We start from the raw sequence: 72,089 nt of genomic DNA on the forward strand, positions 1-72,089 counted from the left end.
TCTCTGTGCCAGCCACAGTGAATCAAGCCACTGTCTTGTATGGCCTTTTCCCCCCTTTTAATGCAGCTGCCATATTTCCAGAAAACAAGTCATTAGGAACACAGCAGTATTAGTCAGATCAACTTTGTTTTTAAGAGGGATGAAAAGCAGTGATACAGTTCACAAGTAGGGAGTGTCAGAGGGTGGGAGGTACTATGAAGTTTTCCAAGCTTTTTTCTTCTGTGTAAGCAAACTTTCATTCTTGCAGAGACCTCCTGCATAATTGCTGCTGAAGGTCACACGATTTGTTTTGCCCCAGCTCCAGGCAGAGTGAACTGGCCAAAAGCTTGGGATTCAGATGGAGAGGAAGTGCTGCTCCTCCAAGCCATGGCACTGCTGTGGATTTGAGGCTCTGGAAGGAGAGCCTGCTCTGCTTGCTGGTTGCTTTCTTAATTTCAGTACCATCTATTCAGCCTTCCACATCACTGATTATTCCTACACTGGGACATAGATGGCCCCAAAGCTTTGTCCACTGTGCTTTCCAAAGAGGAACAACAGTGTCTTTCCCAAAATACTTTATTCCAGTTTTACCCCCAAGAACAGCTGTGATATCTGCCTTCCAAATAATTAAGACTTGCATAAAGTAGAGGTTTTTACAGATTATTCTCTTTTTCATCCTCATTAGCCTGCCAACTTCATCTCAGCCCATGCTAAGGTCAAGAAACACCATGTGAGAGGACCAACATAATACAAAATCTCTCACAGAGTCTCTATTCCTCGAGACTTCTGAGACATGGGAGAACTTGACAGAGTGTGAATATGTTGTTGGTGGATCCATTTTTGATATTTGGCTGTGAGGAATGTACTAGTGGGGTATCTATATAAGCTATAATTTAATGACCTGAGAGCTTTATTTCTGCAGTCTCTAAACCAGGGCAGTTAGGTAGCCTGGTGTTTTGTAATCCTGTTTCACTTAATTAAAGTATTCCTGTGGGCTGGGTGGAAAGGTGTGTTACCCTGTGACTACCACATGATGAAAAGAGACAACAGTAGTGTACATGACTCTTTCCTCAGACTCCATCAGAGCTAGGGCCTCTGTAGTTTCTCTGGAAGAGAATCAGCATATTTGTTATTGAAATGTTTTTGGGGTTTGGGATTTAGCTTTTTTTTTTTTAATGGTCTGTGTTTTTTTTTCTGTCATATCCAGCTGCATCAATTTCCTGACTACAAGAATTAAATTGTTTAGTTATCTGTAATGTGCATAAACTTCTGTGAAGCTTTACAAAGGAACCTATGCTGTTAGGCTAAGAATGGTTTATTGTAGCACCTGCAGTTCCTATAATCCTGAGTTGTTAATGAACTGAACAACTTTTCCTCCTTCTTAGCATGAGAAACACTTCTCATGATCTTACTCATGAAAAGATTGCATTAGGGTCCTCTCATAAGTTTTATTGGGTTTCTGCCATTGGAGGAGGGAGTCCATAAGCAGCAGCATCTGGCAGAACATCTGCATCAAAGTCCCTGCTGACATCCCGAGATCTGTCTGCCCAGGCTCACTCCTCCCTTCATAGAGAACTTGACACATCGTGTACCCCACTGCCAGACAACATCAGCAAATATTTCTCTCTCTAAGGGAGGTTGTGTCAATTTTTCAGTGTTTTCATCTTGTGTTACCTCATTGTTCACCTGATGGAAGACTACCCAGACTCTTTTCAAGCTGCTTAGGCTCTCTGGAAGGAAGCTGATGAAGAACCTTGATCTGAGCAAGCTGGAAAGCCTGATCTAGGTGCAAAGATCAAATCTAGCCTGCTCCAGACCAATGACCAAGGAGTTTTAATTCTTTACAAATGACAGGAAAATTAAGTCACTAAGATAAATGTCAGGGAGTGGATGTGACAGATCTGTTCCTCAAGGCTTTGGAAGGAAGCAGCAATAAAGTGCCTAAGCCAGCTCTGTAACTGTTTGGTTGAAATCCAGTTATATATATTTTTTCTGTTCTTCTACATCACTTTGAGTTATACATTATTGTAAATACCCTCTGGTAGACCCTTTCAAAGCAATTGAGTAACTGAATGTTTAACAAAAATGCACCAATTTTCTTGTTTAAGTTCTGAGAAATACAAGATCATTTTTCATTCTGAGTTGGCAATGATGACCCTTAAACTAGTGGTGAAAGAGCTTTGTGGAAATTATTCTAGAGATCTGTACTTGTATTATCTTTTAAGTAAAATTAATTTAATTAATTAAACGTTTGATGCCTATGCACAAGTCCTGCGCCGTAAGGATGATTCTTATTTCCAAATGTCCTTGCTCATAGGGAATATTTTTTATTTTTTCTAGCTGTAAAGATATATAAAACATTTTTTCTGTAGATAGGAATTAATTTAGTAAGAGACATCTCTTCTTAGGAGCCTAATATACTGTAGAAGAAACACTTGGCACTGTGGGTTTTTGGGTGCTACATTCACAAGCAAAGTGGGCTGTCTCCGATGTGCTGCTTCTCCATCACCCCATAACACTGATATAAGCCCAGTCGCAGCAATGTGTATCTGAGAGGTTGAATAATGCATGGAAACAGTCTCTTGAGCGTTCATTTCAGTACTTTCATTTGTTCTTCAGCCATTTCCCACTCCATCCTGATATCAACTCGAAAATTTCCTATGACAGAAGATAAAACCCACTGACAAGGAAAAATTCCAAACCATTGCTCTTGTTATATATCTGATATTTCTGTGGAGAATTTACCAAATTTCATCATCACAGTCTTCAGGAAAAGTCATACATATTGCAAGTAATTCTTATTTTGAGGTAACCCTTAACCAAAGTGATGTAATTATCATTCTGTAACATTTCAGATGAGAAGCTTTATTTGACCGAACTGTATCACTGAAAAATAAAGGCCATTCTTCTATTAATTAAAGGCAGCTGATGATCAGTTTATGAGAAAATAAAAAATTCAGATGTACTCCCATAAATAACAGAGTCATGTTTATAACTTATTTAAATGTGAACTCAGAAGCCTCCATGTATAAGTGCAAGGACTGTCAAATATAATTCACAAGAACAGGCTGCTCTTCAAAATAAACATCTATACAGTCCACTGGGAGAATGCCCTCACATATATTGTCTAACTTTAAATTAATTTGTGGCTTTGGTAATGATCTAAAAAAGCCACTCTGCTCTCTTTTCTGTTTAGAGCATCCTGTTATTACTGGAGCAGCAGAGATAGAGTGGAAGAAAGGCAGAATTCTGCCTGAGAAGAGCAGCTCAAGAAAGGCTATGATTAATGAACAGATAAACATAAACATGGTCACCTGCAGTCATGAGCTCTTTAGGGCAGCAAAACCCCATGATACTGCTGTTAAAACAGCCCAGCCTTAAGCAGACAAACATAGTACTTTAGGGTCATCTTAAGTTGAAGGAAGTCATCAAAAGGGAAGCAGGGAAAATCCTGAGTTTCACCAGGCTTGCAGCTGTAAAGGTTCCTCAGGCAGGAAAGGCTAAATAAAGCTGCCCTGAATTCACAATTTGCTGTCCTCACCAAAACAGAAGAAGTTTTACTACATTACACAGTAATAGTGACGTGAGGCCTCTTCAGCTTCAGCCAGGTGAGAGCAGGGGAGACGGCAGGTCACTCCCCAGCCCCTCCTTGCAGAAGGATAAGGCAGCAGGCCTCATACTACCAAAAGAGCAGTAGGCATGAGTGTGGCATTCTGTGACTGGATAGGAACCCCATAGACATAAACATCCCAAACAACTATGCAGAACAGCTTCAAAAGGACAACAAAAGACAATTTTTCTGGCACTGTCCTAAGATCCTAATAAATAAAAGTGAAAACGCTGAATGTCTCAGCTTCTATTTCCTTGTGATAACAAATCAGGCACCAGTAATGGTAGGTGACTCACCCTGTAGGTTATGATCTTTTCTTTTTGTAGCCTGTCCAAAGCAATCCAGGACTGCAGTCCTACTCTAAACACCAGCAGCTCCCCACTGAGCAGGAGAGATGCTTAAGGAGTGCAGAATCAGCAAAAGGGCTCCCTTGCCATTTCCCTCCACATCCCTCCTCTCTGCTAATAGTCTCACGGAAGAAGGTGCCTCTAGAGAAATATGGACATTGCCAGTATCAGAACATTTTCATTTAACTCTGTAACAGACACACAAAACTACTCTAGCTTGGCAAAATGTGACTTTCTTGCACATAAAGGGAGCAGCAGCAGCTATTCTGACATGCTTTGTGCAAATCCCCAAACCCTGTTCCCGTCTTATTTAAATAAATGATAAAGGTGTTCCAGACACCTTTATCTCCATGTGGCCCTTTTATTGTCCTATGAAAAAGAAGAAGTTGTGGTAGCTCTGACTTGGTATCTGACATAGCTCTTCTTGAGCAACATGGTGAGTTGTGAGGTGGTTGGTTCCTGGAAGAACTGGCCATTTTGCTTCGACTTTCTTCCAGTCCTGTTTCTGGAAGTGCGATAGAACAATGACATCTGTTTGTCACCAGACTCCAAACTCCATACTCACCTCCTGTGGCTGCACTATTTTAAATTTCTACAATATCTTTGTGAAATAGTAAAAAAAGTACTAAAGATATTTAGTACTCTAAGGAGCACCTTAGATCTTTTCCACAGTTCAGCAAAATGAAGCTCTTTGTAGCTCATATTTTTAAATAATGTGCTCATATGCATTTTAGGGAGAGTTTGAGCAAGGCATGAACTGTGGTCCAGGGTGAACAGCTTTTCTATGCTATATGTAGCTATGGAGAATAAGACAACAGAATCAAGCCTATTGATTGACTAGTCAGGTATTTATTTATTTTTAACATGCAAAACCAGCACAACAGTCAAGGAAGCTAGAAAAAATGTAGCACTGAAAAAAGTATTCATGCAGAATGAGTATTGTACTTGAACTATCCTCCACAATCATCAGTTAGTCTGTCCCAATATTTATAGTTCATCATTACAACTGCCAAAACTGGCAACCACGAGGATTGTTGTCTCAATTAAGGACAGTAAACAGATTGTCCCATTTTTTTAATGAAAAAATCTAAAATGTAATACTTCACAGTTTAACATGTTTATTCATTTAAACGAGCTAAAAAATAGTGGTGTGACATCTGCTTGAGAGACACTGGTACCTAACATTTTGGCTGTCTCCCCACTAATTTGATTGTGATTAAGGGGGGATAAAAGGATGAGTAGAGGATTCTGTCAATTAAATGAATTGATGAACTGCAAAAAATTTTTTTCACTCTTGGAAATGTGTAGAAAGAAATACATCTACAAAAATGCATTACAGTAAACTAAGAGGATGATGGGGAAAAGTACTGCAAAGTATCTCTGCTGGATCTTTCAGGGAAAAATATTGTGAGCATAAGATCACAGATAAACTTTGCCAATTTATTCATCTTATGGCTTCACTTCCCAAAGTGCAGACATAATCCACTGTAAAATCTTTTAGGACACAGTTCCAACATCACATTTCTGCTGTCTTATTGATGTGCCATATTGTTATTTTCTTAGTCATAAGCACCACTAATTACTATGCTACTGTAAGTAGAACTTGAAATGTGATCAAGATCTGTAGTATCATTTTTGTTGGCACTCTAACTTGTCTACTCTGCTTTTCAAGTACAGTTGTCTACAGAGAATCGTCCTGAATGCATTTGACCTTCACCAACTGGCTCAGCTGAGCCTTACAGGGACAATCTTTTATCAATCATCACTCTACTGGGAGCTCCTAGTAGCATTTTCCTTCTGTAAATGGCAGCATTCAAAACTTGGCCCTAAGTCAGCAGATGAGCCTCTTCCATGGTAGCAATTTTCATGGAAGAGGCATGAACAGTTTTTTAGGGCTTTCACCGTGTTTTCCTTTAACAGAGTTGTTCAAAACCTACATTTTCAAACAAAACTTTTAGGTCAGCTGCTGTAGAGGACACCTAAGCAAACAGATGAGTTTGCTCATATTGTAGCTACCTGCAGTTACCTGTGTTGCAGCACAATGTCCCAGTCTACATGTCCTACCACAGACCTGCTACAGCTGCTCTGATGCACGGAAGGAGCCGATTCTGAATCACAGGATGTCTATATGATATACAACAGTGAACTTTAATTACAGCATTCTTCAAGAAAAGTTTAAATGTATCTCTAGGGTCTATAAGGGAAATGCTTAACATGCCTCCTAAGCTTCCAGTAAAATATGTTTATGGACTCTAGGTAGTAGAACTAGAGCCTTTCCTTAGCAATGTTCACTGGAAGCACCAGTAAAAATACTAAACTGAGATATATATGCTGCTATTTATATATATATGCTATTTATATATTTATATATAAATACTGCTTCTGTCCTGAGGTGGTCGACATGTTGGTTCTGCTTTAAGAATGAAAGAGAAAAGGAAAACCACCTAGGAAGATTTACTGAGCAAAATCACTGCTGGAAGACTGTTATGCCTTCCTAGTCAGAGATTCTTCCAAGCAGGACATATGCTCCAACCCACAGCACAAGGACTTAGTATATGCATCTCCTCCACAACCTCTGCTAGAGAGAAATTCAGTTTATTCCAGGAGTAGAGGGCAACTACCGATGTCTACCTTTTCCTTCAGGTGAATATATTTGAAAAAACTCATAAAGTCAGGTTTGCCATATAAATTATTTGAACAGCAATCCTTCTTTGAAACAAGCATATGAAATTCTTAATTCTATAATTAAAAAAGCCTTGTACAACTGAAGTGATAGAAATGCATGGATCAACTCCAAAAAGAGATCTGATCTATTAGTATTGGGTAGGACACCAAAGAAAGTTCTCTACATTGTCTTTTAAGTATTCACAGGCCACATTTAGTTTTAGTATGAGTTTAGTGGCTAGAACTGCCTAAAGTAATCCAGATATTCTAAAACTGACATCAGTGCTTACTTTTGAACATTGTGCTGTTTAGATTGCTTTATTATCCTTTCAAATGTATACATAATTCAGTGTGTTCAACATTAATAAGAGAACCAACATAGGAAAAAAAATCATTTATTAATAAAATGGACACTAGGCAACTCATACAAAGATAGATAGCCCAAAATCCAAAAGGCATATTTCAATCCCAGATATAATTAAGGGCCAAATAAGCCACAAGTCCCATAAGGAATTTTAGTACTGATACGAAGTGCATTTGCTACAATATTTACCATGTATTTCTACATACACTGAACAGAAGTCTACCCGGTGTAAGCAAAAGGAAATTTTCCTGTTACATGAGAATATCCTTCTAGTACCTGAAGGGAGCCTACAAAAAAGATGGACTTTTTACAAGAGCATGTAGTGACAGCACAAGAGGGAGCTGATTCATACTAAAAGGGAGTAAACTGAGATTAGACATTAAGAAAACATTCTTTATTCTGAGGGTGGTGAGGCACTGGAACAGGTTGCCCAGGGAAGTCGTGGATGCCCCAACCCTGCAGGTGTTCGAGCCCAGGACGGGGTTTTGAGCAACGTGCTCTAGTAGAAGATGTCTCTACCCATGGCAGAGAGGTTTTGGAACTAGAGGATCTTTTGCATCCCTTCTAACCCAAACCATTCAATGATGTAATGATTTTATGATTTTTTAATGCAAATGAAAAGACCTAATCCAAACAAAGCCAACGGACAAACTGCAAACTATGGGCAATATGGACTCACAAGCCACACATAAGGGAAGCTGACAGAAACACATATATATGCACTTTAGAAGTCGTCTGATTCATAGTGATGGGAAATGGAATATTCCTGTTCTAGGAACTTCACGTTCACAAATTTGACAGAAAGAATTTCTTGCTTTTTAATGCAACCAATTCAGAGAGCAGGTTACAAGATGACCTGCATGAAGGGAATAACTACACCTCCTTCTCAGACTATATGTGACCCAGAGAGCTGTATGCTGACATTAAGGAAGCAATCCTTCCAGCATGTTATAGAACATGAAAACTGCTTATGTAAAGTAACAGGAGAGGTCTGCAGTTTCTGTGACATGTGGTTGGGTGCTGATGAAGTAAAAGGCATATCATATCCAAGGAGACAGCTTGTGATATGCTTTTCCTTCCACTGGAAGGTGGGCCATGTGTCAGAAAATGCTTCACCATAAATTCAACATATTGTGAGGTATTTGGTCATGTGTATGACTAGTAGTGTACTATAGGTAATATGCATGCATAAATGTTACGATTTGTCTGTAACAGTCATAATTAGAATATCTGCATATATAAGTTTGTCTTTCATATATATTTTGGAAGACTGTTGTACTAGAGGAGTTTCTAGAGGAGTTGTTTCGCATGGCATGAAGTGAATGAAGACTATGACACATATGAAGTGGGTCTTTAGAGACTCATAATGTATATGGTCATAGTTACTGTATGTTTTAAAAATTAACTGTATTGATCCAGGTTTCTTAAGTGGTGATAATGGGACTGTGTCAATTTAAAAGAAATATATTTCCCATTATAATATCTGCTGTGATTTGTATCCCTTTGTCTTCAAAATCACTGTAAGAAATCTTAGGCATCTCAGCAACAAGACAGTGAATACCTCAGTTGAAATTAAACCTAACATTCGGCTCTGAAATTTATGCCAAAGGCAAAACCAAGCTAGTTCACTAACTTCAGAATTACAAAAACTTTTCTGAAAGTCAGTCTGCCTAAATTTCCTTGCCACATTCAGCACCAATGGCTCTACATGTTCTTGATATAAAACTAAATCAGAACTCAATCTCAGTCAGAGAAAGACTGACCACATTTTTAAGAGGATCAAAACTGAGTCTTTACATCCACAAGCTCAGTTATATGCCAAACTCAAAGCAGAACAGGATAAAGCCAGAATTTTAAAGCTCCCTGCAGCTGCTCTGACACACCAAATTCTTCAAGTGGCTTTTGGCTACCAAAAAGAACAAAAATGCACCTACAGTGCCTAATTTGAAAGGCACTTGCAAGAACTGAAGGATACAATGGAGCCAAAATTTACCAGTTACGAGTATGCCAGGAAGAAAAAAAGCATTTTCTTATTACTTACAGCCTCTCACATTAGTTTGATGATTAAAATGACTGTATAGCTCCAAAGGAATGTTTTTATACAACATGCCCCTAACAGGTAGAGCAAGTTGATACCAAAACCATGAGGAAGATCATAATTAAAATACAATTTTGACTTCATATTAATAGCAGACCAATACACTAATTAAAACCAACACCAACTAAACTTTCTATTTACAACACTACAGACAGCACAGGAGGCAAAGAACTGTGTTTCAGAAGCATATGTGAATGTTAGAGCTTCTGTCATCCAGGTGCCATTTCTAACAGAACACATGTGTGCTGAACAGTTGGCAAAAGAATGAAAAAGATTACTGCAGATATATGGGCACACAGAATCTGGAATGACAGAAAATTAAGTCCATATAGAAGGTGACAGACTGCTTGTAAGAAGATATTTTCTCCTACAATTTCTTCCATCTTCATGCATGTGCACACGTGCACAGGAAAGATTAAAAGGGAGAGAAAGGATGAGAGGGTTTTGATATATTTGAAACACAAACAAAGAGAAGATGTTTTATTTGGTATTTCTGCTTTCAGAGAGGAACAGGAAACTAATTTGGTTATTAGGAAGCTCTGATTCCTAAATCTGGTCAAGGCAGACACTCCTCTTGTGAAGTCAGCATCAGTACCCATGACAACGGTAGCACCTGTCTTTTGACATTAACGTTCCCTGCCTGAGAAAAAAATAATGTAAACAACAAGCTTCATGTATTGTACTGTTCTTCCTGGCTTTGGTGTTAATCAAATGCACTTGGCCAGGCATAAGTGTTCTTATTCTGAAGACCTGGAATGTGACTGACATATTGCAAAACTTTCTTATGAATTTGGACTGCAAGAAATGGCATAGTTTACTGTCTTACAGTGAAGGGACTCTGTGTTCCTATGTAGTCTTGTTGAAGCTGAAGAAATCTTGATGATAAATTCATTGCATCTGCTAGTTTTCCTCTGGATCCAGATCAAGGTCAACTTCATTGGAAACATTAAGATAAAAAAAAGCATAGAAAGCCAACAAAAATACCAGTATAGCTGCAAGGACAAGGGCAACTTCCTGCAGAAATAAAAGAAAACAAAAACCTGTTAGAAATAATATAATATTTTCAGTTTAATCAGAAGTAAATATTATTTCCCTTCTACAGTACACATCAAAATAACATCAGAAATATATAATTGCATGAGGCAATGATGCTTTAATGATTTCTCTTTTGTAGTTACCATTTCAAATATTGTAGAATCTATTCACTAAATAGAGATTTTGGTGAGTCTCATATACCATCAGAAAGAGGATATTTAGCTTAAAAATTTTTAGCCTTACCTAGAAATAGGAGCTTTATATCTTTTTATTATCCTATTCTATTTTTTTTAAGGAAAATACAGAATTCAGAAACCACAGTTTTGAACACAAATTTAAGTTATGAATTTACACTGTGAATTTTGATGTTTTCTAGCAATATGTTACTGCTTTTTGCCAACAAATTTGTAATTTTTTAATGAAGCAAACACAGTATGGTGGAAGTCAATGAAAATTGCTACCTCTACCTCCCAACCTCCTGGCATGTGGTACAATATGGAACTACAAACTCCTTCAGAATTGGATGAAACTTTTCTTTCTCATGCTCTGCAATAAGGCAAAAAGCACAACAATTTGCACTTGCCTCTCTTCCCACAAAATACTGCAACTTGCTGCATCTTGCTTAATTAACATAAAAGATTTCCAAAGTATACATGATTTATGGCAGCTTTCAGAAGCAGAAAAATGTTTTTATACTACACATTATACTCATTATGTGACTGCCTATCATATTAAGGCTGGACTCTGTAAAAATATAATTATAGTACAATAATCCTCTTTATTTTTCTTTTATTTCCTATATTTCTTTCATTTTTATTTCTTTCAAAGAAACAGTATTTCACATTTTTAAGTTTTTATTTTTCTGTAAGGCACAGCACACTTCCTATAGTGTTGACTCTCATTTTGCTAGACAATGAAAGGGAAAGATAAATTTGTGAAAAATTCTTATGTCCATTCAGCTCACAGAAAGTATGACTCTATAGTCAACAGCATCTACTGCTTGACTCCTGATGATCATGATGAATTTTTAAAATTGTGCACTCAAGATGCTCCAAAGGTTAGTTTGCACCTCTAAATGCCACTCTCCCACTAAGGAAAGAAGCAAAACTTCCCCTCCATTTCTCTGCTTCGTGTTAACCTATAAAACAAATACATCAGAACAATCCCAATGTGCATTTTAAATGAGAGAGGAAAAATAGTTCAGTGATTTTATAACAACTGATCTGAATTGGTACAGAAGATGTCACATGAAACCTACTCTGTCAGTGGGACTGGAAGGAGATGCCTACACTGAACCAAGACAACAAGACACCATTTACTGTCCAAGGAGAGAATCTGTCTGCCTTTGGTGTAAGATTCATTGTGTCCTCTAAGAAACCCAGGTGAATTCTTCCAAAAAATGACCATTTCTCCCCTTAGAGTAGAAGGGAGTGCAGATGGTACCTCTTGTGCGCACTGTGGGATTAATCCTACCCAGCATCTCTAGGTTGGTGTTGGCTTTGTGACCAGCATTGTCTCCACTGACATGAAGGAGTTAAAACTGTGCATTTCATTTTTTAAAGTCTAGCCCATAATCTGGCATTCTTCTATAGAACAGAATTTAATTTGCATTTACATGAATGCATTATATAGTTTATCAGAATGTTGGATCAATAATTCAACATATGCCATCTAATAAATTTTGAAATACTACTGCCTAGTTGGCGTATGTTCTATAGGAGTATATTCTTTATTCTATAGAAACCTTTGCTTTATATTTTATATGGATGATTGAGATATACTTTCAATTTGTTTCACCACATTAAAATTGCTCCTGCAAATTTTCTGAGGCTGGCGGCTACAGATTTCAACTACATTTTCCTCTTACAATTGTACCATCCTCTGAACTTCAGCCTCCCGATTTCATTATTTGATTTTTTAAAAAAGTATATCTAATTCACTCATACATTAAAGGAAAGTGATTTTTGCTTTGTTGCAGTTGCAACACGTCAGTATCTCACAAAAGGGCATGGCAGCATCAGACAGGTTTCATTTATTTCCTTGTATCCACAGCTGTGCTCCCAGACCCATCTGGCCACACAGCTACTAATCTTAAGAGGATGTAATAAACAAGTGACATACAACTGCAGGCTCCATCTGCTCAGGAGAGTGGACAACAAAACCATACAATGCATGCACCGTTCACACTTGACACAGAGAGCAAATTCATTCCAGTATTAAAAAGTTTTTCCCTTGTTTGGATGCCACACTTCCAATGCTCTCTGCTTTACAATAGGTTTACCTTTCCCCTCCCTTCTCCCCACTCTCCCTCACGAAATGCTGTAGGCAGCAGCAGCAAACTTTTCAGAAACCTCTGCATTAAAGATTTGTCTCAAAGGAAGTGGAATTGGGAAAACCTTGAGTTTTATTCTCAGGCTGCCCAGTAACTACTTCACAGTAGTAGTTCTTTAACTCCTCTGCCTAAATTTCACAATGAGTAACACTGTGATAACAATACTATTTTCCTTGCACAGCCATTAGGATTTGGGTGGGTGGATCAGTATTTATTATGCCTGGGAATGAAAAGTCGTTCTAAAACTCCAGGTTTGAGAATTATGCAAGAAACTTAGATTTGAGTTACTGAAAAAGGCAGAGTAACAAAAATCTAAAATAAATGGCCTTACAAAGGACATCTGGCTCTCAGCAAGGGATATGCATTCTCTTAAGAACTGCATCCAGTTTATGAACTTTTATAAACATAAACTTTGCAAATGAGATGCTAGACCACTGTACTGTATTTGTAACAACAGATATATATTGTCATTTTAATTTGTTTTGTACTTTTCAGGCTTTGCTGTTTGTATTTTAAGTCATGCATAGAAATGAAATGTTAAAATACTCCCTGCTTGGCATATATAGCTCCTTTTCTCTTGCACTTTATGGATCATCCCCATCATCCTCTGCAAAACCCATTTACTCAAAGGATTTCACCATGAATAATTAAAGAACAGAGGAAAAAGTCCTATAGAAATAAACTTAAAATGATCAGAGGGTTTTTTCTCCTTTTTTTTTTTTATGTCATGGTACGGAACACAAGTAGTCAACATACCTACTCTCAAATCCCAAAGTACAGTCATAAGGAAACCTTTAAAAAGGAACAGAATTTTCTATTTTATCCTCTTACATGCAGAATAACACATAGAACCCTACTGATTTCAGTTTGGTTAAGTTTTCCATAAACTTTTCATAAAGGAAATGCATACCATTACAGCATAATGTAGATTGAATTCTCCTATCATTTTTTGTCAGTTTTATGACTCTCATGCCAAAATACTTGGATTATGTCCTCAAATTCACCCTGATCGAGCAAGTGGCAGAGCTGGGATCTAAACAAGATTAATCAGGAGAGATGATGAGGAAAAATGGTAGTTATGGCAAAATAAATCTGGACACTGTATGGCAGCATCATATCCTACACATTGAGAGAAATATCATACTTCCAGGAAATGTCATGTGGGGTTTTACATGTTTTTTAACTGTCCTTCAAAGAGAAGCACACCTTTTTAACCTGAAACCTGCTTAAAGCTAAGTGAAAGAGTACCACAAATTGCTCTCTTTGAAATGCTAAACTCTCCCTAGCTCTTTCTGAAAATAGTCAAAAAGAAAATCATGCTGACCAAGGATACCTGTAGAAGTAAATACATAGGAACTGACAATCTTTTTATCTCATATGGTTCTTAACTGAAGACTTTAGGTGGATATTCACTGTGACCATGTTTTAGAGTTTCAACAAAATCATATTTATAAATGAATGTTTACTTCCTTAATGCAGGACATTCTACAGATAACAGAATCTGTTATCTACAGCTAACAAAAGTTAATTTATGAACTTTATCCACACTCTTTAGGTTCTAATTTTTTACTGTGAAAATTTCAGATGGAAGAAAGATCACTGTTGTCTCAAATAATGAGAACAAGGTGCTATTAAAGAGTCATCGAAAACACCTGGCTATATGCCTACAAAGCAACAGGATTCATTTTAAAACAGCTAAATGCAAAATAACATATGCAGGTATCGAAGATGCAGACAGTACTTATAAAGTGGAGTACTCTGCCTTGAAAAACTGTGACTCTGAGAAGGTCTTTGGATTTCATGGGTAACTACCCCCTCAGTGTGATTTCTGGATGTACAAAGGTGGAGGGACTTCCAGCAGGGAGATGACCGGTATTTATTTTATCACAGAGAAGAATGAGAGGTAGTTTGGTTACAGCATATAATTATATACACCTGCATTTAAGTAAAGCATTTCACAGTGTGGGGTCCTTTTATCCTGTTTACAACAAACTTTCAAGGCCCAGCTGCAGTTAGATAAATTCAGCCTTGAACAAAGATGCCATTTTCTAGGAGCAAGAATGATTGAACATTCTTCAGGAAAACATGGACTTCCATACCTGTGAGTCTTTTATCAACTGATCTCTCTCAAAAATGTACATTTTTATTTAGCAATTGGAAAGAACACTTCAACTTGGATTTGTGTGAAAAGAAGGACCTGGCTGCCAGGAGTCAGCAAACTCAGCTCTCCTAGCTGCTCCTCTCCTTCAGAGCCCTAGGAAAACTCAGATTACTTCCATGGTCAGTTCTACATTCTCAACCCCTGAAGTATCAGGTTATTAAAAGTATTAGCACCCTATGTTTAACTGCTCAGACTTTTTTATACAGCATCAAAATTTTTCTGATGTTGACGTTTTCCTCCAATTGTACTGACTTAATTTCTAGGATTTGAGGTTTTGCTGTTGTTGATTACTCTTTGAAGTGCTACAGACCGATCCTGAGTAGAGACATAAAAAAGGCTAGAGAAAGATGGACTACTGCTCCAAGATGGTACAGAAAATCCTCCTGAGATTTTGCTTGGTGCATCTTCTTCATGTGTCAAACCACCATTACATTACTTACATGTTCACGTCAGGCAAGGGTCTGATTTCGTTCTTCTCTTTGTATGTGTCATTTCCCCTTCCTTTCATTTCAAGGCCAGGGATCAAAGCCTGACTACAGGGATAACTGGGAATATCACACTTTATTTTCTGGTGACACATTAAGCTGCTCTGCATTTTGTGAGACACGTAAGTTTGAAGACCCAGTATTTTGGCCATTACAAAGTGCTTAGACTTTGCAGAAAGTATTTGGATGAAATTTTATGATCTGTAACATATAGAAGTGCAGATCAAATGATCTAATAGTCTCTTGTGGCCTTAATGTCTAAAAAGCTATAAAACCGTATCTTGGCAACTGCAGTTCACCAACTTAGCAGATTATGAACTGCATGAAATCAGAGAATATCCTTGGCTAAAATACACTAGGAACATCTTGTTATCTATTCCTATCTAACTTGTTCCAGATGAGATAAAATCTCCATAGTGAGGTATCCAACTACACAACAAATTAAGCAGATACACAAAAGAATGACAGACATTCTATTTAAGTAAGCTCTCACTTTGTTTAGGAAATATTTTTCCTTAGCTGGATCAATGTACTGTGTTGCTGCTAATTCTCTGTGGAGTGATATTCTGCAGTCAATAATGTCTTTGCAAGTACTTTGCAAATACTACTACTAGTTTTATTAAGATTTGTGCCTACCTTTCAAGAATAGAGAAAACCTCATCACTTGTCGCATGGATCACTAACTTGTTCTTGCAGCCTGTGAAAAAAACCTTTCCCCAAGAACTCCCATAACTTTCAGTCTCTGCATACCAAACTCCATCTGTCTGGGGGTCCAAGCTTCCACACCTTCTCAAACCATTTTCTGCTTGTCACTCTCCTGCTGTCATGTTTTCCTCATCCAATGAGAGCAGAGTTATCACCAGTGGTGGAAAGGCCTTCCTCCCCTACTTTGTAAGGATGAACAGCTGGGCTTCCACCAGCACAAACCCCATGTGGGGGGCCAACAAAATGACCCCCAGAAAGTTCAGAGGCTTCCTTTTTGGTACTGCTACAAAGAATTTTGTCTTATCCAAACACCAGGAGACATACAGCACACTGCTTTCTCTTGGAGCTGTTTCTCAAGACAGGGTCCTGCTTTTCCAAGAGACAATGTATTTTGGCACTGTCTACATTAGTGTCACATATACAAAGGGAGCCAGTACAATAGCTCTGCTACAATATTTAATCTTTAAACATGTTTAAAGAGCAAATATGACACACCAAGTACTAGCATGGTCACCCTGCTTGAACTAACTTTGGATAGTTATTAGTGCTCAGCTGCTTCTCTGACATTATCAACACAGATAAAAATCCCTCATTGGGGAAATTAAAAAGTACTAAATGCCAGTGACTGAAAGAAACTTTGTTACTTTAAACCTTGCATTAAAATGACAAGGCAATCAAAGTTTGACAAGACAAGCTAATTAGTATGCCAGTGATGAAATGTGAAGAATCTCCGGGGGATTGGTTCTGAAAAGTTTTATGTCATTTTTAGGGCCTTTTTTTAAGCTAATGTTGTCAGCTCTCATGTGAAATACACAACAGTTGAATTTCATTATCCTTGTAGAAATTAAGAACTAAAATCCCTTCACTATATTCTAGCCCTCTTTTTTCCTGCCCTAAATACTACACTAAGTCTTAGTTTACAGCCCAGCATGTAAGTTCTTCAGGACACTAATGCAAAACAACCCTAGAGTTATCAATAACATAAAATAGCCTATTGTTTTAAGTGGCTGTATGGTGTTTATTGCATTATCTTATTGTGTGTTTGTATTTCACAGAACTGCAAATATATTCCCCTTTCCCAGAGAGTTTATACTTTCATATTTATCCTTCCACTACAATATTTTTATTAGCTTCAACTTAGCTTTTTGTAATAAAAGGTTAATTTATTTTGAAATGCTGCATACTGCATTGTGTAATGAATAGATATTGTTTATAAACAAATAAAATACATTCCAAATACATGTATGTGTCTGATTTCTTCTCAAAGATTTACAAGAACTTTGGACATTTTTACTTGAAGTGCCTACTTATTACATTGCATTGTAGTGATATAACTTTTTTTTTCTCTCAATACAGATTGAAATTAATCAACTGCTACAGCACAGAATTAGGGCCTACATAATAAAAAAAGGACTAAAATCCCAGCCTTTGGAAGGTGAAACATGTTGTTTATCACCATTACTCATCCCAGGGAATAGGAAGAGCTCTTAAGAGAGTGGGGAGTGGAAATGGGTTTCTGCTTGGGTTGGCAGGTGAATTCCCTCCTGACCTACCTCACCTCTCCAGGTGCCCTTAAACAACAGATATGAGGCCCTAGAATATGAGAACCAGGGAGATGAGAACATGGATTAAGATCCATCCACGCTGGAGTGGTTGCCTAGCACAGGGCAACCTACGCCTTGTACCAAAACCTCCTCAATTAAGAAAATAAGAAGGGTAGTAGTCCTTGGTGACTCCCTTTTGAGAAGAATGGAGGGCCCAATATGCCAGCTGGACCCAGCCCATAGGGAGGTGTGTGAGCCTTGGAGAAATCACCAAGAAACTTTCCACCTTGGCATGGTCCACTGACTACTGCCCACTGGTTTTCCAGGTGGACACATACAAAGTCCTAACAAGATTAAGGATGATCAAGCAGGACCTTAGGGACTTGGGACAACTGCTCAAGGGATCTGAAGAATAAACGGTGTTCTCTGCTGTCCTGCCAGTTGCCATCATATCAAACATGAGTTGTCAAGAATTATTTCAAAAACTATCCAGAAAACAACAGAGGAGTATTTAGGATAAGTGTGGAGGATAATTGGAGGATAAAAAAAGATAGCGCTTGGACAGCTGGAGGACCTTAGCATTGGACTGAGCAAAACAAGCCATGTTTGAGGGAGGGTTATGTGGCCTCACAACTAAGCAGCCTCTCCAGGGGTAAGGAAGGAGATTTCCCTGCAGACACTCCAGGAGCATCTACTGTCCATATTAAGTTCTGCTGCTGGAGGGATCGAGCAGGGTGAAGAGCAGTCACTGCAGGGTGGGAAGAAGTGCATCTTTACCTAAAGACATTAAATTCACCTCACTTCTGTGCTGATCACTGCAGGGTCTGTCAGCAGAAGTGCAGAGTTTACTCTACAGAAATTGCCCATATTCTGGCAGAAGTATTGTAACATTTAGTAAGCCTGAGGCTGTTGGCATTAAGCATGCTCAGTGAGAAAGATGCAGTCAAAAGCCATGCCTTCCTTCCCCTACAAGCAAATCCCCAAAAGGAAAATGCCCAACTTACCTTATATTTTGCTTCAGCTCTGTCAGCTTTTTTCAGCAATTTGGAAGCAAAACAAATTACTGTTGATCTATTTGGGAATGATCCAGGGTGTTTTTTTTAAGGTCCAGAAGCACAGAAATATATTACAGCCAGAAGAAAATATTTGATTTTTTTTTTAAGGCAGAAGCAGAATTGTAAACCTGAGACATCACACAGTGCAACTAGCAGAGCCCCAAAACCACACCCAGTCAGAGCCTGGAGAGCACATGTGCAACTTGATGGCAAAAGTCCTTTATTCACTAATACTCAAATCTTCATTACATGTATGATTACACATATGCTTTCCCATTCACCCTCATTTTTAGGAAAGAATTACTTAAGAAAATAAGAAAATGAAACACGTTTTGAAGGACCAAATCTCATACTCTTCTCACTTGTGAAAGACATGCAAAATATGTGTACATTTTAAAAGAATTAGTCTGTACACTAAGTCTCCAAGTAGAACATCACTTTTAAAGGGTCATGTCATTGAAAGAAAAATGAAAAGAAAAAGGAAAACTTAATAAGAAATGAAGGAAAAGGAACTCAAAAGGTTAATAATCTATCCTTTAAACAAAAAAGGCAATCTACTTTTTCTCATTAAAACCTGACACACAGCACTAACTGAGGAGATTATGTTGTGAAAACATACTGCATCGCATGGTAATGCTTGATCGAGATCAGCAATCAGGAGCAAAAAGAAAGCACTGTTTCGTGATTATAATAGCAAATTCTGGAAGACAACCAAATACATCATCTGGCAGCCTAACAGCTGTTACAGCTTGGTAGTAATACCTTGGCATTTGCTATAAGCTATAACTTGAAAAAATTGATTTCTCATCTGCCAGAAACAAGAAAATGTTCTCCTTTTAATATTTCTGAAGTTTTTTTTACTAGAATACCCAGATAATGGATCCACATTTTTATTTTCCTCAGGCTTTACTCTGGCTGTTAAGCTAATAATGTACCACTTAGATTAAAAAAATAAGTTTGAGGAAAAAATACTGGAGGCAACATAAATAATGTGTGTTCAGATAGATCCTGTTTTGACAGCACACTGTAGTAGGTGACAGAAAATATTTCTAATTGTCCTCCTTGCTCATATTCACAGCTATGATCAAAAGTAATTGTTATACTTCATACTTGCCTGAAACAGGAATGTTTTCAAAATAAAGTTTAGTACCTTTCCACATGTTTTGCTGTTAGTTAAACCTTTTTTTCCCAAGTCAAAGGCAATACAGAAGGACACCGACTGAGACAATAATGCTGAGAATTAACAATACCTAACAAATCCAGTCTTTAAATTACTACTAGTATAGGACGAGAAGAGGAACATGGGAAATATTTCTTGTAATTTGTCTAACTATATGAAATAGTTAAAGACTTTGTTCTGTGTGTAGACAGGCTCCCTAAAACCATCAATTTTCTAAGCACACAGTACTTTAAATCTTAAAGTAAGCATGCATAATAACAAGGACACAGACTACATAAAATCTTTCAGCACTTCAAATATTCAAGCCATTTTAGGGTTAAGTAAAAGCAGTTCATCATCAATATTTTAAATTCTAGCATTCTACTTAGATTTTGAAGTGTCATAAACAATTTCTCTCAGAAATCAATATTCACACAGTACATCTATGGGGAAAAGAAACAAACACAAAGGTGGTTTGAGCTATCAAAGAGGTTCTCTACCTTTACACCTAGTGCAGTTTTCTTGGCCTCTGCTTTTAATCTTGTAGCTCTTAACATAGGCCTGGTTTTCTTATAATCTTGTTTCCCTAGAGTAAAAAAGCATATTCAATGAAAATGATGCAAAAATAATATAAAGAACATGAGCATTTATTTCAAAGTCAGATTTAACATATTAAAAACATCCCACAGTCCAGCATTTTAAACAACAGCTACTCCGTAACACAGGGATTCAACTTGTGGAACAATCATGCTTAATGCAGACAGTGACAGAAACAAGACCCGACAAATCAACGTAGAACCTGTTACTGCAGAGTGACAACGAAATATATGTGTGGGTAGGTATCCACTAGTACAATGTTTAATAAATTGAATCAGAGGAATCAGCCAGCAAATAAGTAAATCAAAGGTAGATTATGTTTTTCCCTCTCCTTGAAATCAAAACAAAAGTTTTCATTAGAATTTTTCTTCATTAGTCATCGCTAATGCACATATAAATGTTCAAGACATTCTGATGAATGTAAAGGTACATAATTCTGAACTGGAGCATTATTTTCAGGTATTAGAACTCAGAGATATGGAGATCAGTCTAAGTAAACACTAATAAAACCATTGTTTGACACCATCAACTTGTAGAAACATGTTGCACAAAATTTTCTAGATTAACTTTCTACAGGTTACAGGGACTATCTCTTATAGACACAGAGTGATGCCCAGGGCTTGATTATTATGAATCCATATGAACTGAGTTCAGAGGGGAACATGTAAGCATTCAGAAATTGTAGAAATGGTATAAATCATTTATCTCAACTTAATAACAAAGCATAAAACACTTGATATCTTTCAGGGATAGTTGTGCTGTCTGAAAGGCCTGTCAGGGTTGCATTATGAACTATCAAGCATGGTTTCTTTAAGTTAACAGAAGTCAAGGTACAGACACAGTCACAAAAGGAGAAGGAGAAGGAGAAGAATCTATGAAGATACTGATCAGAGGGATAGAGCCTCAGTACAATTGGTTTAGTTTTTTTAAAAGTCCTTGTCATCTTTTCCCCTCCTAATGCATACATACCTTTTTTGTTCTTTATGCCTAATTCCAAAGCTAAACTATAATGCTTAAAGCAGAGCGTCTGGCGTTTTTCAAATCACTAAGTTTACTTATTTGTACCTTAGCTTTCATTACTGCTACAGTCAAATAGTCTAACCTCTCCTCTTAAACTCTGTCCAGTGGTTTTGTATACAAAAATCCCATTTGTCCAAGCAGATGTGATTTTACATTCATAATCAATAATGCAAACTTCTCATTTTATGGCTACCTTGAAAACAGGGATATTGTAGTGTAGTGATGAAATTCTGAAATGTGAATGTCTTCTTCCAGTGATACACTGGATTCATGGAAACACACTTCTGACTTTGTCTACTCCTTGTATCACCCTGCTCATACTCAATATAGAGATTATCTGTGTATAGAAATCATTCAACATACTGTGAATGCTGAACTTGCATTACAAATTTGCTTTTGTTATATAAGCTCTCCTCAGTCCTATGGATTATATATTGTGAAAGTCTCCATACTATTCTTTGGTCAGATATTATTCACAGAAGACTTGAAATAACTTAAAATACTCAATACCAAATGGAAGAATAACTGAAACCATACGTATTAGGAATAAAAAAAAAAGGCAGCATATATGCAAGAAAACTTAGAGTGAAGAAAGGATGACAGAAAGATGATTTATGTCAGATAATCCAATATATTAATCCAGTCAATACATCTTATTAGCAGGACAGGACCACTGCAGCATTATTTTTCAGAAGTCAGTAATATATGATAATAAGATGCATCAGGAGTACAGTAATTTTTTAGAACAGCTGGGGAAAAACTTCCAGAAACCACAAAAATGGCTAAGTCATGAGATGAATCCAGCCAGAGAGAGAATGTGTTTCTTCTCCCTGAAGCCTCACACTCATACCTTCACCATTAAATAGTTAAAAGATCTTTCAAAATTTCCATTACAAATGTCAGAAGTTTATTACTCATAAAAATACACTGCAGGCTGAAATTTGGCATAGACACACCCCAGCCTTGAATTGTTTTTGTTTGTTTGTTAGGAGCTAACTTTCATAAGTGATGCAGCTGTTCTTACTTGTGAACAAACTATAGAAATGTATCAATCTGAATTGTTTTAAGCATGAAAAATATCTTTGTTTAGCACTATATAACTGACAAGCACTAAGTTCAATCTCAGTTCTCATAATTCAGGTTTTCTACACTTCCATGAGGGGTAAATGAAACAAGACAGTCAGAAATTTCCCTTCCAGTGATGCAAAAGCATTAGATAATGAAAACTAGAAATCTTGGTAAGGTCCATTAGGAATGGGGCACAAGTCAGCTAGTAAACCCCACCTCCCTTTCCTCCCATTGCCCACTCTCCCTTCTCTTCTCCACAGCTCAAGTGTGAAGGTGACAGGAGCAGGGGCAAATATTGCATAGAACACCCAGTCTGTGGAATACCTGTATGGGCAGATCCATGTTTATTCATCCAAATGAGAAAGTTTATTGGTGCTCTTTGCCTTGGTTTCTGGCACCCTGCTACTCTTTATTCCAGTATCATGGGTACAGACTGGATTCTACATATCTAGAGAATACTTCCAGATTTATATTAAGTCTGATATGAACAACTAACCCTCCTATAACAAACAGGCTATTTCAGTGATGACTCTAGAACTGGTAGTTTTCCAAATCCATGCACCTGCCATTAATTTACCACTCTCCTTGCTAAATGTAAAAGCCAAAAGGAAAAAAGTACGGTAGGGGAAACAGTCTGAGTCCACCAAGTGCAAAAGTTTAAAAAGGGCATCTGTGGACTTCTTTGTAATGAAAACCAGACTCAGCAAACATACTAAAAGACTCTTAAAACATGTGAACTTTCTGAGGCCTTGGGAAAGACATCTGCACTACAGGACTATAAAGAACAATGAAAAGCAAAGCTCTTGCCATGTGAATACTGATCATTACCACCTGGAAAACAAGCAGGAAAAAGTAATACAGGCTCCCTACAGTCTCCCTTCTTTTGGGCTTGCAAATTCAACCAGTTGGGATAAGTATATTCACACTTTCAATGTCTTCTAGTTTTATCTCACTTATCCTGCAAGCTGTCTTGTACATTTATCTGTCAGAGTCATCAGTTTAAGCTATTTCTTCTTCTCAGGAAGTCATCATCAAAGCCAGTTGAGACAGACTCATCAGACAAAGCCTCATTTGTCTGCTTTATCCAATGCCTATCTGAGACACCAAGTCTTCCTGATGGAATATACGAAGGCAAGAAGAAGCCAAAAAGATACAACTGGAAGTTTTTCAGACCAAATCTTACTTTTCTTATTACTTAAACAAAATCCTTGCCTCTTTGACTAGTCATTATTGTTACCAGTTTGTCTTTTCTTCTCTCAAACCCTAAACTCTAGCATCAGTTACCCTTAACTTTTAACTTTTTTTATAACTACCCTTAATTATTTACTTATTTTTAAACAAATGCACCACTTCTTTCCTTGTTCTTGTCCATCACTTCCTTTTTTAAGGCCAAAGAAGTACTCCATGATAAGGCAACTATTTTTGCTCACTACAGCTCTCTGCTTGTCCTGCTTCCTGACAGCTTGTCCTGCCTCCAAAGATATCCACCTTCCCATTCAGTGCTGGAAGCAGCCTTTGTCTTTCAGAAACCCCACAGAGCTCGCCTTGCACCTTGTCCCTTCCTTCCATCCTTCTTTTCCACTTCTTTGGTGGCAAAGTGACCTCAGCAGCACCTGAACTGAGCTGTGCCATTTTTACAGATCCTGTTTGGAAAACCTTCCTCAGGTTGAAATGAAGTATTTTACAAACTGCAACAACACAAACTGCATTTTACAAACTGTACGATGAGAAAATGGTGAAGATAAGGGAGCTTTTTAGCTACTCAAACAACTATATTGTGAAAAAATTACAAAGGGTGCCTTCTTCAGAGTGGATATTAGGGATTCATACAATATGCAAAAGGAGTTTGTTTCTCTTCATGTAACTAGGAATAAAAATCGATGGATTTTGCAAGATTATTTTGAAATTAACTCTGTTTACATGGGAATTTGAGATCCCATATATCTTCTATTCAATAATTTTAATAACATATTAGAGATGACCTAATCTCGTATATTCCGTATTCTTTTTAATTAAACCTCCAATGACATGATAATAAATGCAAAAAACCTAAATAATATGTGTAAGCTAGACAAGTTCATTTAAGCTCTGGGTTAATTTTTTTAGTCTACAGAAATACTGTGACACTGCCCGGTAGTTTTGCACAACACTGTACTTCTGCATACATACCAAGCTCCTTTATACATGAGAATGCAGCACGCTGAGCACTCTGTTTCAGAAAACTGACTACATTTAGGATTGTGTTTAAAGATGCTGCTGTTTAAGACATGATCTGAAAAAAAATCTACAGAATAACTTCATGAGGGGAAAAAAATAAATTATTTCCAACCCTTCTAGATATTTACTCTTTCATTCTAACAATAGCTCATTGCTGGAATTGAATAACAGACTAAAGACTGCCTCGCTGCTTTTCAATTCATCAAGCTTAAGCAGAAACAGGACTGCATCTTTGGCCTTTGTTGATGCTGCTGTCCAAGCTTATTATCATATGAATATCTAGCTATTGTTTTATAAATGTTCACATTTCAGGAGCTCCATGCTTTCTTTTCTCTCAGCAGACTTTACAATATCCACCTTCATTATCATCATGTGGCAGCATTGCTCTTCGCCTGCATTTGCTACTTTAAAAATTAATGCACTGCTATTTTCTGAATACTGTACTGCGTAAGCTGCTTATGAGTACATTATGCTATCGAGCAAGCACATGCAGAAAAGCTTCCTAAACTGTTATTCTTTCAATGAAAATACAGCTGGTTCTGCTTCAAAGGCACTTCTTTTCACCTGCAAATGGACTTGCTTCTACACTTATTCCTCAATTCATTGTCTTTTATTTGTGTCTGCAAATCTTTAATTGCCTTTAATTAGAAAGAAGTAAATTCAGTGCTTTAATCTTGCAAATACATTCAATCATAATTCTGTCTGGGATGAATACCAAGTTCTATTCACTGACTGATCTTTATAACAAAGGTATATAAATTTATTGCCCATTTATATAGACCACACCAATTAAGCCACAATGGAAAACCAAACAGATAAGAGTCAAAATATTTGAAATGAGAAATGTGCAATCTAAATTTAATTACTCAGACAAATAATTTGAAGATGAGTTATTTACAGCATGCCAAAAAACCCTGACAGATAGTTAAATTTTTTAATCAACACTACAGATTTAAAATTCCTTTCAACACTTTCACTATAATTCATAACAACCAACAAACTGCTGTCCTGAATCTTTCTGTGCTGGTATTATAGTCATGCTCAAAACATTAGTAAGATGTTTTCCATACATTAGCAATCCATTTCATATGTTAAAGTACTGCTTAAGGATCAATAAAACTACAACTAGAAGGTAAATTTCAGTCACTAGTAGTACTTTAAATAAAGTACCTTACTGTAACTGATACTGAAAACAGTACTAAAATATATGCCTATCTAATTAGAAACTAGAGACAGATTGTGGCAAGACTTATTCATAAACTGCAAGTGTGAAATCACACACCTAGTTAAGTTGAAATCAATTGGTTTATTATGATTATTGATATGAATTACTGAAGGTTCCAGGAACCCTCCACAAAACCCCACAGAATAAACAGAACAATAAAATGGATTTCCACTCTATTCAAGGTTTCCACAATCTGACTTAGAGCATCCCATCCTTTTCCCTGCAGTAACAGGGGTAAGGGAGAATTAGATCTCATTAGTGAGGCCCAAGAAGGAGGAAGGTTCAGTCATGCCATCCTCCACTACCTCCTTATATGCAAGACACAAAAGGTCACACCCATTACACCTGGTTTCAGTTTTAGGTGATTGCTAGTTTAGGTCTGTCTTTACTTCCCATAGAGAGACTTCTCCAAAGAGTGAATGACAGCAGCTTAGCACAGCCTAAAGAGCTCCCTGGTGCCGCCAGTTTTACTGTCAAGAACAGTTAGAGATGTTCACAACCCAAGGCAGGTGGAGTGGCTTCAATTCTAAGGCTAAGCAGAATAAATATGAACCAAGGAAACAGCTCTAAGGGATAAACAGAGAAGAAGAACCAGTTCCAACATGACTTCATCTTGATTTAAGACATTTACAGAAATGGCCAAATTACCTTTAAAGTAATTATCTTGGGTATTACTAGTCCTACATAGAGAAAAATCACAGAGCCATGAAGGAATTGTAAATTGATTGAAAACCACAGCCTGAATTCCATCCCTGATCAGCTATGACGTGGTGGTTTCCAAGCCAGTTAGTTATGCCTGTGCTATAGAGCCACCGTGCTCTGTACCATAATTAGCAAAATGCTTCTTCAGAACTGCTCCCGTGTACCAGCTACAGTCCTGCTTTAAGCTACACTCTCAGGGGATAGGTTTAGGTTAGAAGACATTCTTGGGGGTCATATGATCCATCCCACTGCTCAGAACAGAGACAATTTTTAAACTGCATTCACCCTGAAATTCAGCTCCAAGTCTAGCTGAGCTTATCCAAATGAGTTTTTAGTATTTCCAAAGGTAGAGATTCCACAACCTCCCTAAGAAACTCTTCCCAACATTTGGCCATCCCTCTAGTAAAAGTATTATTCACCTACCTACCGAGAATATTAATGTTCTAACTTGCCTTTTGTCTTACCACTGTGCAACTTTGAGAAAAGTTCAGCTTCACCCTGCCCATAGCCTCCTATTAAGTATTTGTAGACAGCAGTAACATCTCAGCTGAGCTTGCTCATAGCTGAAAAGGCAGCTCTCAGCCTCTTCTTGCACATCCTGTGCTCCAGATGGACATCCTGACCCTTCACTGGACTCACTCTAGTATGTCCATGTCCTCATTGTTTTCTTCTGTATGTGCATGGCACTTGCCTTTTACAACTATTAGGGAACCAATCCTGTGGAACCAGCTAAACGGCTGAGAGCTGAGAGAGAATTTAGTCATAAAATCACATTGCCTGAAGTACCTTGATGTCACCATTGCAATGGAACTAAAGTGCACCAAAGGAATTCAGTAGGGTCTGTAAACAGCAAGTCAATGGACTAAAAGGTTCAAATAAGTTTGCGCCACCACCAATTCCCTAACTTTAGAGTAGCTTGTTTTTTAAGTAGGAGGAAAGACAAGCATTTACTTTCTTACCTGCCTTGGATGTAAGAAAAACTGAGTATGAGCTCAAAACTGAGCTCTGTCATCTCATACATAGTAGTACAACTTTTAAGTGCCTTTCCAAATGCCAACAAGTTAGGTGTCTGACATGGGGAAAGAAGTGTTTTGTGAAGAGCTTTGTAACACCATCGAAAACCATAGAAGTGCCTACACACCTGCCTCCGAAAGTGCACAAACAAGTATTTCATTCTATGATCTTTGAGAGATTTTAAACCAGTCATTGTATATTCACTGAATAACAGAATTTATTTCAATCCAGTGAAACTCTGCTCTCACAGAGCACATCCTTCAACATGCCTGCTTCATTCTAAATAACAATTTATTCAGAATGTTGAGGAACCTCAGAAAAACAAAATTCCATGGGAATTTCAGGCCTAACTTCAGTAAAAATCAGTTGTCAAACCACATACCAGTAACACTTCTATAGTCTATGTCTGAGAACTGGCAACACAGCCCTAGCTCACATCCATGGAAACAAGATCAAGCTCTCAAGTATTTATTATTGTGTTTTGTATTATTAGTGTCACACAGATAAATTCAATGACCATCCCTTTCCTGAGAAGCAGAAGTGAGATTTTCTTCTTTTTAAATGCTGTGATTCTGAAGGGAGTTTTTGGAGTCTCAGGTTAACAGAAAGAATTTTATATGTCTTATACCTACACAAGAGTGTGTCTGTACTCAGAAAAGGCATGAAAACCCCCCACAGCCTCTCTATTTTATTCAGGTTTAATGGCAGCTCAAATCACTGACCATTTTTCAATCTTGAGAGACGGAACAGCTTGACACTAATAATACATTTGCAAAGGACACATCATCATTTAACACAACATTAAGTGCTCAGGGACAACTTTTTACTGTAGACACAATGTGCTCGGAGCTCAGGGTTGACATTTAATGCTACAAAGATAATCCAACCAGTCATTCATGAGGGGTAAATTAATTTTCAAGCAACTATATTTCAGCTTTAAGCCAACAAGAAGGATGCATTAAAATGAATGACTTCATTTTATGCTGCATGCAAGATTTAAAAACCCCAAAATATAACGCATTCTTAAGTCCACCAAAATATACCCATTCAATTATTGCTATCATTCGCTGATTCCAAATCAGAAGTCTGGTAATATTTGTTAAATATAATATTCTGACTTGAAGCAGAAAAATCCCTCAAATTTTCAGAGTTGTCATAAAAAGCAGCATTCCTTTAAAATAAAGGGTTACATTTAAAATTTGTATTAGACATGCTTTAACTGTAACAAGTAATTAAGAACATATTTAAATTATCACCTTTTCTGATACTTAAGGAATATTTTACAAACCTATATAAGCATTTAAGCAAATAAACTCAGGAAACCAACTATCAATAATATACAGAACCACAAACAAAAAAAATACTTAAAATCAGCTAATTATTTAGGTGATTAGTTTTCAATACCTGTAGAATATACTCAATTAACTGCAGGACTATAATGAAAGATCTGAAAAACAGCATGAAAATATTGATGCTTACTTATACTATTTGATAGGCAGTCCTTTTTCATGCCTTTCAGCTCTCAACTATCTGCTGCAATCCTGTACTTAAGTCTAACAGGTACATTCCTACAGCCACTAAAAAGTACCGGCTCCATGTAAAGAGAGTTTCCACATACATGATGGGAACTCTAATTAACCTTTCCAACAATCTCATTAACATTTCCTACTAAAACAGACAACTATGAAAACATTAAATACCTTTCTTAAAAATAAATTAACACAATTAATTTGAAACAGATCACTGGGTGGGTATTTTGCTTCTTTCTTCTCTACTTACATAATATATACATACATTACTTTGTACATGTTGTTTTGAGTACATTTGTACTACTTTGCTACGGAACAACTGCTCGCAGTTACATTTTCATATAAACAACCATATTTTAGTATAAATTCTGAAAATGAAAAAAAGCAAACCAAAACTACTACTGCAGAGACTATTTACAAGGGCATGTAGTAACAGGACAAGAGAGAATGGCCCCAAATTGAAAAAGAGTAGATTTAGATTCAATGGTAGAAAAAAATATTCTCTACTGTGAGGTTTGTGAGGTACTGGAAGAGGTTGCTCAGAGAAGCTGTGGATGCCCCCATCCCTGGAAGTGTTTAAGGCTGGATGGAGCACTGAGTGACCTTGTATGGTGAGAGGTGTCTCTGCCCACGGCAGAGGTGGGGACAAGATGCAGCCCCTTCCAACACAAACCATTCTATGATTCTGGGAAGTACTCACTATCAGTGCAATTAAAAGCCACATTTTTATCAAACATTTGATGAGATGATTTTTGGGCAATGAAAACTACCGTACTATTTCTTTGATGATAAGAGGTGTGAAAAGGTGGGGTAAGAGAGACACACAGAACACGAGTCCTTCTCCCTCTGATTCAGGTGCACCCAGCTGCAATTTGGCTTACGTTAATTTTATTAACGATCGGCTGCAAATAGAGGAAATGTGATATATACCCCCCAAAAGTGTAAACAGATCTTATATGTATAGACTTTTCTTACACATTCAATCAGTCTACCTGTGACTTTACTTACTCACTCTTACAAACCCTTTCTCCAAGATTATTGCATAAGCTTTTCTTCCTCAGTTTGTCAGTTGAATATTTATCTCACAGTTCAGAAAAATGCTCTTTTTCTGTTGCATTATATTCTATTTTTCCAAGCCACTTCAATGATTTCTCAAATTTAGTTTGAATCTGCCTCTCATACTGGTATAATTTGCAGACTAAATTCATGATCCCACTGGCAGGCAATTAAAATACTGGGTCCAGGACAGGCCACTGTGGATCCACTATTAACTAATGAGAACAGCTTTCATATCAGTTTGGTACCCATCTTGCAGTAGCTTCATATTTATGTATCTCTGGTTTGTTAAACAGAATACACTGACGAGGTCAAGGTGAATGGCACCTGTTCCTCTTCCCCATCAATGGCAAGTTCACTACTCTGTCAGAGAAAAAAATTGAACTGATTTGACAAAAGACATTGGCTGCTGCTGATCTCCTTGTTGGACTGTGGGTCCTCATAAGAAACCTATCCGGAAGAACTTACTGTGAAGGATGAGGAAGCTGCATTCATAATTTATGAATATTATATATTCCACCTGTCTGCTTATTACTGCGATGTTTGTTTTATAATTACCAGAGGCTAGGTCAAATAAACACTGGCCTGTGCTTAGGCAGGAAGGTAGGAAAATAGTACTAACAGTTCTCCACTGAGAGTACTTAAAGATGACAAAGGAAAATATAGAGACTGATGACCAGATCATGCCATTCAGTTGTCCACAGTAAAGCATATCCATGTAACAGATGTTTCACAAAATATCTTCTCTGCTCTTCTTATCTCTTCAACTACGGAGTCAGAAATTTCTACCTTTGCCTTATATTATTAGCGCCTTTTGACCTTGAACAAAACAGGAGCAACTAAAATCACTTAACCAATAAAGGAAAAGTCAGATAGCCACTGGGTTATGTTTTTAGGAAAAATTCAACATACTTGTACATGATTCTAGCACCAGGATCAAAAGGATCTTTTCAAAAGGATTCCACCTTCCTTCTTTCCTCACTGAAGAAAATCTGTACAGCAGCCCTAGCCCATCTGAACTATCAATAAATCCTTCCAGACCACACCTCTGGCAATAAGCAGGACCAAACCACTTGCCTGAAAAATGTCTTTATCATAAGTAATTTTAAATTTATTCCTAATTACTCTGGTGTGTATCATGCTACTGTCAGACAACACTACTTGCTAATTCCCAAAAATGGTTGCTTCAATAAGCACCTTATCACCAGATACTGTAGCAACACTACCAAACCTTCTGGATAAAGTCACTGGTGTTTCAGGAGAGGAGGATATCTCTTTGCCATAGTTGACATCACAGTACCTGGCATGTCCAACCTTATTAGGTGACTGGGGCCAGTCCCTGGGGCATGACACAGTGGGACTGTGGCATCAGAGGAATCTGGAGTCATCCCTTTTCCCATGTCTAATGCTTCTCACCAAGTACCCTTCAAGGAGCCACAGACATCCCCAACAATACCTCACCAACCTTTCTGCTGTGGGGCTTTGCTTAAGGGAGGGATGGTGACAGCTAGTCTAAGAGGGGAATGACACAATCTGTCACCCATATCTTCTTTTTCCTCAACAGGAACAGAGGCCTCGGAGGTGGCATGGAAAACACGAGCAGATAGGGCCATATTAAACATAGTACAGGACTTTCACCACAAATACATCACATCTAACAGCTTCAGTTTTCTGTTCTCACACACAATAGGATGGCACTATTTGAACAGTATTAAAGCATTTATCTGATTTTATGAAAAAACAAATAAAGCCTTGCAGTAAACAAAGACCAACAAAGTCGCACAATGAATGAGGGACAGAGCACCAGAGACAGTACAGCTCAGCAGAAGCTAGGGTCATTTCTCTGAGAGAGCTGCTTTGTTGAGCAGAAATCCCTTTTAACATTAAGTCTAATGACTTTCCTGCCAAGTTTACATAAATTCACCACTGGTCACAACTTGCTGAAGAAAAGCTTCCCAAGTCTGAACCAAATGCCTGGACAGGAGCTAAAACTTGTGGGGAATGCACTAAACGTATGGATTTAGTACAGTTATGGGATTCATGTTGATCACCTAGGAGCAGAAGACCTTGAAGAGCTCAGGGGGATATCCTATGAATAATTACACCCATGTTCGGAAAGTGAAAGGAAGAAAACATCTGAGTGAGGAGACCTGCAAAAAGTCAGGCACCATAAGAATGGGACAAATGTGATCCTGAATGCCTTAACTTCTGATCCAGTGTCTTATCCAGTGGATAATGCTCTTCTCAGAATTGAAAATAAATAGAATGCTGTCTGCCAAGATGCAGTAATTTCATACTAGTAAATCATATCATTCTGGACCAGCTGTATATAACAAGGCCATCCCAAAGTACAAGTTGTAATTTATTAATTCTGCCTAAGTAAAAGGTTTCTAGTAATACTGACAGCATTTGCAGTTCTCATTTCAATGAAGGACATTGCAAAGGATGCTTTGTCAGACCTACATATCACTGTCACTCCAGAAGTCAATGCACTGACAGTCGTAGCAGAGGTGGATGTTACAGGATACTGGGAAAGTGATTATGTAAGATAGAAATGCAGATTTTTGGAGTCTCACTTCAGCAACGCAGAAATCAGAAGCTTTTAATGGAATTAGCCAAGAAGGAAACCTCTCTTGTACACATCACCATTATCCCTTGGGATCCTAAAATTACTTGTGAGGAATAATCTCTCCAACTCACTCATAATTTTAGCATGCCTAAGAACTACATATCTGCAGTTCACCCGTAATTTAAACTTCTTTCCTTCCACAGAAACACCACCTGACAGGTCTTAACTAAAAGTGAATGACAGCAAGAGCAGCTTACTTAGAAGTGTAAAGGAAATGCATTTTTATGAACATCCAGAGTAAGGGTTTATGGACCTGAGAACTAAAGGTGTAATGATGTCTTGAACGCATATTAGGAGACAGAATTTTACCTTCAAGAGCCAAAATGGGCTTTTATCAGTGATTAGATGGGTCTTAAGATAATAGGATAGATAAGCCTGGCTAACTTTTATATTTAATTTTTCATACCTTCAACTCCATCCTTTTCCCTTTCTGAAGGCTCACAGAAAAGGAACTACATGTGTGTGTGTACAGTAAAATAATGGCATCTTACTCCTAACTTCAGAACTGGACTTAGGGCTTGACCAGTGAATGTCTGGAATCCTTTACAAATACTGCAGTCGAAAATACACAGTGACGAATAGCTAGGCTTTACTTCAAACCTTCTCTTTAGAAATACAAATTTGTCAAGCAACTTATATGTTGCATTTTTTCCAATAACTGACATCAGAGTGATAGTAATGATTTTATCTGAGACTCTTTGATTTTATTTCACCATTTTCATCAGGATCACCGCTCTGTTGATATTTTAATGAATAAAATCAGTTGGTTTCAGTAACAGCCTTACTTTAAACATCACTATATTATAAATGATTTGAACAGTGAAAGGTATGTATTAGGGCAATCTATTCAAAGAAACAAGGGTTGCTCCCAGTACCCCTTTTTCCTGATCTTTATTCCACAGGATGATCTTTTAAGTATGATGTCTCTTGTACAAAACATACAAAAGAAGGAAAGACTGTTAAGGAAAAAATTCTACCATCTGGAAAACTGTTTGATTAGATCAGATAAAGCATGGAGCAGTCTTCTATTCCTAAATCTTCCATAAAATTACTGTATGACCTTGGGAAATCTCTTTTCCTTGCAAGACTTTGGTACTCATCAAAAACTCTTGAGATCCTAGTGTAATGGTATAATAGAAGTAAAAAACACTCATGAATGTTATCTATTAGAGATGATTCTCTGATGGCCTATATTAATTTATTTTTAAAGATTTTAAAATTACATTTACAAATATAATGAGAAATAATTAAACAAGTACCTGAAAAAGTAACTGAATCTGCTACTGACCCTTACATTCAATTTCTTATTCATTAAAGATGTGTGTTAAATATTTATAAACCCACGGACAAAGCAATTTCAGTTTCTGGAATTAAAAGCATACAACATTAAACAGAATTAAACAGAAAACCAAACTTTATCTATGCTTTGTTCCTCAGAAACTGTACGTGGACATTGCTCTGATCACAAAGGTCCTATGTGCCAGCCCCTGCCTTCCCTCTCTCTAGAGTCACCTAATGTGGTCTAGCATGTGACACAGGACATAGAACATCAGCCATGCACCATTAGATGGCCAGTGACTTGCCTTAGTTCAACTCCATCTCCTGTGAGAGAGTCCTGATGCAAACCATCAGCACAGAGAACCCCCAATCTCCCAGGTGGGCTCCCAGAAGACAGGACAGGCATTGATCTGTGCAGACGAGTTTATTTGTAAACTCTCTGAATGGTCCTCTATTGACATTCCTCAATCTGTCTGATTCTGTTCTACAGACACACCAGAAAGAACACTTTCATTATACATAACATGCAGAGTGAAAAACAGTCAATACATTTTTTTTGCAAAGTAATTTTTCAGTTCCTTGCAGCCTAGAGGTTTGTCTCGCATTTGGAATGAAATGTTTTTCCGAATGTCTCATTTTGCAGATAGATAGATATATAGAACACAGACAGATACATAAGAATACAGAACAACAAAAAAAGCCCCACACCCTCCCTACGACCCATTTTTCAACAGCTCCCTTCCTCAGAAGAAAAGAGACACAGTGTCATTTTCAGTAACATCGTGGTCCTTGTGACAGACATGCTTTTCCTAGAGCCAAAAAAAAGCCAGTGAATCCCACTATGCCAAGTTCTAACGATTTAGCAAAGGGCTTTTGCAAATGCAGAATAGACAACACGAAATTATTAGAACAGCATTACTGCAACATTTGAGTTCAAGCACTGCTTAAATGGCAGCCCCAGTTTACACACCAGTGTGATATGTTAGTGACCAACAGTCCACAGACATACAAATGCCTTCATCACTTTCCACTCCAGGTGTTTACTCTGCTATAATCCACTCTAGCCACTATCTCAATCTATTCCAAGATTTACTGAGAACAGAGCTCTTCTAATGCTCCCCATACCTGTGTACACAGTTCTAAGATCTGAGCAACTCTGTGGGGAAGATTTCAGTAACTGCTGTGCACCTGCATGAATTTCTTTCAAAATGTGATAAATGATAAACTAAGTTAAAATAATACTTGGCAAATGACTGATTTTGCAAATGCTGTGTTATATATAAATAGGTGGAGAAAGGAAACTCCACGTAAAGAAAGCACCTCAGTCAGTGATAGAACATATTACCCATGCCCTTATGCAACTACCTTTGGCACCCGTTGTAAACTGTTTGAAAATCTTCCTTTTTACTTACTAAATAGAATATATTCCCAGGTCCCTTGTCAACCTACAGACTATGTGTTTTTGTTTTCTGTCACTCCCTGGAGATAATTGCTAGAAGTATGTGGTATAAGCTCCTTTTCATTTCCCACTGAGATTTTTGGATGACAAAAATGGATGAGTCACATCCTACCACTGGGACATGCTGTAACAGCTAGGACCAATAGGTAACACAGGAAAGTTTTGTCTGAGATGTACAGCTGGGGATCCTCTGATAAATTGCACACTATACTTACTACTAGATTGTTAAGTACTGCATGTCTGTAATACAAAGAACAAGCAGTGCGGCAATAACAAATGTATACTCAAAAATTTATTAAAAAAGTCCCCAAAACGAACAGAAAAAAATGATGCTGTGGAAATACTGTTATAGCTTCATCACATTGTGTTGAGAGCACAGATAATAAAAAGCAAAGCTTAGTGTTATGATCAAAATGTGTCCCTTTTTCCTTATCTACCTCCTTTCAGCGTGAATTTCATGTTCTCTCAAAAAAAAAAAAGTAAAGAAAAGGAAAAAGCCTGTGAAATTCAAGATTATGTTGTCAGTTCCCTTGAAATCTAGATTTTGGTAAAAATATTCAGTATTAATTTTTCCATAAGTAAAACTTCAGTCAGAAAGTTATGGTAATCCTTCCAAATGCATTCTCTAGCTATAAATATCTCAGAAAGCTGCTCCACTTCACAGTGAAACTTTGTCCATATGGAACATATGACTAGGAAGGACTTGGTGAACTACTGAAATCCAGCGCTTTGCTAGAGAAGGCACATGTATCATTCTGTTTTCTTTAAATGATCAGTTGGAAAACAAGTTAGAGCTTCCAGTTTGGGGGTTGGGGTTTGTTTGTTTTTTTGGTTGGTTTGTTTTGTTGTTTTTTTTTTTTTCTTTAGCCTAACAACAGGCCATTACCCAAGAAGTTCAATCTCCTACTGGTAGGAAACTGCCTTCTGTTTCCTGTTATGTTTCTTTATGGACAATTTATACAGTGGAAGACTGGATATATATGGACTGTGGTTTTCCCATGTGTTTACTTGGGAAGTTCCAAAAGGAACCATATTTGTCTTAATTTGTGTTCAGCTGTGCTAAACAAGGCTCTTCTTGTAGTAGTTCTCTCAGCATTTCTTTCACTTTCAATTCATCTTTCTTAAACACAGATGAGCTAAACAGCACTCAGAACTTCAAATTCACTATCCCCAGTACCCTATTTAATGGCTTTAATATTTTTTATCATTAAATACATACAAACAAAAAGTACACTTTTTTCATGACCATGAATAATTACTAGGAACAAGGGAACCTTTCCACTAAGATTTCCAGACAATGACTTGATATCACTGGTTGTGAATTAGCTGGTCATCAATGTGCACAGTTATTTGATACCCCTTTGGCCATAAACAACAAATGGTGAAGAAACATAATTAGCTTTTCCAGCACCAAAATGCTATTAATTTTATCTTCACACTTATGGATTGGATTTTGCTTCCAGTTACAAGGATAAGCATCTGAAATAACTGCTAAATTCAGTAGTGTAGTACCTGTCCCAAATTTCCACCACATGAAAATCCAACCTTCCTACTCACGGTATCTTGACTGTAGGAAGTGTTTCTCTTCAGACTAAAAATTACCTGAAAGGTAGTTGAATAAACAAAGAAATTCAACATTAAACTATGCTTTTAATTTCTCTTTTTTCATCCATGACAGAAATAAGATGAGGAAGACAACCCTCTGTGGGATACATTTTTTGTGCTTTTGTAAGAGCCAAAATGTTTTGCTCTCCGTCTCCGAGGAATACATGAAAGTATTCCCCTCTTTGTCCTTTTCACAATGGTTACTCATTAGAATTTGATAATTTTCTCTACACAAACATGAGTTATATTTCCTTCTTCCATTAAACCATTTGGATAGAAGCTCTTTCATGGAGTATATATGCTACAAGGTCTGTGGTTTTCCATGCTGCCTATCAAGACACAAAGAGCCTCCTGTACTACAGACATGAGTCTGACTTTCTTGTAACTCTACCAATCTTTTCCATCTGGTATTGTACTTAACAGGTGGATTTTCTGAGACACTTCACACTATGAAGTATGTTAAGGATTGTACCTTCAGTTCTATTTGATTTGCAATTTATTCAATGTTTCTCTCTGTGCATTCTAGTTTGCACAGTCCTCATTTTTTCCAGAAAAGACAGAGAGGACTGTAGCCTATCTTTTCTGTAAAAGTATTTCTTCAGAGACGACCCCACTACTCATTTCACTCCACTTCTTTCTACTGTTCAGTAGGCAAAACACCACTGTACTATACCTGAACATTATGGAAAAGGCTGTGCCAAAAAAAGGACTGCATTCAGATTTTGTTATGTCTTCCACATGCATGAAAGGCAACATCATTCCTCACTGAAGACAGTGCAAAATACCTCAAAAATATAAGGATTTAAACTCCTGTAGTGAATATTCATAAAGTAACACAGCCTGCAGGCCTGATCTGACCTACAGAGGCCACTGGATTGAAATCAAAACTGATTCTGAGAAGCTGAGGGAAACTTACACAGGGGCAGGAATCCTTATGCGTCCTAATCTGTTCAATCTGCATGTTTTATGGAATAAAGAGTCCTCCTAAACTCAGCTGATGTGTGGCTTGGCTTGCAAAGTGTTCAACAGCAATATTGGTTTATGGCACTTGCTGGCCTGAGTTTTGCCACACACTTCAGTTCCTGCAGTGTGCTGTCCTGGCTTTGATGTGTATTAGCTTTGTTCGTGCAATGCAGCCAGATGATGAAGCAGATCAGGGAGTTCACTCAACTCACAAACTTCTCAGCACATATTTCACTTCAAGCTGGATCAAAATGGCATAAAAACAGCTCTGTCATCCCAGAGGATGGTATACTTCATGTTGCAACATGGTGGCAGGAGCAAGGAGAGAGAAGTAGGTGTTGCTAAAGACCACTTTGTAATGTTGATCTGTACCCTCTGAATATCTGGTTGCAGATGCACCAATATATTAGACAATGTGAATAGGAACTGGAATTAAAGGGTATGATCACTCCAATTGTTAGAACATTTCCTGACATGTGCCCAATGCCACTCTCTCCCAAGTAATTCCTACAAATGGCTCACGAAGGAACTGAAAATTGCCTGGAGCAATTTTCCATAAGCATTGTGCAAGCAGCCACTCTGTTTTAAGGATAAAAGAGTTTAACAGTATCATCAGGGTTATTTGACCTCTGTGCCAGAATTCAGCAATACTTGCTTAACCTACAAGTGCAGATGATAATCATCAGCCCAGACTCTCACCCTTCACCTGTTAGAACAGAAACCTGTAGAGATTATTCTTACACATCTCCACTGAGTGCCTGCAAAAGGCCCCCTTCATACTCTACCTTAACTTAAAACTTCTCCCTGCGCTTTGATTCACAGTGACCGAAGAACTCTCAGGCCAGGTCTAAACTGGGTCTAAACTGATAGCTGCAGACTCATTCTGGCTGTGATGTGAACTGGTAAGGTATAAGCAGGAGATGCATTGCCACAGTACACAGCATCATGGCCAAATTAATGAGTGCTGATAAGAGACAGGTCAGCACAAGCACCGTGCTCAAGAGGCCCAAAGCTGAAGGGTTTAACGCACAGTGTGAGCTGAGACTTACTCCAAACAGCTTCGGTAAATCTGGGCTGTGCTCTTACCAGTGTTCTGTAACCTTCAGCTGAAGGGACCATGTCTAATACTGAGACACTGTTTCACTCCATATGCTAGTTCGTTATCCAGCTCCTCTCTGTTTTGACTGCCAACAAATAATGATGTTTTTCAACACTTCTCCACTAGGAACTGAATGCACAAACATCGCATCATAAATGCCACCCAACATCTGCTAGGCAGTTACCATCTTCCCATGACTATCACCTAGGCTGAACCTGAGCAAGTGATTTACTGACAATCTGTGTCACATCCTCTTACCTATCACACCCTAGATCATCCAAACACCAATGCTTAAGAATGGCCCACAGGTATTCAGTTAAAATACCACAAGAAAATTATTTCTAACAAAAAACCCCCCATGCATTCAAAAATTATTGTTACTTAGTCAACGAAAAATCAAATATTGCAACTGAGGATATGGGTGTTGATACAAATCTTACAGCACCAATGCAAGTGTACTGATAATAATAAGATAGTTACAGAAAATAAATGAACAAAAAGACAGGCTTTTCCACTTTACCTATCTAACAGGTGGTCAAAATTCTTGAAAATACTATTGTTTACTCTATTAGTTATTCTAGAACAGTATCAGTAGCTTAGCTAAGCAAAATTCCTTCAGTTGGCCCCACAGTGAATAGGCATCTATATAACTGAGATAATGACAAGGACCAGATTTCAAGTAAAGTATTTCAAAAATTAAGCAATGGATTAGTGACTTGCCTTACATTATCCGAAAATTTATCATCTGAAACCAGAGTGCCCAATCAGGGCAAATTCTTTGTTTTCCCACATTCCACTTATTGTAGTGCTCTTCCCTCACTTCATTGTGCTTTTCTGTACTGATTCAACTACTACACAAATGAAATATCCCAAAAAAACTTTGAATGCGTTAATACTTTTGATAGTGCTTATTTTAACCAGCCTTTACCATCAAATAAAAGCTAGTCACATGATGTTTGAGATTTCTGTAACTAATTAAAATCAAGCAAATGCCTTTTCTTATTTTCATTCTCGCAATTTGAGCTTCCTAAGACCATTCTCATTCTGCCCTGTAAGTTCTTTTCTTATCCAACACTTCAGGCCTGCAAGCAATACATAGAGCCGAGCAGACAATCCCATAAACAGTTCAAGACCTTGAAAAGCACAACATAGCCAGTTCCTAACTGGCATAGTTTGGAACTGCCAGTTCCAAAATAAGGCATAACACATGCAAAAGCTTCCACTGAAAAATATTTTTAATACAATCCAGTTACAGAAATCTATGAAAACACACAATTAATGGACTGCATGATAGCAGTCACCAATGTGATTAATTACATTCAATTAATTACAAAAGCCAGATGACTATTCTGTAGTCATGCTTTCCCTGAACATGGACATCTAACACACTCTTTTAAGGCCATAAGTAATTGCAATACCTGATGAACTACATAATGCACATGGTCACATCCCAAAGCATGAAATAAAAAAACCCCTTCAGTTAAACCTCTTGACTTGACCCAACCTGACTCTTATGTCTTTCTTCTTAGACCACTGTCCCTGCAATGCTCATCAGGCTGCTTGCTGCCTTCATTCCTGCTAGCCCAGACCAGGGAGGAGCAGCAGGGGTTTAACAGACCACTACTTTCCACGGTAGGACAATGGCTGGACAAAACTTAACTGCACCCAAAAACATCCAGAGCTACTCCTCACAGCATTGTAGCTAAAGAAATGCAGTTATAACCATTAATTATGTTCATCCTAAATATCTATCAAGCACATCTTGAGAGATGCATCTGCACTGGGTATTTCATTATCCCTGCTCCACTGCTTTGTTATGATGAAATGAGAGGAAATCCAATTTGTAGCTCACTACCCAACTCTCCCTGCAAGAGTACCTACAAATATAAGCCCATGCAGCACACACAGAGAATGTGTATATATGAATACTGTACACACCGAAAAATTATGTCTGAGATTTTTTAGAAATGGATGTCTAAAATTAAATTTACATATTCACACTGAGAGGAGAGTACTTTGAAGTCCAGCTTTCACACATGAGCTAAGATTTTCAAAGCCTGGTGAAAGAATTTCCAAAAATGTTAAACTGCTCTGCCTCTGAATGTAATATATACATGCTTACATGTGTCAGTAGTGAAAGTTGTATGTATTTTGTAAAGGATTATAAGAGTTTTTTTCTTGGTTGACTTTGACTGCAGAAAAGAATTCACTGAAGAATTAAATGAAGCTGAGAGTAAGTACAAACACAAATATGTAACATTGCAACAGCCCTGCATACACTGGATACCTTACAGGAATTGTCAGTGCTTGAAATAACACCATGCTGAAAGCCAGTTCAGCAACTGGAAACATGTCAAATTTCACTCTCATTTACACCTAAAACAAATTTGTAGCAACTCCACTGAGTGAAATAGTGATATTGTTGATGAGATTAAAATAAAAAGCAGACTATGAGCTTCCATCTGTATAAGAGTACTAAACAAGTGTAGTATGAACATACAGTAAAAGCAGTATAATCAAACAAGCTCAATGGAACTTTCGCTGTGGAGAAGGGATGGGAAACAACGGGTTCAGATACACAACCTTTTTTCTTAGCTTCTCTTCAAGGCATGTGAACACATTCCCACAGTCCTCTGGATCTGCAGCCACGCCTCCCATTCTTGCTCAGACTGAGTCTATGTCTGCCCAACAAATGAAAACTAAATAACATCATCACAAATGTAAGTACATATCCAGATCTTCCACCACCTTTTATACTCCTATTGCCTTGGTAGGCAATAAAACATAGATCTGTTTCTTTGGACTTACAAAATATGTGATCACAAGCTGCATGTGCTTAAAATCCACCATCACTCTTCATAGAACATACTCAAAAACATCCCAATCATTATAAAATCTGGATTAAATTAGTACAGCCAGACTAGGTCTTGCTTCACAGTGGTGTTTTCGTCAGCTGCTCCCACTTTAGTTTTCAGAAGTGATTCCACTGGCATAAAATTAAAATCAAAACAGCTAACTGACTGACCAAAGGACGTAGTTCGTCTTTTGTGACAATAAAACTCATTCTTCATAAAACATTGTCCCAAAAAAAAGAACTATACATGGCATCAGTGGCCTATCACTGTGAAGTATGAAACTCAGATTCCAAAACTTGCCAATACATAATAGCAAAAGGAGGGCTTATTTTCTTACTTCTCTTTATTACGTGCTTTCTAATAAAATAGATTTTTATTAGAAAAATTAAAGAGAGCAAATGCAATGTTCCATATGCAAAAAAAAAGGTTACACCAGAACTGCCTATTATTTTTTCATTATAAATAAACAGCAGGAGATTTTCTGAGTAGTCAGTATTTGTTTCTGTACTTTTCCCCTCCTTTCCTTTCCTTTCCCATAGTAAATAGGTGACTGACATTAAATTAGGGGAAAAGAATATGACTAGTTAAAAACTAGACTGGAGAATTTATATTCCATTGACATCTGTCTTGCCACATCTTTGCTTATGACAGAGGAGAGCAATCTCAATGATGTAAATGTTGCCTTCTGTTTCCATGCCTTTCCTTAACACACAAAAGAGGAATTCCTGTTTTGTGACAAATGGGGAGATTTCGCAATTTTCAGTATAAATTCAGTCCAAACATTTTTTGCTGTTGCTGCTATTGCTGTTATTTCAGAAATTGTATCTAACATTTTCATGACAGTAACAAGCATTTCCTGATCCAAAACAAAAAAAAAAAAACAAAAACAAAAAAAAGTCAAAGTATGCAACTTATTTCAAATAACAGTTTCAAAATGTAACATTTTCCCTCTTTTTAAGCTGAAAAGGAAGGCTGATAGTGGCCAGGGTTTTTTGAGTATGTAATGGCACTACTCAGGACAAGGAAGATAGAGGTACAGTAACTCCATAAAAACACAGAGAAGGTAAACAGTAACAGAAAACATAGAAAAGGTGAGGTGGTAGAGAGTAAAGACTCTTTTAGCAGTAGGGCAGGTGGAAAAAGTAATCTTCCAAAAGAAGGGCTTCCTCCGGAGAAAAGAATGCAACAGATCCATGCTCCAGCTGGTAGCTGGAGGTGGGAAACCCAGAGATGTTTGTGCTGCCACTAGTGCCCAAGCTCTTCTCCATCTCAGGGCTACAGTGAGAGCACGCCCTAGGATGAAGCACCTTTCTTCTGGCCAAGTCACCAATCTCCACATCCAGGAATTTTTAAAAGACTCAGCTTTACACACAAAGTTTTATCTGTTAGTTCAGGTGCACACCGGTCTCTCCACTCCTGCCCTGCCACAGCAGGACTCAGGACTCCTATCCAGTCCCCTTCCCTGCCCTACTGCTCCACATGTGTGATGCCAACAGGCACCACCTCCATCACCAAGTCACCATGCTCACTCTACCAAAGTGAGTAGCTTTGTGCTTTCCAAAACAAAAAGAGAATATATTTTCATTCATAACTTTTATTCCTTCCCAGGGGATGTGGGGAGCCTTATTTGCTCCAAAGAATCCCTGGGCCTATATAAGCTCCAGCCTCTAAAAGATCAAGCTGGCAAGTCAAGAGATACAGAGCAGACAATCGGTAGACCTCTGAGTCTACAAATTGAAGGCTGAATGATTGGCAAACCACCTCTCCTCATGAAAAATTATGCTACAGCAACACAATAGTAATGGAAGCCAAAAGTATGTCTATTCCTGATTTGTAGACCAGGTTTTAGTTATGCTATAATCCTCTCAGTATGCCTGCTTAGGATCCCACAATCACACAAGTCATGAACACTACCCACAAATCCTGCGGCTTCCATGCTGAGCAAGCGACACACCAGATGAAGAAGGATGGAAAATATACATGTGGAATTGTTCTGGGAACTTAAAGCACACATAACAGTAAACAAAGCAAATATGGTACAAAACCTGTTGCTATTTTCACAGCATTTGCAGAGCAAAGCTGCATAAATGCAGAAGGATGCATACTGCCTCACACCTTTCCTCAGATTCCAGCAAATTAAGCACAGCAGCACAAACAGCAGCAGGAAGAAGGAAACATTCTGCAGAAGAGCTTCCCTGTTTGCTGCTGCATTACAGGTATATATCTAGGTATGTGAGTGAGAGATGAATAAGAAGTGTTAAAATTACTTTTCCTCATATTTTCTGCAGCCTTTGCTGCTCATGGAGATTTGAATAGGGAGAGATCCCTTGGTGCCATCCTCCCTCCTCCAGGAACAGCTGAAGCCAGTTTGAAAAGGTTGCTGTAGCTGTCCCCTGTCCACCTGGGGATAGGCTTCAGAAGCCATTGCCAGATTGGTCTGATAACTAAAAGACTGTCTCTGCTCCCCACTGAGAAGGCAGTGCCACTGTCAAATACTGGAGCACTAGCTGAAGTGGCACTACAGACAAATTTTGGCTGGTGGCAGGAGAGCTGGCTGAAAGCCAGCTGACAGGAAAGAGCAGTATCAATCTCTCTGCTGGGGGAATCCTCTGAAAATGCTACTGAAGCAAACAGCAACCGCTAGCGGCACAGAGGCAAACAAGACACCAGTGATCTTGTTCTCATGGAGAAGAGAAAAAGGCAAACGGCTGAACTGAAGTAATCAACATGAACTTGAACCATGGCACAGGGCAAACATGTGGCATGCCGTATGGAAACTCAGAACAAAACAGAAAGCTTGGAACAAAATGAAATTAAAAATCTGCTTCTATTTCAAATTACTCCACTAAACATCTAACTGAAAATTGTGTTGGAAGTTGATATGACTTTGTGACATGTTGTTCCTTGAAGGCTGCCATTTTCCATCAAAAAAAAGGTATGAAAAACGTTTCAATCTGGTTACCTTCTATCCAGCAAGGCTAGAAAACATTAAGTTGTAAGCTAAAAAATAACATCACACCATTAGTCAGCAGGAGATAGCTGTTCATTCAGCCAGCATCTATCATAATGTTTTCAGCAATCCAAAGATATCAAATGTCTGGAAAAGAAGGCCAGTAATCACTCCAAGTACAGATTTTAAGCTTTAAATGTGTTAGATAAACTATTTTTCTTAAAGACAGGCCCTGTGCACCCTCACTTTGTTTACTGTTTCTAGATATAATCTACCACAGAAAGGGTGACCAAATGTCCACCTCCAAAACAAATGAGCCTGGAGCATTAGGGTATTCTGTGTTCTGAGGGATCATCTGCTAAACAGCTTCACACTAAAATGTCCCTGCAAAAGCTCTGAAATCAAAGTCTTAAAGAATGACTGATTTAAAAAAAAATACTTTCTGTATAATTTCTAATAAGTCCCTGAATGAAATCAGACCAAGAAGAATCCAAAGGAGCTAAGATGAAGAATCTAGAGCACCTCTCCGATGAGGAAAGACTGAGAGATCTGAGAGTGTTTACCTAGAAGAAAAAGAGTAGGCTCAAGGAGGAATTCATCAGTGTATATAAATACTTGAAGACGGAGTGCAAAGGGGACAGAGCCAAGCTCTTCTCCATGGTGCCCCGCCACAGGATCAGAAGCAATGGGCACACACAGAAACACGCAAGAAAAACCTTCTAGCCGGAGGATAGTCAAACATAGGAAGAGAAGCTGAGTTCCTATGATTGGAGATATTTAAAAGCCACGTGAACACTGTGGTGGGCAACCAGCTCTAGGTGGCCCTGCTTGAGCAGGACATATGGACCTCCACTGGTCCCTTTCAACCTTAACCATGTTGTGATAAACTGATGAATTATTACCAGTTATGCAAAACTATATAAGAACAAAAAATAAAAAATCAAGAATTAATGACAAAAAAACCCGAAAACCAAAAAAACACCACTACTTTCATAGTCATTAGGGCAATATTGGATGATATTTGTCAAGAATACACCTATTTGTCCTATCGTACACCTCTTTAGGTATGCATAATGAGACTAGAGGGGTCACTCCACCAAGCTCAGCTACCAGGCCTGAAGATAGCCCAAAATGGTTACACATAAAACTCAAAACACACCTCCAAAACTTAAGTTTAAAACCATATCCATAAATTTTCAAACTCCCCCTCCTACACTCATTAATTTTAGAGAACTAATTTCCATTGGCAAACTCTACAGCAGTATCAGTAAATGGGAGATGAAACAACCATCATCAGAGCACAAGCTAGAGCACAGTCTATTTACGCTCTCTGTCCTCTAAGGAGTATCACAACCACAGAAACATCTCCTAGGTTATGTAGTTTGTTTGCCTGCCCGCATGAGATTCTTCCCTACAGTAATTTTTAACGCTTGCTTTCACCAAGTTAAGAGCAATGTGTCACATCCAAAGAAAATGAGCTTATTATGACTTCCCCCCACCCCCCCCCCATATTCTGCAGTGCCCAGTGCTACAGTGTACAACAGAGAAGGTGCCAAATTGTTCAGACAACACACCAGGCCAAAACTACCAAGTCAGCACCTCTGAGTGCTGGACCCCTGCAACAGTACTTCTAGTGCCTTGCTATAGCACAGCATCCTCTCCCCTGCTCAAAGCTGATCAGTCCTGGCATCTCACAGCTTTGAGAAGTCCAACTGTGCCATGCAGTAGTCATGTGCAAGAAACAGCACAAGCTGTGAAATAGTGGGAGGTAATTATTTGAGCCTCTTACTTAAATAAAGCTTTACACCTGCCCTGGTCTCTCCAGGGATCCTGCTGATCACCACACTTTCACCCTGCAGAGGATTTAAAAAAATAACTCCAACCATGGTCACCTGAAAGTGTTCACAAAAAAAACCCAACCAAAACCCCAAAAAAACCAAAACAAAAACAAACAAACAAAAACCAAAAACAAGCATGGAAAAACAACAACAACAACAACAAAAAAAAAAACAAACAAAAAACAAACAAACAAACAAAAAGAAAATACCACAAAAAAAAGACCCTAAATGTGGTGGTTGAAAAACCAGTGACCATGAGGAAAAACAAGTGGAGAAATGGAGAAAATGCCCAAAAGCTGATACAATAATCCTCTGTCCAAGTACCCAGTTACATAGGATGAGTTGTCTAAAAAGCAAGCTGAAGGGCTCCCATTTGTCACCAAACACACACTTGGGTGAAATATTTGTGGTGTCATCTACTGGACAACAGTTTCCTTGCAAGGTTTTCTACACAAAACCCAAAAAGTCCAAAAGCAGAGAGTTCACATTTTAAAACATTTTTCTATTGTATCTAAAAAGGCACTCATTAGCTTTCAGCCATGTTTCTCACAGAATGAGCCCAGAAAGTCAGCCACACAAACTGCCCAAGATTAGGAAACATAGACCACTCCATACCCATCTAAAACAGATAAAATAGAAAATAATCCCTTACTTACCACTTGATGAGAAGTTGAAACAACCACTAAACCAGTTATATTAAAATAATCAGGCAGTACTTAAAAAAAATTAAGACATGATAAAGATGATTGTTCACATAACCCTAGCTCTTTCACCTTGAGAATACACATTGTAAACAACCTTTTTTTTCCAGACACTTGTTGTTTTCTGCATATTTAAACAGATGTGTGAGTTTAGCAACTGTAAAACAAAGTCATTTACTTAAATAACTGATTACAGATTAAGGTACTTTGTTTTATTTATAAACTTACAAAATACTGAGACTCTTATTTAACATAGAGACATCGTCATATATGGATTTCAAAAATAATTCACCTTTGTATTTAAGCAAAGAAAGAGGGATTTGCATTTGCTATGTAATTATCTATGTGAAGGTACATGTGTGCACGTACATACTTTGTATATATGTTACCTACATATGTACTAGGTAAGGACAGAAAAAGTCCTAAGGAAAAAAAAATAGTGTTTAAAATATCCATTAGTGTGAAAATAAATACAGTTATACAATGCAAAAGTCTGTAATATTCAGTGTATCAAAAAATGTTATGAATGAGGAAAGTATCTTGTCAGAAATGCCCATATATGAAATTAGAGACAAACAGGAAAATCAGAAAAGTTCCAAGAGTTTAGAGACATTGTAAAATCACTTCACTGCAGTATTTCACTAGTATTTCCAAACACACAGCATATACTTTATCTGAAGTCACTCAAAATACTGTCTTCATAATGCTGAATGAATTACTCAACAGCATATAGAAAAAGAAGCTTTTGAAAAGGAATGCTATGTTTTGTTACATGAGTGGGCCATGCTGGAAAAAAAAAAAGTTATGTTTTTATTTTAAACATACAAACTTTTCTTTCTAACTCTTACCTATTTGTTTCCTGTACTGGTCAACAGGAGTCCTTGATGTAGAGGCATCTTTTCTACCCATTGTTTTCAATCCAAAAATCACTGTCAGTATATAAAAAAACCAAATAAACAAACAAATAAACATAAACAACAACAAACAACAACAAAAAAAACAACAAAACCCACAATATTATTCCTAAATAAATTACTAACAAAATCAATTGCTTATAACATCAGAAAAATGGTAACAAGCAACATTAACATGATTATACACAAAGACATAAGCCTTTCCAGAGTACAGGGAGACACTAGAGTTAATCATCACTATTATGAAGACTATTAGATACATTCTAAACATACCTTTTTCTCCATTGCCTGGATTATTAACATTACAGAATGCCTGTTAGTTTGAATTAAAATAAAGAAAAAGAAAGGATTTAAACTGATTGCACTGTAATTCAGCATTTGGTACCACTGAATTACATTCCTATATAATTTATTTCTTAGTAAACCAGGGAATGAATGCAGTATTGTGAGCTGCTTCCATTATTGAAAATGCATTTACACCACACACAGGAGTTGTGAAACCCACCTGCAGACACGGCCTTCCAGCCACCTTGAGAAAATAGAGGAGCAGATACCTAAAACACAGGAATCCCACACTCTCCTATCTTCCTGCCATGGGCGCTAGATATCTGTGAATGAAAAAAGTGGAGAACAAAAACTGAGAGCTTGGGCTGTATGCATTTTACACATCTCAGGCATGGTATTGATAGTCTAAATCACTTTAACTGCATTTAAGTACCAACCATCCTGACTCTGGAATGAGATTCTTGTGTTGCACAGTCATGTTGCACACCTCCTCACAAGGAGGTGACACTAGGATTGCACAAAGAGCTGCATAATCATCCATACAAAGATGTTCTTTCTGGTATATTGGTGCTTCCATACCATTTGTGTAACTGAACAAGTGTCATCCGAACAGTGCTCTAGCAAGTTCCTGATTTATCTTTTAACATGCAAAACCTCATGGTTTTATAGTCATCCCTCACAGGGCTGCCACTCAAGTGGCATATTCTATAAACACACTCATTTCACCTCTTTTTCCCTGGTTAAGAAATAACTGGCTGTTACAGTCATGCTTACTGCTCAAAACACTGGGATTGAACCATTTTGGCTGGGCTGAAGACATTACTCACCATGGTGATGATAAGCCCCACCATCTGACTGCCTCTACAACACAAGAGTCCCAACATCAACACCCACACTCACGAGAGGACTGACGTTTTCAAGAAGTGTCAGATTTACTGCTCAAGCACAGAAGACGCACAGCAGCCAACCCCTGCTTTTTCCCAACTGGCTCTGGTGAGCACCATGCCAAGGGCAAACTGTGGCTGAATCATCCTGGGTAGCCACAAACCATGTGCAGATTGTGCACATATGGCTGTACAGTATCTGCAAGAGTTGTACTTTTCTGTTAGGCATAACCAGCTGTGCTACAGCAAGACAAGCATCCCCAGTCGCTGCCAAGGCACGCTTTCTGGGAAGTGCAGCCCTGGAAGGCACTGAGATGCCAAATCACGACCCAAAAAGCATGCCATGGCACTGCTGAACACTACTGCCAGCATCCCAAATTTAAAGCATTCACCATTATTTTCTCCATAGCTTCAAAACTTATTTAAAATACAGCTGCAGGAATGATGCCCACTAGTTATTTGTGCATTTTAAAAGCATAAAGCTTATTATTTTATATTCATCTGTTCTATAGGAATTACTGTTATTTAATGTCATGTGACAAATGCAGGCTCTTTAATTTCATTTGTGGGACACACGACATAAAATGAACTTAGATGCTCCAAAGTTGGCAACCTTTTTAAAAATTTATTCAGGAATAATAGCAAGGTAGAGAAAAATGCCTCTAAATTTTAATCTGAACTGAAAATTCAATTATAGTGTTCTAATTTTTCCATACATTACTTGGGTTGAATTCCGAGAATACTCCCTGTTTTATGTAAAACACGTAAGCAGTGAACTGTAATTCATTGGGTTGTGTTTCTTTCCCCCTCTATTATGCTTAACAGAAATTATCTAGACTGGGTTGTACTTCATAACATTCACATCATAATAATTAGAATGGAAAAATGAAAGTACTGTTTGAACTTTCTAATTGAGGAGGTAACAGATACATTTTTACACTGCAAAACTAGTTCTTGGCTTTTTATGCCACTGTTAAGAGACTGTTTTGACTTGCCTTTTGCAATTTCCATAGTCTACTAATGGTTTATAACAAAACATCAGCTGTGAAAGATTTTTTCAGGTTTAGCAATGCCAATAAAACAGACTAAGAAAACCCAGGCAAAATTATTTCCTGACTTAAAATAAGCCACAGAGATACTTGCGTTTGCCTGCATGGCTCAGTGTCACCAACTCTCACATCTAGAACCTCAAGTCCTCTTTGTTCTTCAAAGGGATGCAGTAATCATCATTGATTTCCACTGCTTTGATGGTTACACTGCAAATGCCTGAGAAACCCACGGAGACATTGGCACACAGAGCCCAAAGTCTAATAAGACAGCTATTTGCATAGAAGATCAGCCACAATTTAGAATGTGTTGTGATAGATGTGGAAAGGGAATAACAGATCTATATTAGCATGTACGAAACTGAGATTGTTTTCACAATTTAATTCCTTGGGGAGTACGGCTCATCACCTTCTCTTGTAAAGAATCCCATGTTCCCCAAGGAGGCATCTTGCCACGAGCTAGACTTAAACTAAAATATGGATTAATAAGAGGTAATATTTATTATTTATGAACCTTGCTGTAGGAATGGTTTTCAATAGAACTTTCTAACTATTTCTTGATAAAGAAAAAGCATGAAACCTTTGCGAGTTACAAAACTAATTCACCCATTTAAAATAGGAGCGGTCATCCTACAATAATTGGTCATCTTTAAGATGAAAAAGTAATAGCAAAATGTAAAAGAAATTTACACTCAGGTCTCTGACTCTTTTGCTGCTTCTGATATCAGCAAATGAAGAATCTGGCTTCTCCTGTATTTCTTTGCCGAACCAAAGAGATAGGCAGCACACCATGCTGCATGCACCCAAGCAACCTTCAAGTCCCTGAAGTTTTAATGACATTATTAAATTAATATTATAATTTATTATATATAATAAATTATTTATAATTTAATAAATATTAATATTCTTTAAATAACCATGTCAAAAAACACGTAGAGGAGCTTGTAACTGCTGCTTCTACTGGCTACTGAAAATATTTGAAAGTAATTCAAATAATATGAAAGCTATGTGAGCCATCTTCAACTTTCAAGCTTTTATAAAAGATGGTTTTAAGAAAACAAAGCAAGGGCCCAATGAATTATAATTTTTGTTTATTTCTGCTTCAAAGATACTATAAAATTAAAAGACATCTTTGTTTTGTGGTACTTTTCATTTTTTTCACCCCCTCCAGCTTCTTCCCTTCTAGTAATTCACCTTTGAAAGTTACAAACTGAGAAAAACACACTACTTTGTTTTTCTCTTCTTTTACTCCTAAGCAGTTGCTGATAATAATGAAAACTCGTAACAAATTGCTTATTATCACCTCTAACTGTCAACAGCATTTTGTGAGATTAAAACCAGTCCTAAATGTCCATTTCAGGTCTGGCTACACTTTAAATCCCAATTCACTATTCTTGATTATACATAGCATTTTCTACTCCAATTAAAAAAACACTGTACCACATCCCAAAATTTAAACAATATAGGAACTACAACTTTTACTCAGACATACATCAGGTTGTTTCATAGGTTCATGTAAGCACTAGGAACAAAACATACATTGTTACTTCCAATTAGTACCCTCTGCACTCTAGGGAAAGGAGCTGCTCTGTTGTTTTCTAGCTATACAGTACCTACAAACTGCATGAAATTAACTCTGCATTTATTTAACTGAAGTAATAAACAGGTAATAGCTCATAGCAATGTTCAGCATATTCTCATGAAGGTTTCAAAATCCTAAGGCAATATATTCTGAAAAACTAACTTCATCAACACCCCAGATTAGTTCCACTAAATTTCAGGAACGTGAGACACACAAGCTATGCAGAAGGCCACCTCCACTCCCTTTACAACGGGTGAAGAAAGAAATGTAATGGCAAGGAATCCCAATCACCTCTGGCAATCTTGCTTTCCTGTTATGTTCCTAAACCTCCTCAGAGCGCCTAAAATTTTGTGGGATTATTTACACCCAAATATTTGCATTTTCTCATCTAGTGAAGAGTGTACATACTTTTGCTAAACATAAAATGTTTTTAAACATCTGAAGAGTTGAAAAGATTATCCTTAAATGTGTTCCCAGCTAGGAAAACTGAGTATTTCAAGGGTAGCAAAACCTGAAAAAGATTTTTTAAAAGGACTTCATATTTATGCAAAATTGCTTTCTTAAGCAAAAATAGGCTACTAAAAATGTTAAAAGGTTCCTTCCATTCTCAGAAGAGTACACTTTGTCTCTGCTTCTACAGGATGAAAATGTAGTAGGCCAAAACACTTATTAAAAAAAAACAGTTTATAAAAGCACTACTTACACAGAAGAGATCTATTTAGCAATTGGTGTTATTCTTGTTATAAAACATAGGAAAATTTGCAGAAGAATATTCCTAACTGTAGTGATTGCCCCTTACATTTAATTTTCATTATTAGGAAGTTATGCCTTCAGAGCAAGTTCCCTACCTACTTTGGAGATGAGCCAAGAGGTACAGTATGTCTGAGACACATATTCAATTTAATCTGAAGACAGATCTTCATCTAAACAAATTTAAAATTCCAAATGTTCAAAGATGAACTTTTTCCCCCCATTTTTATGAATCTGTGATGGCACTGATGTGTCAAGAAAATATCCTCAAAAAAATTACGAAGGAAAAAAAGCATACATGAGGTTCATTTCTGCCTTGCCTGCCAGCTCAAAATGTAGTACTTCACAGAGGGAAGAGTAATCTCTCCTAAAGGAAAATTAGGCAATAAATGACGCCATATGCAGTATTTCAGAATAACATTCTTCAAAATAAGAGAGTCTGTCTAAACATTTTTGGGGGCAGTGGGAAGGGCACGGGACTAGAGCAGAAATCAGATTAAAAAGTGGTAGAAAAACAGACACTCAGACCACCCCATTGCCCAGAAGCAGATCCACCATGGATGGATACAGCTTTTGTGGGAGCACCTGCAGATGCTGTACGGACACCTCTGTGGCACCTCTGAGGCGTAAGGGAGGACATCACCACCACCAGGACCACCACACAAAACACAGTGAAGCACAGCTTTCTGCCTCGAGAGTTAAAAGTTCATCAAGTCAAGAGCAACAATGGGAAACAATTATTTGCTCTGTCTCAGTAACTGACTGTCAGCAGAGGACACTTCTGTAGTTCAGTTAAATCCCAGCAATTTTACTCTCTCTTTGATCCCCACCACGTACCCCTTCAGCACTCACTTCCTTTGATAAAGTAGGGACTAACTGAAGTAACAGGTATAAAGCTAGATGTCAAAGACCTTAAACTTCATAATCAGCTAAATCTGTCTAAACACTTCACTTCCAGTAAGTTATGAAGTTGAAATTCTCAAATTTAATAGAGTCCTGTATGGATTTACCGAAGTCTTACTCCAAAATCTCAAGAGACTGTTTTGCCCTCCTAGGTCTTACAGCAAGGGAAGAGTGACTTCTTTCCCTCCTTTCAATGAGAAATTAAGCCCTCTATTCTCCCATCTTAATTTTGGGAACTGACAAAAATTCTGCTTTTCCTAAATGCTACTTCTTTCCTGGGAGTGCCACAAGTCATGGCCTTGCTATAAATTTGAATGTTTTAATTATATATACTTGTTAATTTCTCGTTTGTATATTTTTAAGTTTAGGCTCATTTTTGATGGAAATTAAATTCTGGTTTCTTCCTGAAGTGACAAGTATTTAGGGACTATCCTTTCCTTTAGCATATCCATCTTAAACTACAGTTCTTAACCATCCAGAGAACAGTGTTTCACAAAGTTTCCAATATTGCAAAAGGAGATAATGACCTTTATTGAAAATAAATCTCGTAACTTCTAAAGTCATTCACACACACAAAAAAAATTGGAACAGGTAGCAATTCCATATTTATCATGCTTTTGTTTCTATGGTGCCTTTTTTTTCACTTGCCTTATCTTAAGACTACTAAAGACACAAGATCTCAGAGTAAATTATTTAAAAACAAATAGGTTTTTTTAAATAATAAATCAAAACAAGACAGTTTGAAACTGCTGGAATTTTTACTTTCTTTTCATGCTCTCACACTGCTTATAAAAAAACCAAACCCTTTTAAAATATGTAAGGCTAAGTCTCGACTTAATTTTTCTCCATTAATTCTAGTATTGATATCCACTTTCCTTGAATATGTCTATCATTCAAGCAGAAAACCAACTCTCGGCAAATAAAATTATCTTAATAAATGAATACCAGAAGAGAAAAGAGCTACAAATATGCCACGCAGGCACAAAACTGGGAGACAGACAAATGTGCCCTTCTGTAACATATTTCACTGTAGTATAACACAGTGTCCCATCACAAGACTTCAGGTAGTAATAATTGCCAAAACTGGTCACCATATATAGAGCCTAATGATTGCTTCCCTTCTTACCCTGAGCAAGCTTGCAAAAGTTGAAAGCACTCTACAAATAACAGCAGCAAATGATACTTCAGTCCACATAAACCTAATCATAACACCTCAGTAAAACTGAATTATTAGTTCCATTACTAAACCTGGTGTTCAAAAGGACTTAAAGAGTAATCTCTCCATCTAGCATTCAGAACAAATGCACATTTTTTTCCTTTCTCTGAAGCTACTGCAGCTCAGTAAGTATTGAATAGGCTGATGTATGAATGAAGAAAAATAGTTTTACGCCATTTTGTTTTTTTTGTTTGTTTCACATGCCATATTAGGCATTCAGAAAAGCAACCCAGCTTTGAAAAGAAAATCTAGTCTAGTCACCAGGCAAAAGAAACATGAAGTAGAAGGAGATTTAATTTGGAGGGTTTTGTATTTCTGTTTTCCTCCATTATTCAACAGGTGACTAAAGACAGAGTAATCACAGAACTGGTCAGATTGGAAGAGACCACAGTGGGTCAACTGGTCCTACACCCCTGATCAAGAAGGGTCTTCTAGAACACATGGCACAGGACTGCATCCAGATACAGATCTTCCCCATAAAGATTAGAACATAAAGCACTTCATCAGCTTTAAAACAATGTATCTTCTCTTGTACTTTCTTTCTTTAAAACTGTGACAAAAACCAGTAGATAGCCAGTAGCAAACTTCCTGCTAACAGACAAAATGCAAAGTTCAGCCCCCCACAACACTTAAAAATGAGCTTAACAGTCAGGCTTAGTGAACTCAGATCCATAAGTGTTAAGAGCAAGATTTTCAAAACCAAGTCCTACTTGGTTTTGAAGGATTAGACCATAACTGGGTGAAAAGTTTAATATGGCATAAATAACATCAGCTCAGTAGCTTCCAAAGTAGTTCAAAACAATAGGCCAAGCACACACAGCAGATTTTATCTAAATTGCACAAGACTTGGCTCTCCTGAAAACTACCTAGAGATCCCATTAAAGGCAATGATTCTTAAGATAAAGAATAAAGTAATAGCTTACATGATACCATCTCTTTGGGAGCTTTATGTTGTATTTGGGCAAAAAGGAGAGTACAAGATCACTGATATCTATCTATAATCTGAACCTTGAACAAAGACTGAATTAAATGAATGGATCAAAATCAGGCTAAAACCTTTATATGCACCAAATGAACAAATAAGCTTTGATAACCATCAGAAAATCTGGGAAACTTTCCTTGCCTCATTTTAAGGCAGAAAAAATTGTGGAGTGCAAATGGGAAGAAAGGCAGCAAAATGAAAAATCATCAACCAGCAGAAAAGTATCCGTTGAAATATAACATCATGTGAACAGCTAAAGATTTTGGATGGAACCATTCCTGCAAATGCCTGTTCGGGCTCTTTTCATGGCTCTTCCCACTAATGGGAACAGGGTGGGAGGAGACTGCATCTCCATCTCTTCCCTCTGCTCCTGAATAGCATGCAGATGTGTGTCATAAGGAAGACATGATGCTTCAGGGTGCATCATCCAGAAGAATGCCAACACTAAGAAAAGGTATTTCTTTTGTTTCGAGTCATTTAATATGAGTGAAATTCTATTTACCATATAGAAAGACTAGTGAAATACAAAACTGAACATATTTTGACAGGTGGCTGCTTTAGGAGATGGCACATTTTTTTTAAGATCCTGGATTCTGATGTGTTAAAGGTTGGCCTTTTCTGGCCCAAAAGATACCTCTGATGAGTGATTCCTATACCACAAACAAGAGCTTTAAGACTGCTAAAAGACATAATTTGAAAAGCAGCTTCCAAGCATTTCTTAAGGAACCTAGCCTAAGAAAAAACAGCAGATGACAATCCACTCCATTTGCTAAAATTTCCTGAGTGCATCTCTCTAACCACTAGAGGCATCCTGGGGTGACAAACCAGGACAAGGGGTTTGCACACGCCCTTGGCTAGACTCAATGCAGAATGTGTGCTTCTGCCATAAATTTTTGTTAGGAGAAAGTGATTGCACTACCTGAAATCTAGCCTTGTAGGTGACATCACATGAAACTGCAGGTCTGTTCTCTTCCTGCTACAATTGCATAGTCTGGCCACTACTGTACCAATAGCTGTCCAGCTCTGTAACTAGGTTTAAGGAGAGCTGGGTCAACTCCAAAAATGAAGTTAAGTTACCTCTTCTTTTACCTTTCAGAAGACACACTCAGCTTTACAGCTGTCCCAGTTGTTTCTACAATGATCTATATATTTACTTTAATAAGGTAAGTAAATAAAAACATTTAACAGTATAGTACAGGGCAAACACCCTTCCAGTTCTTCACTATTTCCAGTAATGACAGTGCATACATGTGAAGGCTCAAAACCAGAAAAGAGCAAAGTTTGGTCAGAGAGTCATCACCCTAAGCTTTTTCCTACACAAATTATTCCCTCCCTTTCAAGGTCCCCTCAAGGTAGAGAGTACATATTCTATAGTGTCCTTCTATGGTCAGGATACAGAATTGAACCAAGCCTATACAATATACATTACTTGTGTGCAATAAATGACAGAATACAAATGCTTTGAATTCTTTACTCTGCATATATGGCTATGTTTTAGTACAGCATCCACATTTACATCATAATTTCCACGGGTCTATATAAACATGCATGAAGATAAACACTTCCCAAGCAGAACTAGAAGAATTCACCCAGAAGCTTTGCTCTGTAAATTACTTCAGATGGTTTTTAATGAAGCCATAAAAGATATTAGCAAGTGTGCTGGGAACTTTAGTTTTAAATTATTATGATCTGTTACTCTAACAGAAGTTATTAGTATTATTTAACCCCACTAGTATACTTAAAATAAAAATAGTTTCAAGTTTTTTTCAACAGGTTTTGTCTCTATAATGTTTTTTCCAGAATACCCTTCCTGTTTAGCCTGTTGGTCTCTAGCTTTGTATACACAAAAAGATAGCAAAATAACCTAGGCTTTCAAATTATACTATCTTTCAGAATAAAAAGTAAGCATCAATCAAAGAAGAATGCTTTATTAACCTTTGCACTCCAAATTACAGAAAAATTAATTCATAAAATAAATACCATGTGAAAAAATTCCAAGGAGAGCAACACCCACCCTTGCTTTTACCATTTCATGATTTCAGAATTAAAAAAAAAAATGAACTATTAGTTGCTGCAATTCTTAGCAGTTCCATTTCAATTATACTCACATTTTTTGAAAAAATACATATTACTGAAAGCTTTCCATGCTGCATATCTATACAATAAAATAGAAACAATACTTTTCACATCCTCTGCAAAGGAAAGAAATGACAAATTCAGACAGATTCAGCATAGCCTTGCCTAGGACACTAAACAGCATGGGTGCAGGAGGGCCTCTGCAGCAACCAGGTGAGAGGGAGAGCTAACAGAGCTAGCTGAGGTAAGGCAGATGCGTGGGCAGAAACACCATGGCAAGCATGAACCCATGCTCAAACCTCCCTCCCAAGAGCAGTTCTTCTAACAGAACTAAGTCTGTATCTTTCAGGACTTTTATCATGCTTTCAAATATTTCAGGATATGTTTTCCACAGAAATAAAACTAGATGCAACAGTACTGCACTGGTTTTATTACTTAAACCATGCTCCTACCTCTCTTCTCCTTGGCAGCACCAGCCCTTCTTGACACTGCCCTGCACCTGAATCCCCTTTGTCTACAGGACCTTCCTCACAAACCTCTTAAGTCTTCCCTCAGCCACAGCTTTAGATAAAAATTTTCCATTCTGAACACACACCCAGCATTCCTTGTTACTCAACAGGTGCAAACAAGCTACATTCTAACAGACTCATGTTACCATCTCAACCATGCCTTAAGCTTCATCCTCTCTTCATCAATCCAGCTATCACTGAACTAATTCATCATTTGCCACTATTGCTGGTATGTTTACACACAAACAACTGACCAAAACAGCAAGCACATCACAGCTTAGGCAAATGCTGCGAGAAGTCCCCACAAGTTCTCAACCATTACCAGAGGCTCCCAGCCATTACTTCTGAGTGCTGGCAGCTTACCAGCTCTTTATCCATTTTATTGCTACTGTACAGTTCTAATTTTAAAATTAATTTTAGTTGTGTAGCAGTAAATCAAGGACCTAATCAAATTTAAATGTTAGCTATATAAATAGTGTGCTTTTGGTTTGACAGCCAAGACACAAAAACAAAACAAATAATCCACTGCTTCAGGTTAACAATTTCCTTTTGGTAAAAGCCTAATACAAAACTGGTCTAGCAGTAAAATAAGTGACGCAATCTTAATTGGAAGCACTGTAACCAGCTCCTCACACAATGAGAGCAACACACCGCCTACTGAACAATTTCTACAGCATACATATTACGTGAAAGAAAGATCTATGGTGTTTAATATAAGCTTTCAGGCATGATCACTTTTAATGACAGAGAAAAAGTCAAGAGTTTAAGCAGAGATGGTGATATGGTAAAGCTAAGCTTGGAAACGTCCTCCACACTGACTCAGTAGTGACAAATTGAAAATACGGTAATTTTTAAAAGTTTTAAACATGTTCAACTTAAAACTACAGAGGAGTCTCATAAACAAGCTCTGGGTGTGTGAGAGGCTTGAAGATGTTGCTGACCCAGGTGCTTAATCTTCTGTCACATTTTAGGAGGCTGTAAGAAAGGATAACAAAAGGAGATATGCTCTGCGCGCAGGATCCGGGATCCGATTCCCAGCCTCCACATCAGCACACAGCACCCTAAAAGAAATCCGAGTTCAGGTGAGGGAAGTGAACTGAGGTGCAGGTATTGCCAGCTCCTCCACACAGACTACAATCTAAGGGGTGGGGAGAAGCAACCAGCTGGCACCATCTTAAACTACAGCGTTTAAGGCTTCTAGAGTACATCTGTCAGAGCCATTTGTGAATAAATTTCAGCACAAGAGTTTGTACAATTGAGAACTTCATATGTAAAGATTACAATGAAAACACAATAGATAAAAGCACAAAAATCTACAAAGGCTGATTGATAATGTAAATGTGAGAGGGAATTATCATGGGTAAACTTAACCTTTTCTTCATTTCCACCACCCAACACAGCCAGGGAGAATCAATTGAGACTTCGAAATCTGCTACATTTTCAACCCAATCTGTTTCCCCACTATAAAACAAACAAACAAACAAACAAACAAATAGTTCATGACATAAAAAGTTATTATTTTGTTCTTCTATTTTATTTCAATAGAAATATATAAGGATTAATTTAGCTTTCTGGCAAATGACAACTAACTACAGACAATGCAACCCCACTTTTAATTTGTTGTCTTACCTAAGACTAGAAATAACAGCATTAATAAGTGATAACAAACTTGTGTAGAAAACAGTGCTTCAGCTTGTCCTCAGGATTTTAACTTTCCAACTATCATTCTCAACACCAACCTACTGACAACATTTGCTCTTTGCCCCTCTCACATTTGTCTTTTCCACTGTGACTTCTCCACCATAAGTTTCTGCTGTCAGAACAGTCTTTCCCTATTTATTCATTTTACCAGCTCAACGTCTAGCCCTGGACTTCTATTGCACCTTTTCTTTTCTATCTCCAATCCTTCTTTACAAAACCTTCTGGGTTTCCTTTGGCTAATTCATCAGCCTTTCTTCCCAATTCTGCCTCTTTTCTGATTGTAAAACATACTAAGTGAAGGATAATGACAAGAACAATCACAACACATGAATCAACAATATTTTGATGATGCATGAACTATACTTAAAACTGCAAAAAATCTTGGGACACAATAAACTGTACTGTGCAAAGATCCATTGCATTACTGCAGTATGTGTTTAGAAAGGCAGAATCAAACTTTGAAAATCACTAATGCTGATTTTTAGCCCTGTGGCTAAAAAAATACAAAGCAAATGAGAAACAAAGGAATTAGCACAGTCCGTGTCAGGAATGCCTCAAGTATTTGCTCAACTCACTGATTAAAGGGGTATCTGTGCACAGCTAGTGATATAAAAGCACCTGGGATTCCATGACATTTTCCCATGACCTTCAAACATAATTCTGAAGAATAAAAATGTATCAGGAATCAGAGGCTGTTGCAGATAATTCTGTGATATTAAAGCTGCATTAATGCAAGTTCTATTTGAAAACACACACACAGTAACTTTTTATTCTTCCACAGCCATACCAATGACCACCTATGTTTGTCATTACATGAAATAACAGCTCCTTCCTCTACAGCAAACACCAGTTTTTCTGGAAGTATCTTTCCTTCCTAATTTCTTTTCAAAAGGAAAAAAACTGGTGACCTGCTTATTTTGTGTGTCAAAAAATACTTCAGGAATAAACCTGGTTATTAAAAACTGTAAGAGACACTGTTTCTTCATCTCCTCTACCAACCATACCACAAGGTTTATATTGTACATTATACTGCAGTGATATATGAGATCATCACGTTTGTTAACTAAAAGCAATTTCACTGTGCCTGTGATTGATAAACTACGGGACTATTAAAACATTAAAAATGTTAATCTTTGTAATAATCTCCTGAAAAATTTTTATATTAATTTAAACCATGGATCATTTTAATATTTAATCATTGCAGACTTCACTTGGAATGAGGATAGCCATTCACTGCAAAGCATTTCATTTTTTATTTTGAAAAATGATCAGCTAGTATTTATTCAGTAAATCTTTTCACATTTTTTCCTTGAGCCAAATAAACCTGCAAGCAAATGAAAAAATCCGCAAGAGCAGAAAAATTTAAGGCAGAGTTTGGGTCAGAAAACATTGACTTTCACACTCCTGTTTCCCAGGAGTAACTGCATTACAACAGTAGTACTGTATGAGCGTTGAAGGTTTGGGGGAGACTTCTACTGCAAATGGAAATCACTGGCTTCTTTGTCCATATCTTACAATCATCTATGTTGCATTCTCTTCACGTATCTCATAACGTGTAAACATAATAATTCACTTATTCTTCACACGTACTTAACGGACTGACTTGGCTCCCCACAATGAGATTAACCCAGTTTAGGTTTTTTAATGGGTAACCCAATTTTGTAACATTAGTCCAACTCTTATCCTCTCCTATAATTCACAGCTTGCCTCATTTAATGCAGAATTTAGATTAATATGGAAATATCCCAAAGAAAAACACCCAACAACTTCCTAGTTAATAGAGAATCTCAGAGAAACTCTAAAATTCTAACTGTGATTAACAGTAACTAGTCTTGGTGGTATCAATTAATTTTGAAAAGTATTTAAATTATCTAACAAAAAGTAATTAATGGTCTAGAGAAACAAATCTCATAGAAAAATGGAAGGATAATATCTTCACTGCACTACAAAAATACAAACCAAAGAAAATAACCTTTGTCTTGTCTTCTACATAGGGTCTACTAAAACTGGATGTTTTCTGGAGCTACTGCCATGAAGTACACTGGCCTTTAGATACCCTTTAGACTGGGCTGCAGGAATTTGCCTGAAGTATTTTAATTAAGTAAATTTGAATTAAGTAAATCCTAAAGATACCCTGGGTTAAAGATACCCAGGTTAATATATTAACTTACTTGAACAGACTTCATTCTGTATATTTGACCAATAGTGAGGTAGAAGATTTTCAAACTGGCACACAAACTGGCCTCCTTATCTGAAGAGGCTGCAGAGTCTAACAGCAATTATTACAAAATCCAGAACAGGCGGGAGCAAGTATAGCATCCTTCAGTGCACATAAACTTACTCTGCATAGTTCAAATCCATGGAAAAAAACCCACAACCAACAAAGCAAAAAACCATAATAAAGGTACTGCCTTTACTCCCAATTTTACAAAGAAAGTATGTACTGCCTTGCCTATTACTTTTCTTTAAAGTACGTTCTTAAGGAAAGACATATGGAAAAATCCTGGTTATTCAATGTGATGCAGTAATAAACTCTGGAACTCAGTTGCTCATATCTGAAAAGCCACATGTGTCTTTGTAGGAAACTCAAGACTTAAAGCTAAATACATCAGGAATTTTACCACTTCTAACAGGCACCTCTGCTCTAGTAATGATTTGAAGCAATCTTTCAAAATCTAGATGTCTGAAGAGCTCCCACATCTGCATTGAAAAAGTATCCTCTATATTGCTTTTGCAGATACAAAATACTATTTTAACACAATAAGAAGTCAGTTATAGAACACTGCAGTAATCTCTTCTTGGCTACACAAATCAAATTCATGGAATTCCCAAGATTGCTGACGAACCACTTGAGGCCATCTACTTGTGCTCATCTATTCCTGGTCAACTAGGTTTAACTGGAAGACTATACATAAATTATAACAGATGTAGACTTAGATCTTTCCAACCTGCACAATGGCAGAAAGGAAGTTCTAGAGAGTAAATTGTATTAATGCATGATGAAAGATCATGTCAACAAAAAAACTGGCCGAATTGTTCTTAAGGTGAGTAGACAAGCTATTTTTTGAACTATGGTTTGTCCCCAGCCCATTTTGTACCTGAGAGTGAAATGATTCAGCCAAGGATGACACACCAAACAGCAGCGCTTAAGAAACAGTTCCATTTTCCCTGCATTTGTAGAATTTTGTGTATCTCTTAAACATAATTTTATACAGTTGTCTGCTATAAAGTCACATATCAGTAGCAAAAGGTGCATTAGAATTCAATATATCTTTAACAGCAGATACCCTTCCATTTGGATTAGCTCTTTAGGAATGAGCCTAGGCCCCAACATGAAGGAACTCAGAACCTACAACACTCAAATTTAAGTTAATGAATGTGAAGGTGTGTATGATATATATAGCCCAATTACACCATAAGCTCTTTCAGAGGGTGTTTCTGATACTGCTATGATGTGTCCTCAACTGTGTGGGCTCATGAAGGTGGAGCAGCTCAAGAGCCATAGGAACAGTGTGGCAGAGAATCCCCTGCCAACACTTTACATTTAGAAGTTTTTGCAGCTCACATTTCTCACTATTTCTGTCCAGGATTTTCTGAGCACAGGCATGACCAGAGCACTCTGCAGAGAGCACAAAGAAGTCCAATGTACCCGGAACACATCACGCCTGAAAGGCAAACATAGCCAGCTCAACACTCCAGGCTGGATCAGATTTACTGCACACCCACAGCTGGTCGAACACATCCAGCAGCACTACACAGCCCCATCCCACCGCACCTGGGGGATCAGCACACACAGAGCAGTGGATTGTCCAGCTCCAGACACCCTAACACCTCACACAAGACCGAGTTTTACACAAATACCCAGCCACACCGCACAGGCGGGCAGCATGTGAGCAGTCGTGCTCACGAAGGAGAACCGTGAGCTATCCTCCCATGGAGGCATCGCAGCCTTCGGCCAGTTCGGCCCCGCTGGCGTGCCCGGGCCAGGCCTCGAACACGGCACCGCCAAGGAGGCCTTGCTGAGGGGTTTGTTTCCCTCTAATTTCGCTGCCTGGTGAGGGCCGTACTTCTCCAAGCACCGTGAAGCAGCCCTTGCAGTCGAGGGGTCTCGCACGGCGAAAGGGAACATCAAACGCGACCGCACAACACCGCGGACAGCAGCTATTCCCGCCCACGCCCAAAATGGCGGCAGCACCACCGACCCTCTCCCACCCCAGCCCCTCCTGCCCGCGGACCGGGGGCGGGGCCGCCAGGATTGACAGCGCGCTCCGGCCAATCGTGGGGCCGCGCGCTGCCCGCCGGCCAATGGCAGGGCGGCCCCGCGGCGGGCAGCGGGCCGGCCGCGCGCGCCGCCGGCGCGAGTCCTCCTTGCCCGCGGGCCAATGGCGGCGCCCCCGCGGCGCGGAAGGGGCCGGGGCCAGGGCCGGGGCAGCGCCTGCTCAGGCCCGGCGGCCGCGGCCGCTCGCCCACCCCGGGAAGCGGCGCGGTACCTCGGGCCGAGCGGCAGAGCTCCGCCTCCTCCCTTCTCTCTAGCCGGGGCGACTTCCTGTGCTAGCGGGGCTCCCGCCACCTCCTGCCCGAGCGTCCCCGCCTCCCGGTCCCGCCCGCTGTGCCCCGGCCCCGCGGCGGTCGGTGCTGAGGGGTGGCTGCGGGCTGTCTGTGGCGTCCGAGTGTGTTGCAGGGTTTTCCTGGGAAGATGGTCTGGGGTAGGCTGAAAGCGCAGTCACGGGTACTTTCAGCATATCCCGCTCGCATCCTTCGCTCGCTTTTTGCCGCCGTATTTCTTGCCTGTGCCAGAAATGCTGCTCCAGACTTGTAGAGTGGAAATCAGTTGTCCGCTTTCGCGTTGTAGAATCAATCACGGAGTGATTTGGGTTGGAAGGGACCGTAAAAAAATCACCTACTCCGTGCATCATCCTCACTCATCACAGGCCAAATGGCAATTTACATTTAAAATCGTAAAAACAAAACACATGGAAAATTACGAAGTCTGATTGGTAATTGTTTGGCTACCTTGAGATGGTGCTGGGCCTTCTGCAACAGATAACTCTTTTACTTCTGTGCAAGAAGTAAGCCACTGACTCTCAGAACAGTTTACTGATTAATAGTGCAAGTGCGTGCCTCGGTTCCTGCAAAATGGAGCTTGATAACCAAGTGAAACGCTCCCCTGTAAAGAAAGATACACGGGGGGGGGGGGTGGGAGGAAATCACAATTGTTTGCCTCTGCAACTTTGGAAGTGAAAACCATACCCAGCTGAACTTTCCCATCTTTCTAGGTGACATGCATACAGAGAGGAGAATGACCCTGCAGAAAAGTTGATTACTCAAGAGTTTGTGCCTGGCATGCATACCAAACCACAATTTTCTCCAGTCATTTCTATAGCAAGCTTAATTGATGTTTTCAATGATACAGCTTTCTTAGAATGATAGTCTGTCCAAATTTTAAGTGATGAGACAAAATACTTTTTTCGTACCCTTTTTTAAAGAAATGTCACACTAAGGGTATTTAGCTGCTTTCAACATGGCAGGTCACTGGACACAACCTGACGTTTTCTTCCCAAAAAGTTTTGTGCCCCTCTGGGACTGGAGTTACCACAACCACTGTGGGCACCTTCTCTGATTTTTTCTAACTTCTGTGTTCAGAATTTTCCACAATAATTTTATTTCATCCATACTCCTAATGGTAGGGCAGAAACCCTGTACATGTGAAATATTTTAAAACTGCATTTTGGTTCTGTGATTGTTTAAATATGATTCACTTAAACCCAAGTCATGATTATGCTAATGGATATTTGAATATAGCATTATGTAAAAAACAGCAATCACATTCAAATAGACATTACACGTGATTTTTGACTGTAGAATCATAACAAAAAATTCCAGGAAGGAATATCAGGATCAGTGTTCTTGGCTACATTATTTTGTATTATCTGAACCACTGCTGAGGACTTTGTCCATGTGAGTCCTAGTAGCAAAATACATCTGGTTCTAGTTCAGTTTCACCTAATTTGACCTAATCACAAAATTCATTTCACTACTGAGTTGTTCTACTAAGTAATAAACCAGTGTATGCTCAGCAGCCGCAATACTTAATCTGTAAAGAAGCCATAATAACGTCATGAAAAAGAGCTCTATGGGCACTGAGATGTTTTCACCATTTTAGTTTCACTCTTTCATGTCTTCATTCTTAATCCTCATTTTAGGGGAAAATTGTTTGTTTCCCACTGTGATTTTTTTTCCTGCAAGAAGGGACTCACACTGGTCAGAATGGAATGGTCAGAAGGCAGTCGGCTTTTACACAATGAAGTGCTACTGACAACCTTGCTATGTTTTCTGGGATTAGAGGCAGCCTGGGTGGTGTATATGTGTCCTAGGATATTTTTTAATCTGTTTCTTACAGGTAGTAATAGAAGGGTGCCATTACTATTATGTGACTGTAACTGAAATGTATGTCAATCAGACAGGGATTTTTGTTGATCTTGCCACACCCATCAATTTGCTGTCATATCCCTGGACCACAGTAGTGTAAAATTATAAATGTATTCTTAAATGGCATAGTTTTATCTAACTACTTTTTTAAGGAAATGTATCAGCTATTGGTTTCAGTGACTATCTTTTCCTGGCTTTCTTCCTGTTTTCATTCTTTCATGTGATCTTCAGCTACTTCTGACAATTTGACAAGAATCTGTCCCTTTTTGTTCTTATCATGTGCAATGATTTTTAAGTTAATGATTTGTGAAAAATTTTTAACAGAAGTGTAGGTAAACCCATTGAAAATAGGTTTCCTTTTTTATTTATCTTTTGCAGAGCTCTGAGAAGCCATTCCTGAGCTTTTAGAGTTTATTTAGTTTAGGTAAAACTTGGGAAATGATGCTCAACATCTTTGTTGACAACACAGCTTAAATTAACATAGAGAAAACTATCTCCCCAAAGTGCAACAACTTGTCTACTGTCTAACCTGATGTCTCCCAATGTATGTCTAAACATCAAGTTAAGCTAAAAGATGTGAAAATATGTTCTTCGTTATTTTTATTATATTAATTTTGCTATCACCAAGTAAGAGTTTTGTCCCATCTCTTATCCTGAACTGTAGCCAGTATTGCCAATAAAACATCTATTTGACTGGCGCTACTATTCACTCTACTGTTAAAACTTTCAGCTAATACCTTACTTTAGAACTTCTAAAAAGTACAGTGAGTATTCCCCATCTAACCACAAAGCTAAAACTCTCTTCATGCTCCTGTCACTTCCTAGCACTGTAATTTCTGGGGGCTTTGACAGATACAGTCTTGCTCTTCTCATATCCAACCAGAATTGCTACGGAAAGAAATAATCGCCTTAGCTTATCCCTTTATCCATGTCATTCCTCACCTTGCATCTTTCCAATGTCTCCCTATGCTGGCTCTGTACATACTTTGCCTTCATTTTCAAATCCTTTCTTCCTATCCTGTGTCATTTCTGGCCTCTGCCTAATAAATAATTCTGATTCCACTACTTCTTGTTTTGTCTCTTTTTTATTATTATTTTTTTTTAATAAGCCCTATTTTGCTTTCCCCACGTGTCACTGTTTCTCTCAAATCCATCCAAAAGAGAGGTACTCTAACTTCATGCTGCTGGTGTGCTGTGCCTACTCCTGTCATGCTTCTCCCATACTTAGCATTTTTTCCTGTTAGTTCATGTCTGGTCTTACATTTCAGTTCCAATTTCTTCAGTGCAAATACCTTACTTTTGCTGTATATTAAGTTAGTAGTTGACACCACTATCCCTAAAATCAGGCATTCCTAAAATCCCTGCAGCATAGTCCCAGATGACTGTCCTTACTTACGCTTCCTGTGGGGATAGGAGGGTTGTGGAGCCCATCCTGTGTCCTTCCAGCCTTCCAGCTGAACATCTCAACACGATGTCAGTCATGATAGATGGTGCACTTTGTGACACAACCAGCCTGCCATTAGGACAAACCCTTTTCACTGAAGCATCTGACGGTAATGACTTTCAGTGACAGACTGACCTAGGCTGGCTCAAGTCCGCGTGCTGGAGGTGAAAGGCTTCATATTCCATTACCAGGATTCTGAGCCATCAAGTCTACTCCATCCCACCCCTACTTAATCTGTATTGATAGACTTGGTAGCATTTTCCTAAATGCCGTCATCCATACAGATGTCTGCCGTTGTTGTGTTGATGCGGTCAATCAATACTACATTAAATGTTACCTTCAGTTTCTCCTTAATTGTCTAAAGTAGATGTGATATTTTCATTATTTATACAACTATGCCATTAAATTATGCATTCCAGATTAAAAGAATAAAAGACTTGTTTACATTGTTATTATTGCTCTGGCATCAACTTTTGGATTTCTATGTAAAGAAATTAATCTCCCATCGAAGGGGGAAATGGGGACTGACAGGATCTAGCTCCTGTTGCCTCTGGGACGTAATTATGCTTGCAAATACAAAACCAGAAAAAATCATAAGCTTAACACAGTAGACACTCTTGAAAGTTTCATCTCAGCATGAAGCTATGTTTTAATTATTATTTTTTGTCTGCATTGTTCAGATTGACAGTGCATGGACTAGAGTAAGTGCTTATCCTAGTTAATACTTCATGCGACTTATGTCACTGGAAGATGCATTTAATTTATTTCCTTTTGCTTTCCTTAAGCTGGCATAGAATAAGTGGTTATCTATAAACATTACACAAAGGTTTTACTACTTTAAGGCCATATCCAAAGCCTGTTGAGTCAATAGGAAGCATCAAAGGTCTTTGGAACAGGCCCTGTTACAAGACAGAAGTAAGCCATGATTTGTTTGGGATCCTTGAAGAGTAAAAAAGGAAAAAACTCCTTATTTATATTCTACAATATTAACAGATCTCCTATATGATAGAGATTTTCCTTTCCTGTGAAGCAAATTTGGACACTATATGTATTTATATATATCCCCACATATCTATATGTGTGTGTCCTGATTCCCGCTGAAGATTGACAGCATTATAGTAAAATCTTTTTCTGCTACAGTTTCTGCTTGCAAATATTATTCTGTGTAACACATAGAATTACCTGTGCAACACACAGTTGTTATACCTGAAGAATTGTCATCTCTGTTGCAGAATAAGATTTTCTTATATAAAGGATCAAATAAAAAACTCAGCTTCCAAGAATGAATGTGGGTTTTACAATGCCAAAAATTAACCCAAGAAATGCGCTGCCTCCAAATACTAGTGTCATCATCTCAGGAACAAAAATCTATTTACAATAGGTTTGTAAACCTATTTGTAATAGATTTTGAGATCCATACTGTCCAAATTGAATGATAGTCCCAAATTACTAGGATGATACAGTTAAGGCTATTTGGAAATACTTCTCACTTAAAGTTTGTTTAACGTGGACTGTGCTAAACTTTCATATAAATAATAATTTTATTGAGAGTTGACAAAATTATTCAATTAAATGATTACACAATACAGACCAAAGTATGGCTCCTACAGAGTTTTGTGTCACTCCTGACATGTATTTCAGAGAAAGTTTAGTTTGTGACAGACAGGAGTATAATGGTGTCTACATTTTCCAGATTCGTAGTTTACATCAGAAGTGAATGTTAGATCGTTTGATCAGATCTGTATGTGCTGTGTTAGGAAAACCTGTTGATTCACTGCTGTGCTGAGTTTTGCTGAGCGTAGGTCAAGTCTGAACAAAATGTGTTGTACACTTACCAAAGGAGCTGTGGAAATCCAGAGATGGATAATTAGAAGATTTTCTAATGTGCTTTGTTCCTACAGTTAATCTCATTTGTAATTAAGATCAAAAAAAACCCAATAAATAATAGCTTAAAAAAGGTGGTCCTAATATCTCATCTGAATCTGTTTGATTCCCTCTTTCAACCACTGGCTCTTCTTTCTTTATCTGTCAGAGAAGTTTTCAGCATCTTTTCACTGGGAAGTTGAATACATACTGTAATCAAACTACAGACTAACCCTACTTTTTATAAACTGAGATTTGGAAACTTTTGCTAAGATTTCTTACCACTAGGCATTTCCTTCAGCTCTCATATAATTTTTACAGCTGATGCTGCAATCTGCTTAATTTATCAAAATGCTGTCCAAAATACAGATGATAGGAGTGCATGGTTTATTAAAATAATTACCCCATCAGTGACAAATTCAGAATTAAAGCATGTCATTAACCCTGGAAGTTTTTCCAATAAGTAAGCATGTGCTTTGTCAAAGCTTTGCTTTGGCAAACTGCATTGAATCATTTGGAAGCAGTGACTAATAATAGTTTCAAAACATTAGTTTTCAGAATAAAGCTTTCCCCCTAAGTATCACTTGTAATTCTTTGTTTGGCATAATTTAAAAATAATTTAATGATTCCAGACCAGGATTTGATTCTTACCACTCTTTTAATTCCATCCTCAGTGTTATTTGCTATTGGCCTACATTTTTGTTCTCATTTTTTTATCAAAAATGAGTTTATATTCCTAACTGGAGCTATAGCAAAAACCTTAAAGCATCTGTGGCTCACTCTCATTCCCAGAAAAACCTTATTAAAGTGTATTTTCAACAACAGCTGTTTTTTGGGTTCATTGTCTGTTTCTCAATATCTTTAATGTATGCTCTATTGATTTATTACTAGGAAAGTCATCCTTCACCATTTCTTTCCAAAAATACGAGTGTACTGTCAAAATTCCTTAATAAGTGTAATAAGAAATTCACAGTTAGAAAGCAGGTCCTTTAACTTGGCAACGCCTGCCTACTTATGGCATGAGCTGTGACTACAGGCCACTAAAGTGTGAGAGGAAGGTCAGGACTATCCCCTTGACCATGTTTGCTGTTGGTCCTTTTCCACTGTTGGGAGGCATGACAGCAGAAGTGGTGGCAAGTGCTCTGCAGCCACGCAGGCACCAGCTCACTCGCTGTGTGTCTGGCATGCTGTTCCTGGCAAGGCTGCCCATCCCAACACCTTTTCCCCTTGGTAATGATTGACACAAGACAGAAGGTTCCTTCCTAGAAAGATCCTGGCATCACCTGTGAGGGAAAACAGATGGGATTTTTACACAGCCTGTCTTCAAGAATAATGTGGATGCTTTTTTTTGTCAGCACTTCAAACCACTAAAGTAAGTACAGACATAACCCGTGTCTCCTGGCTGGACACAAGTCCAAAGACATAAGGTAATTAGGTCCTGAATTCCCATTGACTGAGATACAGCTTTGTGGGTTTCATTCTCCCCTGTGTCTAAATACTATCAAATCTGGATTTCGGACGCTAAATCTTAACAGCATTGTGGTAGACAGCATTCATGGAGAGCATCCCTGTTCTCCTTGTTTTGCAGTGGTAGAATAAGATTAGAGCAATAAGAAGCTGGGACTTCTCAAGCCTTACAAATAATTGCCAAGCACTCTTCCAGCTGACTGAGACAATAGTGAACCAAAGTGATGCAGCTTCGTAGGGCAATGTTTTATCCTATCTGCTGTATATTGAGATTCTTCTTGATGCTGCCTTGCTTTAATGGCTGCATGGATTTTATTTATATATTTTTAATGAGATTTGTATTAGAATATTCTAAATAAAAACAAAAATTACCTCAAAAGGATATTCGAGATTAGTACAGCTGAAGTGAGCCATCTTCAATATCTTTTTTCAAATGAAACATGTACCGAAATGAAGGGCAGCCAGATCTGACTGGAATTACTTCAACACATTTTCTAAATATATTGTTACTAATACTGATAGTACTAATTATATGTTGAACTATGCAGTCTATAAATATACAACAAGAAAGATGTTCTTTGCCTTTAAATATCTGAAAATGAGCTTATGTAACACTATGAGCTAATGTCCAGCAACTAAAAAGTGGACACAGTTTCAAAGGGGGCCATTAGCTTCCAAGGAGCTGTTAAAAGATG

The 72,089-nt window shown here is 38.0% G+C and overlaps 1 protein-coding gene across 1 annotated transcript; it reads right to left on the minus strand.

The window, feature by feature from the left end:
• Positions 1 to 9,962: 9,962 nt before the first annotated feature.
• TRIQK (triple QxxK/R motif containing) lies at positions 9,963 to 48,564 on the minus strand. The gene is made up of 4 exons (XM_062502927.1): positions 48,531 to 48,564; positions 48,192 to 48,272; positions 20,039 to 20,124; positions 9,963 to 10,076 (listed from the first exon to the last, which is right to left on the minus strand). The coding sequence occupies exons 2-4, from the start codon at positions 48,250 to 48,252 to the stop codon at positions 9,963 to 9,965; spliced, it is 261 nt and encodes an 86-aa protein (XP_062358911.1). The 5' UTR covers positions 48,253 to 48,272; positions 48,531 to 48,564.
• Positions 48,565 to 72,089: the final 23,525 nt, after the last annotated feature.

The sequence above is a fragment of the Cinclus cinclus genome, chromosome 1, assembly GCF_963662255.1.
Source record: "Cinclus cinclus chromosome 1, bCinCin1.1, whole genome shotgun sequence".
In the NCBI taxonomy this organism is placed as follows: domain Eukaryota; kingdom Metazoa; phylum Chordata; class Aves; order Passeriformes; family Cinclidae; genus Cinclus; species Cinclus cinclus.

Bases quoted from the DNA above. Each gene is read 5' to 3' on its own strand.
- TRIQK (XM_062502927.1), bottom strand. From the start codon at position 48,252: ATGGGTAGAAAAGATGCCTCTACATCAAGGACTCCTGTTGACCAGTAC. The intron at 20,125-48,191 runs GTAAGAGTTAGA...TTTTTACTCTAG, and splicing joins CCAGTACAGGAAACAAATAG to GGAAACAAGATTATAAGAAA. The intron at 10,077-20,038 runs GTAGAGAACCTC...TTATTTCTGCAG, and splicing joins AAACTGCACTAGGTGTAAAG to GAAGTTGCCCTTGTCCTTGC.